At 33.1% G+C, this 72089-nt stretch overlaps 7 protein-coding genes and 1 long non-coding RNA gene across 8 annotated transcripts in view; 6 read left to right on the forward strand and 2 right to left on the reverse strand.

Moving 5' to 3' along the window:
* The first annotated feature begins 1629 nt into the window (after positions 1-1629).
* LOC132937266 (uncharacterized) lies at positions 1630-5586 on the forward strand. The gene is made up of 2 exons (XM_061004108.1): positions 1630-2632; positions 3127-5586. Exons 1-2 carry the CDS (start codon positions 2033-2035, stop codon positions 4939-4941), a joined length of 2415 nt encoding a protein of 804 aa, XP_060860091.1. The 5' UTR covers positions 1630-2032; the 3' UTR covers positions 4942-5586.
* Positions 5587-8029: 2443 nt separating this feature from the next.
* Positions 8030-9526, forward strand: LOC132932979 (uncharacterized). The gene is made up of 5 exons (XM_060999319.1): positions 8030-8103; positions 8167-8418; positions 8580-8736; positions 8828-9091; positions 9161-9526. Exons 1-5 carry the CDS (start codon positions 8030-8032, stop codon positions 9524-9526), a joined length of 1113 nt encoding a protein of 370 aa, XP_060855302.1.
* Positions 9527-17314: 7788 nt separating this feature from the next.
* Positions 17315-20081, forward strand: LOC132932980 (uncharacterized). Its single transcript, XM_060999320.1, has 8 exons — positions 17315-17543; positions 17608-17727; positions 17823-17950; positions 18052-18440; positions 18526-18771; positions 18855-19091; positions 19150-19306; positions 20070-20081. The coding sequence occupies exons 3-8, from the start codon at positions 17924-17926 to the stop codon at positions 20079-20081; spliced, it is 1068 nt and encodes a 355-aa protein (XP_060855303.1). The 5' UTR covers positions 17315-17543; positions 17608-17727; positions 17823-17923.
* Positions 20082-20803: 722 nt separating this feature from the next.
* Positions 20804-21588, reverse strand: LOC132933908 (uncharacterized). Its single transcript, XR_009662955.1, has 3 exons — positions 21243-21588; positions 21050-21172; positions 20804-20923 (listed from the first exon to the last, which is right to left on the reverse strand). It is a non-coding gene; the product is annotated as an uncharacterized LOC132933908 (long non-coding RNA).
* A 6431-nt stretch (positions 21589-28019) lies between these two features.
* Positions 28020-29049, forward strand: LOC132932981 (uncharacterized). Its single transcript, XM_060999321.1, has 3 exons — positions 28020-28064; positions 28281-28547; positions 28627-29049. The coding sequence occupies exons 1-3, from the start codon at positions 28020-28022 to the stop codon at positions 29047-29049; spliced, it is 735 nt and encodes a 244-aa protein (XP_060855304.1).
* Positions 29050-30597: 1548 nt separating this feature from the next.
* LOC132933398 (E3 ubiquitin-protein ligase Mdm2-like) lies at positions 30598-32781 on the reverse strand (the record flags this gene model as incomplete). The annotated part of the gene is made up of 5 exons (XM_060999691.1): positions 32649-32781; positions 32095-32220; positions 31706-31872; positions 31384-31572; positions 30598-30984 (listed from the first exon to the last, which is right to left on the reverse strand). Coding segments are annotated over exons 1-5 (909 nt in total), but the record flags the coding sequence as incomplete, so codon positions are not given.
* Positions 32782-41282: 8501 nt separating this feature from the next.
* LOC132932982 (uncharacterized) lies at positions 41283-43808 on the forward strand. The gene is made up of 9 exons (XM_060999322.1): positions 41283-41478; positions 42203-42484; positions 42590-42652; positions 42712-42774; positions 42843-42968; positions 43031-43153; positions 43221-43343; positions 43412-43534; positions 43602-43808. The coding sequence occupies exons 1-9, from the start codon at positions 41283-41285 to the stop codon at positions 43718-43720; spliced, it is 1218 nt and encodes a 405-aa protein (XP_060855305.1). The 3' UTR covers positions 43721-43808.
* Positions 43809-64252: 20444 nt separating this feature from the next.
* The window catches only part of LOC132935139 (uncharacterized), a 494638-nt gene continuing 486801 nt past the window's right edge, over positions 64253-72089 (forward strand). The window contains exon 1 of the mRNA XM_061001602.1: positions 64253-65651. Within this exon, the coding sequence (XP_060857585.1) occupies positions 64284-65498 (1215 nt within the window). The 5' untranslated portion in view covers positions 64253-64283 and the 3' untranslated portion in view covers positions 65499-65651. The remainder of the gene's footprint in view (positions 65652-72089) is intronic.

A 72089-nucleotide genomic window follows, 5' to 3' on the forward strand; every position in this document is an offset into this window, starting at 1 on the left:
TAACCATCCACCCTACAGCTATAAAAAATACGTCCTTGGAAAGAGGAGGTTGTCTTCTATTCTGTGAATGTACTTAGGAGGTTAACAACTCGACCTCACCACCACTTTATGCAAATTGTAAGTATCCAAAATGCATTTCCCAAAAAGGGGACATCTTAAGGGTCTTCGTCACTAGATTTTTCAAGCGCTAAAATGGTCTTTGAATTTCCAAAAATAAACACGGTTCAATCTATTCGATTTCAATTTTGAAAACTGTTCTGAACTCGTTACCTAGTCTTCTGTGTTTACACCAGATCATTTTTAATAATAAATATTTTTTAATTAAATACAAGCTATTAAGGAACTGATATTTTAAGAATTTAAAACAGCTATAAAAAGCTTAATATTAGATTATTTCAAAATGTATCTGGTGTGAACTTAGATTAAGATCTTGGCTTTAATTTTGTATAGGTATGTTATTTCTCTAAACCTGCCTCGGAAGCCGTAAATATGGAAATACTAGAACATGTTTATTGATATAATGATAGATATAAAATAATTTGTTGCACAACCTGTGCTGCTCAACAATTCCAACGGCGACCAAGATTATTAAATCCCCCACTCCTTATTCCTGGAAATGCGTCGACGGACGCGACTCGCGGCACGAGCGATAACACGACAGCTGCCGCCCGCCCGCCTGGCTATTTTTATCCATTGCTTTTGTATACACAATACAGCCTACTAATTGATTATTATTATGAAAATCATTTCCGTCTTGAGCTTCAAACGTGAACATTGAAATGAATTCGAGTAATTCCAATACGAGAATATGCAAAAAAAAGAGAGGGTTTCCATCAAAAAAGAAGAAATCTAAGATAATAGGTTCACAAAGCTTGTTTAAAAGTCGATGGACAAGGTACATATTTTATTATTATATTTTTTTATGGTGTATAGTAAATGCTAATATAAACAACCAGTGAAAATGTCATGGTCATGTGTTTTAAAGTTACACTAAAAACCAAAATCGGATTTTGTCAAAAACCGATTTTGCGTGAAAAATTCAGTTTTTGTTTAAATTTTTTTTTTTTGTTTTTGTTTAAAATTACGTATTTATTTGACCTCCCCAATGCACCAACTAGATTCACTTTCCCATCGAACAAGATACTGAAGTAGAAAATCGAAGCATTATTTCGACTACTTATCGTGTACACAGACACAAATAAAAAAAAATAAAACATACATAATTGTTAAAATCAATACATTCATCGCTCCACTCAGAATCTAAAATAGACGTCATATTGAATATTATTATACTATAGGTATAACAAATAATAACCATTTCAAAATTTGGATTTTTTTGCCCTTTTTTTTACACATGAATTATTAACGATTCACTATCAAACGGTTTTATATTTTTGTTATTATTAAAAATAGTAGTTTTATAAATAGGTCTATTTTTTAATTTATTTTTAATTAGTAGTCATATAAAAAGGAAACCTTCGCCAAATGTTTGATTTGGCCTTTTATTTACTCATTATATAGGCTATAGGTTTTTGAAAAAATTTGGTTAAACCTGCTGTATGCAACCGCCAACCCACCCTAATTGAAAAATAAATTACTTGTATCAAAATAAAATATATTACAATTTAAATAAAATGTATCATAGACTTAACCATATTATTATAGTGACTTAATCTATGACCGAAGTCCACTACAACCCTACTATACAGCAGAGCGAGTTCCCGGTTTTTTTTTTAAATTAACTTCTACATTTTTAGTATGGTGTAAATATTACGAACATTTTAATGATTAACAAGATATATAATTAATTGTGGTTTAGTTTTATATATACGTATATACTTTTAATTTATCCAGAGAGCACAGTGATCAAACTTCTTCAAATACACAAATTTCAGTCTCACCTGTACCTGTTGATGTAGTTCCAAATCCTGCTCTAACTGAAAATTGTACACCTGCTATTTCCCAAGCTGCAAAAGTCTCTTTTTCATTATCTCAAGATGATGTTAACCTAGCCCAACCATTAGCTACGTCTATGGAATATGACGTAAATTCTGATGTTGATACGCACAAGCTAGAAACAAGTATTTCACCTATCAAGAATCATGAACACACTATAGTTGGACGACGAATTTTAGATTTAGCTTATATATGTCAACAAATTAAAGAAAAAGATAATCACGACCCATACGGTTGCTCATTTAAGGACATGGTTTGTGTCAATGAAAAAAAAATTGGTTTAAAATCATCTTTTGCATTTAAATGCAATTTTTGTCTGAAAACATATACAATTGACTCGGAAAGTTCAGAAGCGAATATGACGGATATAAATATTGCTGCAGTAGCTGGTATAATGAATGTGGGTGGAGGATTTAGTCAGCTTCAAACTATGACCGCTTCTTTGGAAATACCTCCCTTAAGTCAGTTTGTGTACAATAAGTCACATGATATAGTTTGCAAATCATTTAATGAATGTGCTCTTAAAGAAATGGAGGCAGCTGCAAAAGAAGAAGCTCAACTAGCCGTAAGTGCCGGAGACATAGATACTGACGGAACTCCCCTTATTTCAGTAGTTGCAGATGGATCCTGGTGCAAACGGTCTTACAGGTCAACTTACAATTCATTATCAGGCGCTGTAAGTTGATATTATATTCTTATTTTAATTTAATAAATTTATGATATGCTATACAAAAGTAATATATTTTACTATTTTTAGTATACCTAAGTATATTACAGTAGGTTGAATTAATTTTTGCCAAAAACATTGCATTTGAAAATTGTGTGTAGGTATATACCCATTTTATATATAAAATGTAATAATATAATATGTTTTTAATGTTTCAAATATACCCATAAATAATATTTTTTAGTTACAGCAAAATAAATAAAATCGTTATTCTTCATTTAAATAACTAATTTTGTCGAAATTTGAACTTAAAATATCTATACCTATAAGAACTTGTGTTGATACATTTTTTTAGAGTTTTTGGTTATAATATGAACTACTCATGAGAAACCTTGTAATTTTTCTAGATACTGTTTACAATATTGTACATATTATAATTAAATAATAGATTATATTATGTTCTTATTAAATATTTAAAATTGTTTTTATTTTTGTATATTTAGGCTGCAATAATTGGGTATAGAACGAAAAAAGTTTTATTTTTGGGAGTAAAAAATAAATACTGTTCAATCTGTATTCGTTCTGGTCTTGGTTCAAAAGAAGTTAAAGAACATTGTTGCACTAAAAATTGGTCGGATAAAAATGGATCGTCGGGTATGGAAGCAGCTGTAATAGTTGAAGGTTTTAAACAAAGTGAACCTATGTATGGTATAAGGTATCAAAAATTGATAGCCGATGGAGACTCAAGCGTATACAAAAAAATTTTAGAAGCAAGGCCTTATAAAAATTTAACTGTACAAAAAGTTGAATGCCGTAACCACCTTCTTCGTAATTTTTGTAACAAACTTAGAGATATAACTACGAAAAAACAAGCAGGTCAATTAGCTCATAGAAAATTGTTATCACGTAATATTCTACGAATGCGAAAAGGTATAGTGAAAGCTATTGAATATAGAAAAAAAGAAAATTCAGTTATAGGACTCAGAAATGATATTTTAAATGTTGTCAATCATGTTTTCGGTGATCATAGTAGTTGCTCAAAATATTTTTGTGACATAACCGACGATAATAATTCAAACGATATTAATTACATGGAAAAAATTTTTAGTACAGATAGAGTGTTTATAGATAGCGTAATGCAACCTATTAGGTATCTTGCTAGACATACTTCAAGCTTGATACTGAATGTTGACAGCAATATAGTTGAATCTTTTAATGCCATTATTGCAAAACTTATAGGAGGGAAAAGAGTGAATTTTGCTCTAAAAGGGTCATACGCTGGACGTTGTGCGATTGCTACAGTTACTAAAAATTCTAAAAGACCTTTTTATTCTTTGCACAAGACAATTTTAAAAAATAGTCCCTTTAAAAAATTGCCATCAGTGAAAATGGAAATAACACGACGAGATAATCAATTTCGTCAAAATAATCGCTTGACGAAAAATAAAAGGTTTAAAAAAAAATTATTTGGTGTGAATGACTCAAATGCTTCATATGGAGAAAATTCAATGAAACCAGATATGAATGAAAATGAATATAATATAGAAAAATTGGAAGTCATTGAGTCCATGAAAAAAATTGCTGCACAAAGAGAGGTAATAGAAAGACAAACTGTTAACCAAAGTTCTTGTCAGAATTGGTTGGACATTAGGCGTAAATTACTTACTGCTTCAAACTTTGGAAGCATAATTAACCGTCGTCCAGACACGGGTTGTGAAAATCTAATAAAAAATTTAATTTATACTAGTGATGTTGATACAATAGCAATGGAGTATGGAAGAAATCATGAAAATGAAGCTAAAATTTGTTTAGAAAATTTACTAAGTATAAAAATAAGAGAGTGTGGATTGTTCATTGATGAGTTTAATTATTTCATTGGAGCAACTCCAGATGGATTAATTGATGAAGATGGCTTGGTCGAAATAAAATGTCCTCAATCAGCTGCAGATCTGACTCCCGAAGAAGGAATTGAAAAAAAAAAAATTAGCTGTTGGAAAAAAACTAATAATGGGACCACTTATGAAATTAAAAAAAATCATAAGTGGTATTACCAAGTACAGGGACAGTTAAATGTTTGTCAAAGGGATTATTGTATTCTCGCCGTGTGGACAAAAAAAGGAATGAAGTATGAAATAATTAAAAGGGACATTCATTTTTGGACTACTATCATGTTGCCGAAACTTCAAAATTTTTTTTTCAATTGCTTTTTGCCGGAATTGGTCGACCCGAGGCACTCACGTAGTATGCCAATACGGAATCCAGAGTACATAATTAGAGCACAAGAAGAAAAAAAAAATAAACGTTTAAAGCTTCTTTAATATTTTGTTTTAAGTAATATTGAGTTTTGTTAAAGTATATAGTTTAAGTATATACAAATATTAAGTTTTTTTTTACAATGTACCTTAACATATTATGAAATCGTCTATACGTTAAAATAAAATAAAAATATTATTTATATATTCGTTTATGATTTATTGTCTTACTTATATATACACATATACATTACAAACATAAATTAATATAATTAATGACTAAGGGACATTCGTATTGCCGGTTGTACTAGGTTTCTACTAAATGCTATTCACTGACGACTGACCGTGAGAGGTGGAACATTTAAATTATTATATCCCCAAAATACCTATTGATTTGCATAGTAATAATATTGGAATACAAGCGTATATAATAATAGGTCAATAAAAGTATAATAGGTTATGCGTCTGTAAAAATAAAATTACCAAAGCGTATGCGAAGCGTACCGTAAATTATTAAATAAATCGAACGTTGCGTCGCGCTTGAATTGTGTAGTCAATACGAGTAGTATTGAGAGAATGATGCGCCGCTCCCGGAGACGGTTTCAATCACTCGCTCACGCGTCGGTAAGCGACCGAAGTGGGCGTGGTATAAAGCATTGCGTGAGAGGTTTTACGACATCTAGTGAGCGTTGTTACGTTTTAGTTTTACTGTCGAAGACCCTTAACGAAGCCAGTGATGTGCTTTGGTAAGGCGTAGTACAATATTTAGATTTTTAATGACTTATAAACCTATAGATATCTACCGGCATAGTGCAAATTACGTTCGCCCGGCATTTTATTTATATTAATATAATAATGTGAGTGTATAATAGTGTATTATGCTTTAGCAGTACCTCGGTATATTAATTTGTATGCTCACACGTGTATTTTAATAGGTGAGCGAAACCAGTGCTCGACTTGGGGGGGACGCAGGGGGACGGAGTACACCAACTAATTTTTCAGAAACTTTAGCGTACCTCTCCTTTTATTTTTAAGGGGAACGCACGGGACTAATAATCCGACGTAATAATTCTCACTAATCTATGTGTTAAATCGTCTGACATCTAATATATTCGTGGTAATATATGGAGACACGCATCCGTGGAAATAGACAGAGAGACGGTGCAATAACAAGAACTCCACGCAATTCATTCGCTTCTCTACGAGATTACTGTCACGACGTCGGCATTTTTCTCATCTCTGCCACCTTACCGTCAGGACGACATGCAAGTCAACAACTGTAAGTATTTAATTAGTTTATTATTTTATTAGTATATTGGTTTTACAATGGTGTATGTTTTTTTTTTTATTTTTTTTTTTTTTTTTCTCTGCTCCGCGCGGTGAACCGTATTTTTGACCAAGCATAACTTAGAATAATTAAAATAAAAAAATTACAAATTATATTAACTTCTTATTTATTTAATATGCAATAGCTTTATAGCGGCAGTCCTTGAGTGCCACTTGTTTTTTTTTTTTTTTTGTATCAATATTATGCTATTATCGGTGGAGTTTTGTAATATACAAAGGGTTTCTTTACCTACGTCGGTTTTTTTTTTAATAATTTTTCAAAGTTATAGTTTAGCATAGGTAGGCTAGTGGTGGAAAGTAATATTTCATGGACATCGTAATTCTTAGTTGTTAATTATGTGACTGTTACACCGAGTAGCCGACGTGTATACCAATCGATAGATATGCTACTTATAAAAGTTGGTACAAGAATTGTATTTTTGGTGACTGTTCAAAGTGGAAATACTGTCAGTGGCGTAGCCAGCGGGTAGGCCTGGTAGGCCCGGGCCTACCCACTTTTTTCCAAAAAAAAAATTTTTATCCTATTAAATATGTAGTATATATGACTATAATATGTATTTAAAAATTAAAATAATAGAATTAATATATCGTAAATACGGTTTTAATTAACGAAATTAAATCCTGATAGTTTTTAATCGGTTCTTAAAATCAGTTAAATAATGACACGTCTTTTATTTTGAGTGTTATGGTTTAATAACCATGATACTTTTTTATTTTATAAAACTATTCATTAGTTATCCTTACATCAAAATATCGGGCCTACCCAGAAAAAAGTGTCTAGCTATGCCACTGAATACTGTACCGGCATAAATGTGCTCAATACCCCAAACTGCAACCATACCACTTGCAGACCTCTAAGTCTAAGAGTCGACTTAATACGAACGTCATTTTAAATTCAAATTTGGCAAAATTACATATTTAAACCAAGAATAACTATTTTTTTTTAATTTTTTTTTTATAGTTTTTAAAAACACTCCGATAGAAAGGAACTATGCGGTTACGGAAAAAAAATACAATTTCCTAATGATAGACTGCCCATTTTGCAAAAAGTCGTTTATTTACGAGTCATCGCTTATATTGCATATGAAAACGCATTGCCAAACATCAACAGTGTCATTAAATAAAAGAAAACATTTGACAAATGAGGTATAAATGTTTTATTTTTTTAACAGCATTGGTGTTTTGTTATTTTTTTGACGTAAATCTTACCAGTAAATAAATCTTATAGAACATGGTTAAGCTGCTCGCAGCGGCAATACCGAATGGCGGGGTAACACAGAGTAGCGAATCACTATTGTGGTTCGTGAAAAGTTTTGACTGCAGGGTCGATAGTGTTGAAAATCTTAATTCTTTTATCAAGAACAACCTTGGTGACATTCAATTCCACGTATACGCTAACACTGAAGTAGGTAAAAAAAAATTTATATATACAATATATTATATACAATAATACATTTTTTACAGGCGCCATCAAGGTATACAAATATTAGAAAGGCAATCGATTACATAGGGGAGGAGAATGAGGAAGAAACAATTTTAGGGGGGGGAATACATAAAATTAAAATCTTTAGCTTCAAAATTCGTCAATAAAACTTTCAGCAAAAAATTGGGGAAAAAATTTATTTCAAATCAAATTAAATCTACAGTTAAATTATTCCAAAATGGTTCGGTACAATGTCACTCAAAATTTATTTCTTTACAAAAATCGTTACCAATTAATCCGGAAACCTCATATTTAGACCCATTTTTTAAAGACTTTTTTCAACCTCAGCCTCCTCCCCTATGTAATCACTCGTCTAAATTGGATATGAGTACGGCTCTGGCATTAAACCACAGCCTCAATCAACATTTAATGTACAATTTGAATGTACATCCAAAAAAGTGAGTGAAATGGTTCATAGGTTATTTACAAACTTCTTATTTACTATTTTTTTTATTTTTCAGTGATGCAATTTGTACGCTTCTCGATCAAAAGATCTGGCTGGTGAAGACTGAACTGGTGGTGAGGTACATCGCCAGATTTCAGTCATCAATTGAAGGCATAGTGAAATGGTCTCATATGGTGGTGAATGCGACGGAGACCATTCACCACCGTATGTTGTGTATGTTGGATTTGGACTTCCAATGCTTTATTTCTAGCCTGGACACCTGGTGGAAATTTTACCATACTGTGGATGATGTGAATTTGCAAATGGGGTAAGTGTTGAGACCAGTATTCCGATTAAATCTAAGACATTTGTAATTCACTCTTAGAATCAAAAATAAAAATTATGAATTATTACAAGAAAATGTATTCCAAAAGCCAGTTATATCTGACACACCTCGTATACTTTTAACATAATATTTTAACATTATAGATGTCCAGGAGAAAATCATTCGGCACACAATATAATTATCGACAAGGAGTGTATGGCTATGTTTCGCCTACCTCCTGTCGATAATTATAATGAAACATTAATATTAGCATGCACCTACTTGTACTTTTCATATTCTAAAAGCCCTTCCAATCACACTGTAAGTATTTATATTCCTATTAAAACATTTTTTTTTGTTTTTATTTTACACATTTAAATACATTATTCACATATCTAACTATTAATTTCAGCTTAATACACTTTTCAACCATGTAAAAATTGTCATGACCATGTGCAATCATCCATTCACCACTAAGACAAATTTCAAATTCACCATCAATAGTTTAATAAATCAAAAATATATATCCACCCATCAAATTCATAAAAAAACCACATATCATATTGAAAATCTACCAAAAATTAAATCACTTTTTTCGAAACACTATGACACTACCATCAATAGAATCATCAACATAACACAAGAAGAGTATATAACAACTGCCATGCAGCATAGTGTAAGAAAAACTTTTTATAGTTCACAAATTCAAATAATTTATATAATTGTTTTTTGTCTTCTGTTTCAGTTACCAACAACACTGTGGAAAAACACACCTCATAAACCATCATATATCAACAAAGAATACACGTTCAACAAATTACTCAGAAAAACTAAATTTATCTCATCTTTTTTAAACTCATTGACATTGACACTGAACAACACGACAACAGACATACACACAGCATACAAACAAAATTTAAAAACTTACAAACAACATTTAGACATACTTCTAACAACACATCCACTACAAGACACAACATTAACCTTTGAGGAACTACTTAAAATAACAACAAACGATCAACACGAAATACCAACACATAACACACATAACACACACACACCAACTAAAATCAGCCCGCTACGTACATATATTAACGAATATTATATTTGATTTTTTACAATCATGACAAAATGAAAAAAATCCAAATGATGCTTCCATAAAAATAAAATATACAGTAAGCATTGTTATTACCATTATCATTTGTACAATCACTGCTATCATCATCATCATCGTCGACGTCACTATTCTGATCATCACTTTTGTTTATATTAATTGAGTCTATCCCAGTTAGCTGTGTGACTTTATGCTGCTCGATGTCACTTTTGTTTATATCCTGTAAGTATATACCTGCATCACACCTTTTTACAATGATGGAAATGTAGCGATGGACTCTACAAAATAGCAAAAAAAAAACATTTAGGTATAATTTGTTAGTAAGTACATTAATGTCGCCATCCATCATGATTGTTAACCTCCTAAGTACATTCACAGAATAGAAGACAACCTCCTCTTTCCAAGGACGTATTTTTTATAGCTGTAGGGTGGATGGTTATTTTTAAATAATTTTGCAAAGCTATAGTTTAGCATACGGTAACCGCATGATGTCATGAATTCGGACTTTCTGCGGTAATCATCTCCTCATCGCCATCCATCACGATTGTTAACCTCCTAAGTACATTCACAGAATAGAAGACTACCTCCTCTTTCCAAGGACGTAATTTTTATAGCTGTAGGGTGGATGGTTATTTTTAAATAATTTTGCAAAGCTATAGTTTAGCATACGGTTGCCGCATGATGTGACGAATTCGGACCTGCTGCGGTAATCATCTCCTCATCACCAACCAATTCAAATGTTATCCCAAAAAACGTTTTCACAGAATAGAAGACTACCTCCTCTTTCAAAGGACGTATTTTTTATAGCTGTAGGGTGGATGGTTATTTTAAAATAACTTTGCAAAGCTATAGTTTAGCATACGGTTGCCGCATGATTTGGAGTAAGTCAAAAGTTTTCAACGGGGGGGGGGGGGGGGGTACAAACGGTATATCGGTGCGGGATTACATGGGTAAAATACTGATTTTGACCCCACTACAAGTCTAATAGGCTTCCCAGGGGACTTAAAACTATTTGGGGGTATAGAGTAAGTTATGTAGAGTCGAGGGATATCTTTTTGAAAGCGGTAGTACCAAATTTGGATTTTTAGTAATTTTATTTCGTATTATAAGTGCCGGGCGAACGCAATTTGCATTACTCCGGTATAAACGATAGGCAATTGCGTTAACGTATGGCAAGCCATCAACACAATATTCCCTCTCTACGGTCACACTGCAACGAGTGGCCCCGTATTTCTTATTATCAAATTAATCTGATAACCGCTGGATTGTAATGCAATATCGTGGTGTTTTTCCACAGTGTTGTTGGTAACTGAAACAGAAGACAAAAAACAATTATATAAATTATTTGAATTTGTGAACTATAAAAAGTTTTTCTTACACTATGCTGCATGGCAGTTGTAATCACAAACTATACAAGCAAGTGATGGTGGTAAGCAAGTGCAATATAAACCCTACGATACCATTTAAATTCACATGCAAAGGTCATGGCATTTAAGTGTGAACATTGTCCTGCGGAATTCTGCAATCCATGGAGCTAATCAAGGCACAAAAAAGAGAAGGTAATAAATTAAAACTTAGATAATTTGATGTACTTGAAATATTATAATTTCTATTTTTTATTTTACAGCATAAAAATCAATGAACTGTGAAAACAGTTCGATGGATTATGGCTACAGGCGAAACCACCTTAATAAAAAAAACGCGCTTATTTGTAAGACCCCTTGGGTAGTGTGGAATTACACTTATATGTTGTACTCAATATATGAAGACTCAATCACATCCATCTGCAAGAATGATTCATACGTGTACGGAGGCTGCCATTTTGGAAAATATATGCTAACAGATAGGTAAATAAAAAAAAGTAGTATTTTATGGATAATGTTCCTGTATGTATTTTTTTATAGCTGAAATTTCATTTTAAAATTGTAATGTTGAACCAGAAAATGTTACTGTTGATGAAGGAGATTTTGAAGTTGATGTTTGAATATAATTTTGTAAATTTTGATTGTGATGATTTTTAATTAATTGAAAGTGGAAAAAAAATTTAAATTATTCAGTACATCGGTTCTTATTGATCTGAAATGAAAAAAAAAATAATTAAATTAGGTCTTAATAAAATAAATCTTTGCCATTAACTGAAGTATTTAACTATTTTATGCAAAATTATTTTATTATTTGAATTCATAAGGCTGAATTATTTAAGTTTACATTGTTTTAATACATAATATTATTATGTTATTCAACAATATACAATACGTTTTTGTTTTTATTATTTAAAACATGTTATAATTATTGATTTTTGAGTTCATAAATCTGAAGTTTAGGTATGTAATTATGTGTTACACTCATGCATCTAAAATACAATTAAACAATATAGGTACACTAGTATATCATCGTATTACCTATAGTCTATACTCTATAGGTTAAATGTGACTGTTTAAATATTTTTTTAACGATTAGGATAAATTTACATTTTATAAACTATTACTTTTATTTGTTTTTTACAGTATTTAATACATTTTTACAAAAAAGAATATTTTTTCATAAAAGAATATTTTTGCATATTAAAGAATATTTTGATGAAATTATAGAGCATAGAAACATCTTATTTCTAAGGTTTTAAGTGCATATAAATCCGGTCTCTACTTATGACTATAATGTTTTGCAAAATTGCACAACCATTTGCATAACCCTGATATCTGTTCATTGAATATAAAGTATTGATTAGTACTATGTGTTAATAATATTACAACACCGTAGGTGGTCTTCTACATGTACATTAGTCAGAATAGATGCAACAATATACTGATTTAGTATGATTTCACATATGAACCATGTTCAAGATTTCCTAACGAAAATGCGTATGGTGCGAAAGTGGTATGTGCCAAAAAAATTCTACCACAAGAACATTTGAAAACATTGGCCGGGCAACACTTCAAATTTCACTCTTGATTCTTTTGAAACAGCTGTTTAAAAAAATTAAATGTTATTGATATTAAGTAAATCACAATAATATGTATATTATATTAATTACAACTACTCTTACGGTCATACACAGTGCTGCACTAAGTTAATGTATTTGAGTTGCTGGCAAATTCGATAGCGTCCACCCTCCATGCTATCTACTATTTTATATCTGTGATATCAATTTCCTTTTGTACGGTATGTGAATGTGGCTACTGTTGTCTGTTCCCCAGCGATCGTAGCAGCTATTGTACTATATGTATTATAAAATTAATTATTTGTATTTGTATATGATTATAGTAATAATAATATAATAAGACAATAATAATAATAATATTTACAGATACTTACAAGATTCACAGATATACATAATTTAATCCAATTCATAGTGGTAGAGGGAGAGGAGAACAATACAATTAACTTTTTATTAAAATTATTATAATTATTTTTATTAATATAAATAATAAATATAAAATAATATTATATTATACTATTATTATACTATTATGATATTGTATACTATTATATATTTTGATTACTTATACTAAATAATAATTAATGTTTGCGGTTTTCCAAAGGGCGGAGTTCTATTAATCGAATAGGCATAGACACTTGGTGCTGTCCATTTCCAACTCCCTTACATATCATCTTATCGTACCTTATATTTAAATTTAAGTAGGACAATCCCTCCTATGTAATTAGTGCTTCCTTGCAGATTTGGGATTGTACCTTATTTATGCTAAACTATAATAACATCTTTATTTCTTAATACTAATTGTTTTACAAACATCATTGTTTAATCCTACACTATATTATATCCGGTACATATATGACGCACAAGTTCATTTCAATATCTAAACCTGTAGAATTATTTTGAATACATTACATTTTCATTACAGCAGTAAGTATGGATATCGAGCAGGATAAAGTCACACAGCCAACTAGTAAAGACTTACAGGATATAAACAAAAGTGACAATAGTGATGGTGAGAGTATTGATGATGATGATGATGATGATGAAAGTGATTCCAGAAATTTGAATACCAATACAGGTAATAACAATGCTCACTGTATATTTTATTTTTATGGAAGCATCATTTGGATTTTTTTCATTTCCAGTTAATGCATACCAATGTGACCGATGTCCCAGAAAGTTCAAATTTCAATCATTGCAATCACCTAGCAATCACCTGGTTGTTTGCAATCACCTAGCAATCACCTGGTTGTTTGCAATCACCTAGCAATCGCCTAGCAATCACCTGTGTCCCGCAATCACCTGGTTGTTTGCAATCACCGATCAATCACCTGTGTCCTGTGCAATCACCTAGCAATCACCTGGTTGTTTGCAATCACCTAGCAATCACCGAGCAATCACCTATATCTCGCAATCACCTAGCAATCACCTGTGTCTCGCAATAGCCTAGCAATCACCTAGCAATCACCTGGTTGTTTGCAATCACCTAGCAATCACCGATGCAAATATATTATGAATTAATTAATTAAATACCGAATAGTTGTGCGATCGACTTGAAACCTGTACCATTAGATTACAGACGTTTCAGACTACTATACCTGCTATTAGTAAAAATACTAAAAACCCTGGAGGCACCGAGTGGACGGCTGTAAGTTAGGCATCGGGCAGCGGTAATATTTGTGACCCCCCGTAAACCAAACTTCTCCGCCCAATGACTCTAACGGTATTCATTTCCGCAAAAATTTGAAAACTGAAAAGTATTCGGGGGATTGAGTTCTATACAATTGCAGTGTTCAAATACAGCGATTTGAGAGTCAAAGCACCCACCAATGCCGGGAGCAAACCACGAATCATCGACCTTAGACCTTATATAATAATTGAGCCATTTGTAGAATGCGCCCGGCATGAGTGGGTGCTTTGACTTTCGAATTGCTGTATTTGAACACTACAATTGTATAGAACTCAATCCCCCGAATACTTTTCAGTTTTCAAATTTTTGCGGAAATGAATACTGTTAGAGTCATTGGGCGGAGAAGTTTGGTGTACGGGGGGTCACAAATATTACCGCTGCCCGATGCCTAACTTACAGCCGTCCACTCGGTGCCTCCATGGTATTCAGTATTTTTACACGAAACTAGCAGGGATGGTAGCCAGGAACATTTGCAATAAAACAGTGAAGGTTTCAAGTCGGTAGTCCTATTATTCGGTATTTAATTAATTTTTATCATAGAAATTTGCACAGTTGCCGGGTGATTCCACGGTGCACGGCCAACTTACAGCCGTCAGCTCACTGTGTACAGAGTTTTTAGTATTTTTACACGAAACTAGCAGGGATGGTAGCCAGGAACATTTGCAATAAAACAGTGAAGGTTTCAAGTCGGTAGTCATATTATTAGATTTTTAATTAATTTCTGCTGTGTCCCGCAATCACCTGGTTGTTCGCAATCACCGATCAATCACCTGTGTCCTGTGCAATCACCTAGCAATCACCTGGTTGTTTGCAATCACCTGGTTGTTTGCAATCACCTAGCAATCACCGATCAATCACCTGTGTCCTGTGCAATCACCTAGCAATCACCGATCAATCACCTGTGTCTCGCAATCGCCTAGCAATCACCTGTGTCCTGTGCAATCACCTAGCAATCACCTGGTTGTTTGCAATCACCTAGCAATCACCTGGTTGTTTGCAATCACCTAGCAATCACCTAGCAATCACCTGTGTCCCGCAATCACCTGGTTGTTTGCAATCACCGATCAATCACCTGTGTCCTGTGCAATCACCTAGCAATCGCCTAGCAATCACCTGTGTCCTGTGCAATCACCTAGCAATCACCTGGTTGTTATGTAAATATGTGCCAGCTGCATTTTGTAACCATGCATGCCGTTCAAATGCCGTGTTAAAATGCATAAACAAAAAGAGGACAGGAGTTGTTACTACAAGACAGATCAATGTGGGAGAAGAAATAACAGTATTTTATGGTCGAAACTACTTTGAAAACCACAACACTCTATGTAGTCAGTGTAAGTAATGCATGTTTTATAAATGGAATAATTAAATTATTTAAACCTCATTTTATTTTTTAGTGTCACATATCTGTTTGTCGGCCGAGAGTACTGCTGAAATATTGCAAGACGCGTCAGACGACCACCAATCTCCCGTACAACCGATCGTCAATGTTTGCACATCAACAACCATTCATGATGACCCACCAATAGTTAAAGATAATTACGCCAAACGTATTTTAAAATGTAAATTTAATTTTATATATTGTAGTTGTTTTGAACATTATTAGATGTTTTTTGCTGATTTTAGCTTTGAAATGCATTTCAACACGGTCAAAAAAAATTTTCCTGAGATCCCATTTACCAAAACACATCTTTAATGAGTATCGAAACTATAAGAATGTGTTCGACAAATTGTTTTTTTCGGACTGTAAGTATTTAACCTAGTAACCTTTGATACATGTAAGTGTTAATTTTCTCCATGTACTTTTATAAGGATAACATTATGTTTTATATTTTAGTGATTGCACAGGACACAGGTGATTGCTAGGTGATTGCACAGGACACAGGTGATTGCTAGGTGATTGCGAGACACAGGTGATTGCACGGTGATTGCTAAAATCTCGTTGTCCAGTATCGGACGCCTGGAGTATGGTCGATCGCCGATTGCCTAACTTACAGCCGTCCACTCGGTGCCTCCAGGGTTTTTAGTATTTTTACCAATAGCAGGTATAGTAGTCTGAAACGTCTGTAATCTAATGGTACAGGTTTCAAGTCGATCGCACAACTATTCGGTATTTAATTAATTAATTCATAATATATTTGCATGACGTCCGGGTGATTGCCGCGATTGCCCACACCTCAAGTTTATGACTTATCTCTAAATATAATTATTCTATAATAACAGCGGGATTCCCGCATACCGATAACATCTATGTGAACGCCGCCGCCGCCGCCGGCAACCATCCGCTCCTTATTAAAGTACTGTTTCTGTGATATATGCCAGTATGTCGGCCGAGAGTACTGCTGAAATGTTGCAAGACGCGTCAGACGACCACCAACCACCTGTACAACCGTCAGTCGAAAGTACTCATGATGTGGGAGATGTCAATGGTCAGTGTAAGAAATTGCATGTTTTATTTGCATGTCTACCGGGTGGTTGCAGCTAGAACGGCCAGACTTCAGCCGTCAGCTCACTGTGTACAGGGTTTTTATTTTTTTTTACATGCAAATGACGGGGAGGGGGTAGCTGGAGACGTGTGTTTTCTAATGCATAAGGTATCGATTTTTAATTAAGTTATTAAAGTACTATTTGCATGGCCACCGGGTGATTGCAGGGATATCGGCCAGACTCCAGCCGTCAGCTCAGTGCATACGGGGTTTTTGAAATTTTTACATGTTAATAGCAGGGATGATACCTGGAGACGTGTGTTATCTAATGCATAAGGTATGGTATCGGTCATTATATTATTCGATTTTTAATTAAATTATTAAAGTACTATTTGCATGGCCACCGGGTGATTGCAGCTAGATCGGCCAGACTTCAGCCGTCAGCTCACTGTGTACAGGGTTTTTATTTTTTTGTACATGAAAATGAAGGGGAGGGTAGCTGGAGACGTGTGTATTCAAATGCATAAGGTGTGGAATCGTTCATTATATTATTCGATTTTTAATTAAGTTATTAAAGTACTATTTGCATGTCTACCGGGTGATTGCACCTAGAACGGCCAGACTTCAGCCGTCAGCTCACTGTGTACAGGGTTTTTATTTTTTTTTACATGCAAATGACGGGGAGGGGGTAGCTGGAGACGTGTGTTTTCTAATGCATAAGGTGTGGAATCAGTCATTATATTATTCGATTTTAATTAAGTTATTAAAGTACATTGTAAACCTCATTTTATTTTTTAGTGTCACATATCTGTTTGTCGGCCGAGAGTACTGCTGAAATATTGCAAGACGCGTCAGACGACCACCAATCTCCCGTACAACCGATCGTCAATGTTTGCACATCAACAACCATTCATGATGACCCACCAATAGTTAAAGATAATTACGCCAAACGTACTTTAAAATGTAAATTTAATTTTATATATTGTAGTTGTTTTGAACATTATTAGATGTTTTTTGCTGATTTTAGCTTTGAAATGCATTTCAACACGGTCAAAAAAAATTTTCCTGAGATCCCATTTACCAAAACACATCTTTAATGAGTACCGAAACTATAAGAATGTGTTCGACAAATTGTTTTTTTCGGACTGTAAGTATTTAACCTAGTAACCTTTGATACATGTAAGTGTTAATTTTCTCCATGTACTTTTATAAGGATAACATTAGGTATGTTTTATATTTTAGTCTTACCTAACATACCACTAGTTAGAGATTATATTTATACAGAGGAAATAATAAGAAATGTGCAGAGTACGATTATTGTAAAAAAAAGAAAAACTAAAGTTATGAAAAATAAGTACTATTTTAGTAATGTAAGTATAATGAAACAAATAATGCATTACTTGTATCTGTTTCATACACCCAAATACTCAAATAATTTAAATTGATAACACGTGTATTTTACTACTTCCAGAATACAGTGAGAATTGTTGCTGCTGGCCTATCAACTATCATCGGGATGTTTAAAGATAAAATAATGAACGTTGAGTCATTAAAATTATTTATTCAATCAACTGGTAATTTCAACATGAAGGTCGAAGATGTGTTAAATCAATCTTTGTGTCTAGTAAACACATGTTGTTTTAAAAACAAATTAAAAGTGGACACCAAAATATCAACAATCTTTAACATTGTCAAAGATGAAATTGACATTAACAAAACCAGTTTAGTTGATAAGGTTATAAATTTAAATGGGAACCTAAAGAAAAAAAATAAAAAAACAATTAACATAGAAAAAAATAAAATTATGAAAATTATTAATGGTGACACATTCAACTGTCTAGTAAAATTTGAACAGTCTCTGTAAGTAAAAGAAATTATAATAACAAATAACATGACATAAAATTAATAAATCAATTAATAAATCCATGTATACAATTTTTTACAGCTTATCTACAGTACCGATCAACGACAAAGATTATTTGGATATTAATTTTACATTATATTTCAATGAGAAAGATTTAAATCCAATTAGTAATTTATTGTCAATGAATATAATTACTAATTGTTTATGGGAATTATTTGCCAAAATATCAGAGGATTATCTTTTTATAAACCAAAAATCTAAAGCTATACATACCTATTTAACGTTTGGTATGAAAACTACATTGTACAAAACTGATTACGAATCACTGTAAGTATTTGTTTAATAGTGTGTATATTTTAAAAAATCATCCATAAATAAATCTGTTTTGTTTTGTCATTTCTTTCTTATAGGAACCAGAATCCAGAAGTAGGTGCAATTTTACACGAAATATTTAAGAACCTTGTATTGTGCAGTAAATATAACATCATCAACAAATTCTTAAATATTTATTCCCAATATGAATATGCAGTGCTCACACGTGCTGGAATTTATATTTACGAGTGCTATGTGCTAATTAAATTTCAGCAGATGATGAAAAAAATGGATGAATTTAGCGACAATTTAATGTTTGATCTATACAAGATTCCGTAAGTATTGTGAAACAAATTATACATGCATGCCAATAATAATACCTTTTATACACAGGAGACCATTTATCAATGAAAACGAATTATTGATTGATATGAATCATAAGTACTTAATGGTGTATACTGGGTTTGAGAATGAATACTTGGAATTCAATGAAGTCTTAACTGTGGCATGTGTACTTAGGCAAAACACATCAAACCCTAAACGTTCAACGGTATGCATAATAATATACATGTTTTACCTACTTATTTTAAGTTATTAAACTAATGTATTGATTCATATAATTTTAGGTCTATCACCATTTCAATGCCTTCATTTTAATAACATCCATACTCCATTTCCAATTAAATACAGATATTAATAAATTAAATTTTAAAAAAACTTTAATGAAATTGATTACAAAAGATATTATTTTTAGGGAACGTGATAACAAAAAAAAAGGTTATGAATATTATATAAATTACCAAAATCCTAATATAAATAAATTACTGTCCAGCAGCCAATTAATAACAATGGTACTTAATATAACTAACATAGAAATAACAAATTATTCGAGCATTTTTAATTTAGAAACTACTCTTTTAGGCAATAAATCACCGTATTTTAATACATCGTGTAAATACAATAACAGTTTGGATACCGAACAAATTACATTAAAAATGCAAAAAATTAAAAACTACACATACTCCTTGATTGTTAAAAATTTAAATATTGACCCAAATAAGTTCCATCTAAATTTTAATACCGAATTAGCTAAATATCGAAAAAGCCTGTATTCGTTGACAAATTATGTTAAGTTTCACAAATTTAGTAAAATCCCCAACCACAACTGCTGTTCTACAATAATGTTGACACCTGCAAAATCTGAATATAGAAAAAGAAAAAATTTCTTGTCAACACATCAATTTTACAAAAGGTAAATATAATACTTAAAAAAAAAATATTTTGTAATTTTTGTATAATTATTTGAATTTTAGAAGGAATGGTGATCAACAAATAAAAAAATTAAAATATACAGTTTAAATGTTTTTAGTTATTTTTTTTTTACCTTACTATCCTGCTATATGAAAAATATATTAGTTGTACATGAGTGGGTGCTTTGACTTTCGAATCGCTGTATTTGAACACTACAATTGTATAGAACTCAATCCCACGTATACTTTTCAGTTTTCAAATTTTACCGCTGCCCGTAGCCTAACTTACAGCCGTCCACTCGGTGCCTCCATGGTATTCAGTATTTTTACACGAAACTAGCAGGAAACATAACACTCTAAAATCTCGTTGTCCAGTAACATAGGCCGGATGTCATGCAAATATAATATACTATACTTTTTTAGATAATTAAAGACTTTAATTTTACCTTACAAATTTTTTTGTAACATTGTCATTGCAAAATGGTATTTATTTATTTTTAATAGAATGCATTAAAGATGATTTGTTCGTCAATACTGCAATTCCCCAACGACGTTATTACATCAACAAGATTATATTATTATATTAGAACTTTTGGTTGTAGAATGGAATGCGCTTATTCATTAAAAAATGTTTTATTGATAAAAAATTGTAATAAAATTCAGCATTTATTCAATAAACAACTTAATGTATGTAACAGTTATTAGAATTTATCTACAATCAAACAAGAAACAGGTTATTTCAAAATACAAGAATGTGGGAAACATTATAAAATGTGTACAAGAGGTGAAGCATAAATAGTTTTTATAATTAAGTATAAATAAAGAACCCAGTATAAATAAATAGCATCAAAGTATACAAATCTGAAAACAGCCCATTCAAACTGAAAATCCAAAAGAACATCGCTTCATCGACAAATCTGGAACAATATTCATTTAGTATTAATATTTAATATAAATTATTTATTTATTTAATTATTATAACATATTATATATTAATTTTATTATTATAACATAGTTTATAAAGAAAATATTATTTTAATTACATTGTCAAATGCCTTGCATAGTTTGATGAAACTTGAGATTTGGAATAGAACACGTACCGACCACTTTTGGTGTTTTTTTTCTCTCAAAACGTTTGTCTCCGAGGACCATACTAACAGGTATTGCTATAAAATATAAATAATAATTTAAATAATTTAAATAAAAATAATATAGTATAAATAATGCATTTCTTACTTCAAAGTTTGCCATAGTCACGTTATGTGCTTTTTTTTTCTGTGCTTCGACAAGAATGACGGGCTACTAAATTCCATTCCACAAATGTCACACTTATATGGATGGACACCATCGTGTGCATAATTATGATACCTAAGGTATCTCGCACAAGTAAATGTTTCTCCACATCTATCGCATTCATATTGTTTAGTCTCTGGGTTGTGTTTAAGGTTCCAGTGTTTTATTTGATTTGACAAGTCATTGTATGAAGCGTAGCAGTCGGGGCATTTAAATCGTTTCTGGCCTGTATGTGCCAGTATGTGAAACTGCAACTCGGACTTTTTTTTGTATGTTTTAGTGCAATATGTGCATGGGTAATATCGTTCATGCATGATTGCATGTCTACTTAGCCAACTTTTGAACTTGAAATTTTTGGGACACTCAGGGCACTGAAACAAATTGTCAGCATCATTCTCTTCACCGTCATCATCATCATCTCCTTCTTCTGCATTAATGGGATTATTCTCAAATTCATCACACATATTTACGGTATCATGGTATTTCGGTTTTTTTCTTTTAGGTGAAACATTTGTGGTGTCCGGTTCATTTTAATGATTGGTTGTTGATGTGCAAACATTGACGATCGGATGTAGAGGTGGTTGGTGGTCGTCTGACGCGTCTTGCAATATTTCAGCAGTACTCTCGGCCGACAAACAGACATGTGTCACTAAAAAATAAAATGAGGTTTAAATAATTTAATTATTCCATTTATAAAACATGCATTACTTACACTGACCATTGACATCTCCCACATCATTAGTACTTTCAACAATCGGTTGTACAGGTGGTTGGTGGTCGTCTGACGCTTCTTGCAATATTTCAGCAGTACTCTCGGCCGACAAACAGACATGTGACACTAAAAAATAAAATGAGGTTTAAATAATTTAATTATTCCATTTATAAAACATGCATTACTTACACTGACCATTGACATCTCCCACATCATTAGTACTTTCAACAATTGGTTGTACAGGTGGTTGGTGGTTGTCTGACGCATCCTGCACTACTTCAGCAGTACTTTCGGCCGACAAACAGACATGTGACACTAAAAAATAAAATGAGATTTAAATAATTTAATTATTCCATTTATAAAACATGCATTACTTACACTGACCATTGACATCTCCCACATCATTAGTACTTTCAACAATTGGTTGTACAGGTGGTTGGTGGTTGTCTGACGCATCCTGCACTACACTTCAGCAGTACTTTCGGCCGACAAACAGACATGTGACACTAAAAAATAAAATGAGATTTAAATAATTAAATTATTCCATTTATAAAACATGCATTACTTACACTGACCATTGACATCTCCCACATCATTAGTACTTTCAACAATTGGTTGTACAGGTGGTTGGTGGTTGTCTGACGCATCCTGCACTACTTCAGCAGTACTCTCGGGCAACATACCACAAGCGGGGTTGCCTAAGAAGCTGCAATCTAAAAAAAAAAAAATAAACATTTTTATATACTGCATTTATTAGTCATGGTAACTAATAAGTTACCAGGTTCACTTTCAGGTGATGCTGCAATAATTTGTGTGTTGTCTGAGTATGTGCAATTTGCCTCTGAAATTAAAATATAAAAAAAGAAAATTAAAAAAAATCAAGTGCCCATGACTCTATAATATACAAAATTCAAAAAACTCACTACTTTCGTCAACACAAGTTTTACAATTACATAGAGTGTTGTGGTTTTCAAAGTAGTTTCGACCATAAAATACTGTTATTTCTTCTCCCACATTGATCTGTCTTGTAGTAACAACTCCTGTCCTCTTTTTGTTTATGCATTTTAACACGGCATTTGAATGGCATGCATGGTTACAAAATGCAGCTGGCCCGAGGAAAAGCATATCCTTTTTTAACCTACCGCTGTATATTAGTGAAAAGTCATTTTCTCCTGGATAGATGAATTCTTTTTCTATAAGGTATGTTGCACCTTCCAGTCCCTGTATGATAGTGCCTATAATCAAAAATTACAAGATGGTGGAAATTAATGGATGTTTGCACTGTTGTCAATGTGATAATAATTTTAATAAGTTTATTTTTCCAAGATCACATTATACATGGTTACAGGTTTTAACAGAACTGACTTTTAAAATAGCTATTGGTCCAATTTATATTTTTTTGTTTATTACTAAGAGACCCTTGTGCTACATGTACAATATTAAAAAAAATATTCATCTAAAGAAATTAGTTTATTTTTTAGAATTTCTTAAAATATCAATATTTTTTTGCATATATAAATGTGGAGCGTTATAACTTCTTTCAAATATTATTTCTTAAATTAGTAGATTACTTATGTATGACTTTATTAATTTTAAAATATTAGCCCTTATCCTAGCATAGAAATAAAACAACATACCTTTTTTTATTTGAACCGCAGCTACCACTGACAGTTCATCATGAGTCTTATTTTTGAACCTGGTATTCTTTACAAATTTAAATGTTGATAGTTGACTTAATGCAAATTGATACAGCTCTCTTTGATCATTCCAGATGGCATAATCTGATTTTGTGATCGGAACTAATGCGGTCATACCAGTGTTATGTGGTCGGACGCCTAACGCAGAACCCAACATTCTTGATGTACAGTAGTCATCAGCTGCGGCCAGCACATGGGCATTCCAGCCCTTGGATGTATTGGCAAGTGCCATTGAAGGCTACAATATAACATATTACTTTAATAGTGTTAATTTGAAATTCCAAAACATAATATTGACATTTTAATAACACGTTAATAATAATAACTAGGGCACAGATTTATATGCAACAAAAATCTAAAAAATATATATAATTATAAATCTTTATGAAGTTAACTGAATTAGATAGATCATGATGTTTATATTTTATACAACATTTCTATATGGTATATTGTATTTTTAAGAACTGCAGCAGTTAAGTAATAAGCTCATTTTGTATGTATAAATTATGGTCATATAAGCTATAAAACATTAACCCAATTAATGTTGGTTAAGTTTTAATGAGGGTTATGCCACTCAAATGTTGAAAAATATTTAGGTATGCTATTGCAGGTGGGTTAGTCCAACTCATTGAAAATTTGTTAATCACTTAAATCTGAATCTTTTTTTATATAGTATATTAATATAAACTTGGTTACACCAGTACACCACAGTCCACAGAATATATTAATTATTATTAGGGCTAGGGACTTCATGCCCTATAAAACCTTATAATATGCATGCATAAATGCCCTAAAGAGTCACTAAATATGCTATTAAAATATACATTTAAAAAATATATATATTTGTAATAAACTAATAACTAATAATAATTAATAAATAGGTAATAATAATATAATATGTAGATATGACATATAAATAGATACATTTTATTATATAGATTAATTTGATTATTTTGATGATTGATTTTGTTTTCTTATTACCTTGAGCATTACATTGAACTATTATATATTTCCTTAAGTTGGGTATTTTGAACGACCTCTTGTTGTCAGCCAAAATATTTTTATATTTAGAAAAGGAACGTTCCACGTCTACGGAACTTATTGGTGCAAACTTAAAAAATGCTATCAGCCTTATCGGGAATCACGCGGTCGGTGTACCGATAAGTAGCAATAGTGATCGACAAGAAAAACACAAATACTAATATTTTAAAATATTTATTATATCTCAGGTCCAGGAAATCTATGTATTATAAAATCATATAAATAATTGTCAAATATGCACTTCTAAAATGAAAAATTGTCAAATATGGACTTATAAAACGAAAAATGGTCAAATATGCACTTATAAATGAAAAATGGTCAAATATGCAAAATATGCAACTATAAATTTTAAATTTAAGCTCGTATTGCTATGAAACAAATTTCTATATAACTTAGCTATGTTGTTAATGATTATTTAAAAACATGCAAGCTCCTAGAAGTCCCGAGCCTTAATTATTATATATTATTTTGTGTTTAAGGTGTTTGTATTCTAGGTGAATTATATAAGAATATGCATTTGCATATAAACCTGGGCGAATTAATTAAAATAAATTAACGAATTCAGTAAATATTATGTTTTAAGCACACGTGAAATAAATATCCATGATTTACTAAATAATTACACGTGAATTGAATAAGCGGATTTTTAAATTTAAGTACACATTACGAAACATACACATTTATAATCAAAATTATTCTAGGTGAATTATAGAAGCATATGCATTTGCATATAAACCTGGGCCCTTATAATAACTAATAAGTAATAACATAAATATAATACCTGTAATCTGCAATGGAACAATATTGGAGTAACAGCAGTAAGTTGTGTCCGACGAGGTAGAGAAAAATGAAATGATGGATATTCATGTTATGACTAATGGGTAATGTACTGCTAATAAACGACTCGCTTGGTGGGGTCGGTTGCCTGCGGTCGCGGTGGTTGCGGGGGTTGTGGCGCGGCGGCATCTGCGGCGGCGGCGGTGGTGGTGTCATAGATATTATGGGTATAAGGTAATCCGGTTGTTATTCAGCAAAACAACCATAGAATAATTACATTAATAGATAAGCCATACTCTTGAGGTCTGGACAATATTTAAAATGCACGATGTGTGTACGTCGGGTGGTGATGGTGGGCGGCGGTCACATAGTTGTTATCGGTATGCGAAAATCCCGCAGTTACTCCGGGTTATTTATAGTTCACACTGAGAATACCATACCTTCTATTTTCATGTACAACACTCTGAAATCTCGTTGTCCAGTACCAGACGGCTGGTGTGTGGCCGATCGCCGTGCAATCACACGTACGCCGTGCAAATATATTCTGAATTAACTAATTGAGAATCGAATAATATAATGACCGATTCCACACCTTCTGCATTAGATAACACACGTCTCCAGCTACCCTCCCCGTCATTTGCATGTAAAAAAAAATAAAAACCCTGTACACAGTGAGCTGACGGCTGAAGTTTGGCCGATCGCACGGAATCACCCGGCAGTTATGCAAATTTCGAATTCAGAAATTAATTTAATACCGAATAATAGGACTACCGATTTGAAACCTTCACTGTTTCATTGCAAATGTTCCTGGCTACCATCCCTGCTAGTTTTGTGTAAAAATACTAAAAACTCTGTACACAGTGAGCTGACGGCTGAAGTCTTGCCGATCTAGCTGCAGTCCCCCTGTGTACACTGAGCTGACGGCTGTAGTTTGACAGTTTAACGTGCAATCACCCGGCAGTAATGCAAATTTCGAATTCAGAAATTAATTAAATACCGAATAATAGGACTACCGACTTGAAACCTTCACTGTTTTATTGCAAATGTTCCTGGCTACCATCCCTGCTAGTTTCGTGTAAAAATACTAAAAACCCTGTACACAGTGAGCTGACGGCTGAAGTCTGGCCGATCTAGCTGCAATCACCCAGTACACATGCAAATAGTACGTTAAAACCTTAATTAAAAATCGAAAAATATAACGACCGATTCCACACCTTCTGCATTACATAACACACGTCTCCAGCTACCCTCCCCGTCATTTGCATGTAAAAAAAAATAAAAACTCTATACACAGTGAGCTGACGGCTGTAAGTTGGCCGTGCACCGTGGAATCACCCGGAAACTGTGCAAATTTATATGAAAAAAATTAATTAAAAATCGAATAATAGGACAACCGACTTGAAACCTTCACTGTTTCATTGCAAATATTCCTGGCTATCATCCCTGCTAATTTCGTGTATAACACTTCAAAATCTCGTTGTCCAGTAGCGGACGGCTGGAGTGTTGACGATCGCCCGGCAATCACCCTGACGTCATGCAAATTTTAACTATAATTGATTAATTAAAAATCGAATAATTGTGCGATCGACTTTAAACCTTCACTGATAGTTTGCAAATATTCCTGGCTATCATCCCTGCTAGTTTCGTGTATAACACTTCAAAATCTCGTTGTCCAGTAGCGGACGGCTGGAGTGTTGACGATCGCCCAGGAATCACCCGGACGGCATGCAAATTTTAACTATAATTGATTAATTAAAAATCGAATAATTGTGCGATCGACTTAAAACCTTCACTGATAGTTTGCAAATATTCCTGGCTATCATCCCTGCTAGTTTCGTGTATAACACTTCAAAATCTCGTTGTCCAGTAGCGGACGGCTGGAGTGTTGACGATCGCCCGGCAATCACCCGGACGGCATGCAAATTTTAACTATAATTGATTAATTTTTATTAAAACATAATATTTTTTTTTATGTTTATAAAAAACTTAAAAACTTATAAGGATAAAAAACTTAAAAAATTATAAGGATAAAAAATATTTAAAAATATAATTTTTACAACCCACCCCAACACCTAACTACTAATTAAAGAAAAATATTTAAATTATATCTGTGAAATTGTAACAGCTAACTCCGCTCTCCCCTAACTGCTGTTCCATAGGTGCCAAAATAATTGTTTGGCCACCGGTGCCGGGGTAACTCACAGGGAATTATCTCGAGAGTTACCGTCTTATTGTCTTTTTCCCCCTGTTCCATAGGATTATTAGAAAAAATCAATGGGTTAAATACTTACAACCATCAAATTTCGGACAAGAACTTCTGGAACCACTTCTGACTGGAGTCTTGCCATTTATAATTTTGACGCCTTTACGATATTCGAGTACATTTTGGCCGTGAGCCAAGCTACACATCAAATTTGTGCGTTTGCTCAACATGACGACGAACGACAAACAACAAGATTGAATGAGAGAAAATAATTAAAAAATAATTTTGTCATGTTAGAGAATGGAGTGGGTAATAGTGATGATGGTTATGTGGTCGTATAACAATGGGATCGATGGCGGGGGGGCGTTTAAAATAGTAATCCATCCGTCCGATACAGCGTTTTTTTTTTTTAATGTTAAACACTTAAATTATATACAGGGTGATTCACTAAGCGTACAACAGTCATTATCTTGAAATGGATTAATGTTTTTGAAAATTCATTACATATAATTATTTAAAATTTATTAATAGCATTTAATTTTTTTTTACAGTTGTCAAATATTTTTGATCACATCACTATATTAATGTGTGTACTGAAATTTAATTTTATTGACAAAAAGTCATTGAAAAAAAAACTAAAAGAACTGGTCATAAAAAATTATCTTACAATTTTATTTGATAATACACACAAAATTTACAATTTGAATAATGAACATATCTGGAATGCAATTAATAAAAATATACACACAAATAAATATGTCAATGAAATATTGGCAATACGACGAGATACATACTACACAACAGCCGTATTCTACAATGTAACTTTATTTCTTTTATTCTTATACCAGCAATAATTCATAACTTCAAATTATCTTCTTCATTGTGTATTTGTTGCAGCTGCCATCCACTTTCAATCCCAAACCAAAAATAAATATCCAAAATCAAATTAATAAAAATAATATATTTAACAGCTTTCAAAAAAAAATTATATTCATACAACAATTCATCGACAGCATATTAACCACACATTTCACACAAATCACAAAAAACAATGTAGAAGAGAATTATGTCAAGGAAGTAAAACATTATAAAAACAATTTAAAAAATCTGCTGCAGGTTTTGCCGAAAAAAAAAAATACAACATCTCATACGACAGAAGAAATCCTAGAATTAATCAAAAACAACCAAATAATAGAATCGATACATTACAGGCCTCCACAGACGCCAATAGTAATAACAAAATTCTCTGAGTCCAAACTAAAATATTATTCTGAATGTTCAAACCTAAAAAAATTTAAGGATTTATACTATCCAAAATAAAATAGTTATAATATTTAATACTAAACAAATAAACTTTATTAGTTATATAGATATTTGCATTACCAGTTTCAGCTCCAATCTTATTATAGCTTCCAAGCAAATCCTAAAACAACTTAACCCTTGTATGGTAACGTTGATTGTGCAGGTAATTATTTGCACAGTTAATTACCAGTTCGTAAGTTATGTCCGTCGGGTCGGGTCCGGTCGAGTCGAGTCGGGTCGGTTATCATATTGTAATATGATTATATTATGATTATAATATGATAACACGAGAACCTCCTTATCACGGCCAACGACCATCAATAATTTATTATGATTATATTGTCATTATTATTTTCATTATTTCATCCGTTTTTTACAGTTTTCCAGCCTTTTCGGGTCCCCTTTCAAGTTTTAAATCGTACTTCAGGTGTTTACAAAGATTCCTCTGCTGCGATCGCACGTGCAATATATTTCGCGTTGCTGTTCGAAATCCGAATGCCCGGCGTAACGGTCTTACGTTTTTCTTTCGAAATATCCTCTAAGTTTTGTTTTTTTACACTCACAACGATCTTAAACAGATTGAACGCGAAAAAATTCAAATAACGTTCGTTGGTTCACAGATATTTTTTGACGTGTTCGGTGTTGCGCATTTACGTATTATACGTATTATATCGTTAGCGCGAGTCGTACCGATTACGTAATATTCCGTCCCCCCGCACCGTCCCCGCCCTAAACCACCTTAAATAATGGTTTGCAATGAGCAGAAAAAATTCTTCGGGATAGTTCCCTGTGAGTTACCCCGGCACCGGTGGCCAAACAATTATTTTGGCACCTAATTTCTCCAAAGCTTTCATACATTTCAAACTTATCATCGTATAGAGCTAGTTGCTGTGATCATTTTAGCGTTTTGTCTGTTCATTGCAAACCATTATTTAAGGTGTTTTAGGGCGGGGAAGTGATCTGCGGTGCGGGGGGCGGTAATATTACGTACTCTCAAACAATGCGCATTTAGCCGACGCGAAATATATTATCTCACGTGCGATCGCAGCAGATGAACCTGTGTAAACACCCAAAAGACTATTTAAAACTGGAAACGGGGCCCAAAAGGGCAGGAAATTCTTAAAAAAACGGATATACTAACGACCATAATGATCATAATAAAATAATGACGACCAGTAGTTATCAGAATATTGAAGCGACTCACAAATTTTATAAATTTTTAACTACAAAATAATTATTAAATTTTAAATTTGATAAATTTTGTCAAAATTTGAACTTAAAATGCTTATAAAAAAAAATTGTGCCTATGTATTTTTAATATTTTTCAACTGCTATTAGAACGATATATCAGGAGCCTTATATTACATTTTCACGCTTTTTTACCCAACAAATAAAATTTTATTGATCGTCAATACGACGTTATATGAATACTTTACATACCCATAACTCACTTAAATATTGTGTTTAAAACTGTTAAATAATAACATAGAAAAAAATAAAGATCAACTTAGTTTTTTAATATTTTACAATTTATTTGATAACTTTTTTTAATTACTCGGCAACAATAATTTTCGTTACACTTTTAATTTTAACATTGCAGACAGGACATCTATTTGAATTTCTCCATATTTTTTTAGCGCATCCATAACAACTATACACATGGCTTATTTTTTGGTGATTAAAAACCCCATTTTTAGGCATATTTAAACATATGTTACACATGTTAGTGTTATATTCTTTTATTAGAGAGATACTGTTATAAATATGTTTTATATCTTCATTCATTTTAGTGATGGTGTCTTCTATAATTGTTATTTGTGTTGTAACACCCTGTTTAGAGGCTTTCTGAGAATCTTCAAGTATGTTGAATTCTTTTTTTGGCATGGACAAGTTTAAATGTTTGACATTTTTTCTATTGGAATTAGTCAAACTCCCAAAATATTCCATCCTATACTGAAATAAAATAGAAAAAAAATATATTAATAATTAAATAATATATCCTTATCATTAGTATTACACATAAACATATATGTTAACTATACAGTGTGTTCACGCTAAGAGGTACCACTGAATATCTCAGATGGGTGACATTGTATTGAAATGGGGTTTTCGGGAGGTGATAGGGCCTATGACGTAGACATATAAATGTCGCCTGGGTAATACGTTTTCTCGACCTGAATTTTTCTCCCAGACCGTCCCTGATGATAGTCTCCATTCATCAAACTAATTATATTTTTTTCGTGTACCAAAACCCATTACTTGTATTAAAATTTTAGAAAAAAAATCATGGTATGTAGTATTACCTATAAATAACAAGTAATGACAAAATCATATCGGTTTGCAAATACTTACTCGAAAACAAACATAACAGTATTGAAAGTGTGGATTTGGATTTTTCTTTCTGCACTGAAGACATATTATAAAATGAGCTGGTGGTGGCAAATCTGTTTTTGTAGTTGTTAATATTACGTCAGTCTCATCAGGAATGTATCCGTTATCTAGTGAAGACGTATCATCATATTTAATAATATTATTGGTAACCTAAAAAAAAAAAATAGAATATAATATGCTAGAGGTGTTCAGTCAGGGTACTAGGCAATAAATAAGTATAAAGGAGTGAAGTACCTTAACCTTTTTTTATGGAATATAACCGGTACCTGGCCGCCCATTTTACCTTAAAATCTATTAATGTTGAGGAATCTGAAGAACTAGATTGAATATCATGGCAAGACGATGATGTGCTGACCACATCGAATTCGGTATGATTTGTTTGGCCATTACTGTCACAGTTGCTTCCAAAACTTCTGTCTGATGAAAGATCTGCTTCACTAGCTGCTTCCACTAAGAAATGAGTAATATTGAATAATCGTTTTTGAGGAATCAACAAGGAAATGTTATTAAAATATGTACATATATATGAAACTAAATATTTTCTAAAAAAGAATTAAAGAATTAGTTTTATATAATAATTACAAAATTAAATTGCGCAATATTTATTTGTTTTGTATGTCATAATTAACCACCCAGCTCCCTAAAAAATGTAAAATGAAAAGTAATAACTACTTGTAGTTTTTGATTGATCACTATGTACACTCTCGGTGGCATCTGAATCAGAAGACTCAAAAGTATAGTTGTAAATGTACCTAGTTCGTTTGCCTCCCCAAGACACATCTTTTTCGTCTTCCAAATCTATTCTCAGAATCATAAAAAAAAAGTCACAGTTATACAACCCAATAATTAAAACAATATTTGGTACTGGTTTGTTATAGCCCCGCCACGGCGAGTGAAAACTTTATAGCCCCGCCACTCAGGTTTGTTAACCCCCGCCATTCATATATAATAATAATAATAATATAAATTCCACTATATCACTGCCCATACTATACAACATAACTGCAACAAAAATGCAATTTTCTTAACCTTGTGACCCACTTGGGGAGGTGTTGCACAGCAAGTCGGGGGATAATTCCCATTTTCCATAATTTCAATTCACCATTTTTAAAGATATTATTATTATATATGAATGGCGGGGGGATAACAAACCTGAGTGGCGGGCCTATAAAGTTTTCACTCGCCGTGGCGGGGCTATAACAAACCAGTACCCAATATTTACATACCATTACAAGTAATTTCACCAAATTTCCTTTTGATTGACATTTATAATAAATACTACCACGATCGTCTCACGAAATTCAACTTAAATGTGAAATAATATGTTCTCCTGTTGTAGTTCGGCGACGTATGTTCATGTTACGCACATGCACCACCTTATCATCAAAAACGAGATAAACACGGTATAAGACATATAACTGATAACGACTATCTCAGTAGACGGTACGCTCCATCGAGGATATGGCCGTGAGCATATAATATTACGTTAATAATAATAGTGACAATACGGGCTATTTTAGTGTGACATTTCCAAAAACTAATCGGTTGGTTAGAGACGCTCGTATTATTTGCTAACCTTAATTTTTTTCTATGACTGACGTGTTTTCGGCTTTGTGCTGAATTCTGATTGCGTTTTTTTGTTTAATATTTTATTTAATGTAATGATGAATTATAAGTACTGTGATGCATGACAAATTATACAGGTATGTATTTGTTTTATATATGGGACATTTATTTGATTTTCTCCACAATTTTTAGCACATTTTACAACTATGACTACTGTCTTATGGTTTATTTTGATCTGCATCAGTGCATTAATGTTGTGTGGTTTCTCCACTAGACGATCACGACTTAGTCTAGTTGGCCATTGTGATACTATTATCGCTTTTTCCTGGTTTCTAAAACGGTTTCTAATTATGTATATAATGTCTTGAAACACTGAGTTTAATGAAGTCACAGGGAAACAAAATACCAGACCTAAAAAAAAAAAAAAATAGAATATAATATGCTAGAGGTGGTGTTCAGTCAGGGTACCAGGCAATAAATAAGTATAAAGGAGTAAAGTACCTTAACCTTTTTTTCATGGAATATAACCGGTACCCGGCGGCAGTTGTTTTTAATAGTTCCATATTATCTATTGGCAATGTCATGAAACGCTGAGTTTAGTATGAATACTGTCTGCGGCAGAGTCGACCAGGGTTCGTTTTCAAAAACTAAATTTACAGTTGTTTTTAATAATTGTGTATTGGCAATAGGTTAGGTTAATATATAAGGTACTATACCATGTTTGTGGCACTTTTCGCACATTAAAATAATATAACCTCTGCACATAGGTTCCTTACAACTTACTAAATTGAGGCATGTGGTGTCTAACAACAACTCCACCATAAATTCGTACTTAATTTCTAGACAATCTCTGAAAAATTTGACTAATTTTTTCTTCATATAAATATAATTGATTATAAAAACAATCATGTGTATGTAACTTTAGTATTATTTAACTGTTATTAAAATCACTTATGAAGAACGTTGTATTACATTTTTAAGTAGTATAACCAAACGAAAAAAAATTTATTGGTTTAAACTAAAAAACTTTATCTAGGTAGGGTAAAACAGTGGATTAGGGCTCATGGCGATACCACTATAAAAAAAACGCACCGTGTGCAATGGCCCCACCTAGGGCGGTGTGGAACGATTGCAAAAAACTTGTACGTTTTTTATACGATTGAAATTTATAAGATGTAACAGGGACCAGGTTAGGTTACCAGTACCGTATAGTAATAATTATAAACATTAATATTTACAAGTATGGATCATTAGAAATTGTGTGAAACAAAGAAACATGTATTGCATTTGTTCACTGTTAGATTGCCTAAATGAATATATTTTGTGTGTCTTACCAAGTTGTCATTTCTTTTAAATACTTTTGAACAATAATTGCATAAATACTTTCCTGGCATATGAGTGGACATGTGCCGCTGATACAATGAGTCGAACGAGAACTTCTTTTTGCATGTACTGCACTGGTAGCGTTGGTGTGTGTTTGAACATTCATCGGTCAGAGTAGATTCTGAATTGCAGCCGTTTACAATGATTAACAATTATATAATAATTAAAATATTAAAGTCAATTTTTAATTTGTTTTAGTAACTGTTGTTGATAAGTCACCATCATCGTCTAATACCGGCCCCCCCCGTGGAGAAAGCAATGAGGTTTTTGATGACCAACGTAAGGAGTTTATAATTTCTCTGTGCAATATGATTAATTTTATTAAGTTAAATTTTGAAATAATTTCAGCGGTCGAACATTCATTGACGACACATGCAGTCATGAGTTCACACAATGAGTGGGATGGTTCTAATGATGCAACTGCTAGTGAGAAAACTACCAAACAGAGCAAGTAACTTTGATTTTCTATATAATAATTAAAATATTAAAGTCAATTTTTAATTTGTTTTAGTAACTGTTGTTGATAAGTCACCATCATCGTCTAATACCAGTCCCCCCCGTGGAGAAAGCAATGAGGTTTTTGATGACCAACGTAAGGAGTTTATAATTTCTCTGTGCAATATGATTAATTTTATTGAGTTAAATTTTGAAATAATTTCAGCGGTCGAACATTCATTGACGACACATGCAGTCATGAGTTCACACAATGAGTGGGATGGTTCTAATGATGCAACTGCTAGTGAGAAAACTACCGAACAGAGTAAGTAACTTTGATTTTCTATATAATAATTAAAATATTAAAGTCAATTTTTAATTTGTTTTAGTAACTGTTGTTGATAAGTCACCATCATCGTCTAATACCAGTCCCCCCCGTGGAGAAAGCAATGAGGTTTTTGATGACCAACGTAAGGAGTTTATAATTTCTCTGTGCAATATGATTAATTTTATTAAGTTAAATTTTGAAATAATTTCAGCGGTCGAACATTCATTGACGACACATGCAGTCATGAGTTCACACAATGAGTGGGATGGTTCTAATGATGCAACTGCTAGTGAGAAAACTACCGAACAGAGTAAGTAACTTTGATTTTCTATATAATAGTTAAAATATTAAAGTCAATTTTTAATTTGTTTAGTCACTACAAACCGTAAAGCAACCAACAGTGCATCTACTTCTGGGCAAAGGAAAAAAAAAATAAAATTGGGTATAACCAATGCTCGTACTACACAACCATCAAAACCAGAATCAATACTTCGTCAGCAAGAAAGTGAAGATGAGTGGCCCACAGATAGCAGCATCGGTGATGAATCAAGTGACGAGTTTGATGAAGATCCCAACAATGATGCAGTAGATGGTAACGACAATAATAATGATGATGATGATGATGATGATGATGATGATGATGAAGATGACAAAATTAACCCAAATGGAATTCAAATGTATGCTTGTAATCAATGTCCCAAAACTTTCAAATACAAAAGCTGGTTCAACAGACATATGGCGTTTCACAAAAAAACTATTTTTTTATGCAGCTATTGTCCAAAGACTTTTAAAAAAAAATTTTTACTACAACACCACACCCAAAATCATAGTGGACCAAAAAAATTTAAATGCATTGAATGTGTTGCAAGTTACAATGACAAATCAAATTTGTTGAAACACATTAATTTAAAACACAACCCAGAGCCTCCAGAATATAAGTGCGATAGATGTGGACAAGCATTTGGTTGTTCAAGAAACCTAAGGTATCACATGAATATGCATAACGGCATTACACCATATAAGTGTAGATTATGTGAATTGGCTTTTAGTAGCCCTCCATACTTATCAAAACACTTCAAAAAAATTCACCCATCTTTAAAAAACACAAAATGACAATCGCTGATTGTACTACTTCAATTATATGTATTATATTAATGTAATATTTTATCTTGTAATTCCGTATAAAAAAATATTTACATATTATATTAATTTGTATAATTTTAACTATGTTTGATCTCTATTAACAAGACAATAAAAATTTGCACATTAAAATTTATAATTTGTGCATCTTCAGATATAATATTTGGTATTTGCTTCCTGTAAATAATAGATTTTTAAAATATGAAAAAAATGTATCTATCAATGTGTAATAAACTTACTTATTTTCAAATGAAATTGAATATAACAATCGCTTGCTTTCTATAGCATCTAGACATTGTTTTTTAAAATTATTAATTTTTTTTTTGTTAGCTTTCTTTAAATGTTTGTTGTTATACAACATTTTCGAAATAATAATTTCTTTTTTAGTAATATAATCATTAAAAAAATTATTTTGCTTTATAATATTAAAAATTTCATCTTGAATTTTGCAATTTACAGGTAATAATATTTTAGTCTCAGTACATAATACATCTTGCATGTATGACAAACTTTTATTCATATATTTTGATCAATCAAATCAGACAAATCAATCAGTTCCACATCAACATATTGATGCCCGCCCTCAAACAAATCTGTTATGCTCGGCATATATATTGTATTATTTTCTAAAGATATTATAATAATTTATTAATTATTTAGTTTTTATTCCAATTTGTAAAAGAAATAAACTTACTTCATTATGATAAACCTTTTCTGCCTGGTTTTTTACATTAATAATTTTAATATTTTTAATTTTATATACTGGCGGATCGCCAAGGTCGCCATAATTAAATTCCACGGGAACTAAACCAACTAAAATATAATATAAATATATTAATTAAATATTATGTATATAAAAGGAAAATTAAAAACATTTACAGGAGACCTACATAAGATCTGCAAAAGACATTAAACTTGTAGTGTGCCGGGTGAGTCTATAGTGTGCCGGATGAGTCTAAATAATGTGCCGGGTGAGTCTATATATTTTAACCGGATGAGTCTATATATTTAACCGTATGAGTCTATAGTGTGCCGGGTGAGTCTATTTATTTTAGCCGGATGAGTCTATATAATGTGCCGGATGAGTCTATAGTGTGCCGGGTGAGTCTATATATTTAACCGTATGAGTCTATAGTGTGCCGGGTGAGTCTAAATAATGTGCCGGGTGAGTCTATATATTTTAACCGTATGAGTCTATATTTTTAACCGTATGAGTCTATAGTGTGCCGGGTGAGTCTAAATAATGTGCCGGGTGAGTCTATATATTCCTGTGGAAATCACGCCCTCGTCATTTACTTATTAAAAAGTTATCCCTGATAACGTATTCACAAGGTAGCACACTACCTACCCTTTCCAGGGACGTATTTTTTATAGCTTCTAAGGTTGATTTTTAATAATTTGCAGGGTAATTGCAAACAACCAAACAACTGCAGGGTGATTGGACTTTTTTGAAAAATTTAGCTCATTGTGCATTGTTCATTGGTCGATATCTCGGTTAGGTTGCTAATTGCTAGTACGCGTGTACAATCTCCGGCAATATCCAGCCATCCATTCCTGGACTCCAGGGTTTTTGATATTTTTACACGAAACTAGCAGGGATGATAGCCAGGAATATTTGCAAACTATCAGTGAAGGTTTTGAGTCGATCGCAAGAATATTCATTATTTAAAAATGAAAAGTAAACCGTTGACATTCAAAACTTTAAAACGAAATTTGGATTGTTAGTTGGTTACCAAGGCTGTAAATTCATTTTATTAAACATAAACAATCATATACGAACATTTTAAAAAAAAGTGTTACAAAAATTCACATCAACACAATTTTAAATGCATTTTAGGAAACTAACTGCAACCGTTTTAAAAGAGTTTGTTGCATACACACTTGACAGGAATATCAATGAAATCATGGCTGAAGATATATTGTGGTACACTCATAGGATACAAAAAGAACATGAACGTGGAGGTTTGAAAGACACAGTGATATGTATATTTCAAATATTATTTAGAAACAAACCTAAATCTGAAAAAGTACTAGACTTGGTTGGTGGTTGGATAAGACGTGGAGCCCCATTGATTAATGTATTGTATGATGGTAGTGCATGCCAAAATAAGAAACATCAGTTTACCGAAGAAGATTTTGATAAATATAATATAAAGTGTGCTGATTGGAAAACAAGAAGTCATGGTTCACTGTTTCAGCCCCAAGTCACAACGATTGAAGAAATGCATAATATATTAAAAGAATATAACGACCCCATTTATCCTGTGACAAGTGCAATTCCAAGAATAAGGAAACCGATTATCCCTTGCATGTTACCACCCGCTACACGTAAAAAAAGAGTTTGCCAAATTGACTATGCAGGATGTACGCCTTGCCGGATTGACCCTAGAGAAGGTACGCTACTATGCAGAATTATAGTACACAAAATGTTGGGCCCACAGATGATGAGCAATGTGAAACAGTATGTCAAAAACGAAGGGAACCAGAGCATGATAACTGTTCGACTGATTTGAATCCAAGACGTCAGTCCAAATTTTGCGAAAATGACGCTGGAGGACTCACAAATTATGAGCAATGTCAAGATAACAACAAACAATTATTTGTTGTCGGAGAAGGGGTTAATGCGAAAACTGGTGGTGAACCATATCTAGCTGGTGTAATTACAAAAATTGAAGGCGAAGATATATACGTGAAATTCCCTTATGGTAGATACCACAACTATGAATACAAATACGACAAAAGTCAAATACTACCTTTTACCTCACAATTCGTCAACGGAAAATTGAATATCATTAAAAAAGGCACAAAACCAATGGCAACTCAGCGAAAAACTATTCTGGAATATGAAACAAGACTCCTCCGATATTTAAATCAATAAACACGAATATTATAATAGACTAACAAATTGTACTATAATAAATGAACACAATAATAATTGTACACGCGTACTCGCAATTGCCAAAGTCAATTTGCATGATATTGAACCGATTGGTCCTAGACTTGTAAATCAGATTGTAATTGCTCAAAGAATCATAATTGAATCTCGCATAAAAGTCCGTATGACTAGTATTTATCGAGTTATCGTATTGTAAAAGAGTTGAATAACGATACGTAGATAATTCCATGATACAGACCGCGGTGTGTATACAACCTCGATGTTTTGAATTTCAACGGTTTACTTTTCATTTTTAATTAATGAATATTCATGCGATCGACTTGAAACCTTCACTGTTTCATTGCAAATGTACCTGGCTACCATCCCTGCTAGTTTCATGTAAAAATACTAAAAACCCCGTATGCACCGAGCTGACGGCTGGAGTCTGGCCGATGGCCCCCGAAATCACCCGGACGTCATGCAAATTTTAACTCTAATTGATTAATTAAAAATCGAATATAAGTACGACCGACTCGAATCGTACACCATTAGATTACCCAAGTACCCAGCTACCATCCCTGCTAGTTTCGTGCAAAAATATCAAAAACCCCGTATGCACTGAGCTGATGGCGGTAACCAAATTAACAAAGTTAACCAAGACTTTGCAAGTTTAAGTGCGATCACTTGAGTAATGGTCTTTATGCAAAGGACCGAAAATACTCCCCGGTCGCCGTTCCATAGGATTTGTCGACAAAACCGATAGGTCATTGGAGGCTAAATTGTAGACGTCTCGCGAATTTACGTAATATTTACGACCCCCCGCACACATAACTTTCCCGCCCGAAAACTTCCAAGACATTCATTTCCGCGAAAATTCAAAAGCCAAATCGTAATCAGCGGCGCGTGCTCTACAGAACTACGTTATAACATTGTTAAGTATCGCAATATAACGTACTGTAACATTCCCAATCAATTTGCAAAAGTGCCGGGCAAGCTGAATCGTAATTTGAATCGTTTAGTATCGAAACGTACTGTAACAATGTAATTCTGTAGAGCTCATGCCGCTGATTACGATTCAGCTTTCCCGGCACTTTTGCAAATTGTTTGGGAATGTTACAGTACGTTATATTGCGATATTTAACAATGTTATACCGTAGTTCTGTAGAGCACGCGCCGCTGATTACGATTCAGCTTTTGAATTTTCGCGGAAATGAATGTCTTGGAAGTTTTCGGGCGGGCAAGGTATGTGTGCGGGGGGTAGTTGTGCAAGTGGTTGACGATCGCCTGGCAATCACCCGGACGTCATGCAAATTTTAACAATAATTGATTAATTAAAAATCGAATATAAGTACGACCGACTCGAATCGTACACCATTAGATTACCCAAGTACCCAGCTACCATCCCTGCTAGTTTCGTGTGATTACGATTCAGCTTTTGAATTTTCGCGGAAATGAATGTCTTGGAAGTTTGCGGGCGGGCAAGGTATGTGTGCGGGGGGTAGTTGTGCAAGTGGTTAGTGATCATAAATAATATTTTTCTTGGTTTTCCCGCAATGACGTCTTATCTGTGTGGCTGCCGCTCCCCGTTCCCCTCTTGCGATCTACCACATTCATCGATTACGTACTAGCGCGTTCCTACTCCATACAATTTGAATCATTTTAGTTTTTGAACTGTCACAGAGAGCAACCGTAGCTGCGTATAATATTATACATTTACCACAATACTTCGTTAAAAGGTTTGTATTACATTCTACTAATCTAAACGGACTATACGATGTAGGTAAACGTATTTTAAAATGACGTTCGTATAGTTTCGAAATTAAAATACGGATAAACGTTAATGATTATTGTAATAATAATAATAAACAACATGCAAGTTTATCCTTATTTTAATTTCGAAACTATAGGAACATCATTTTAAAATACGTCTACTTACGTACTACCCAAGTTCAAATCTTATGTATCAAAATACTTAGAATAATTTTGGAACAAATGCAGTGTGATTCCCACGCTTTTTTTTCGATTTTTTTCCCCCCATAATGTGTGTTTTATACCAAATTTTCATGGTTTGGAATATAAAATAAAACTTTATTAAATTAATAATTTTTTATTGTAGACTTATTGACCTGAATAATGGCGATAAGCCGGTCATCAAAGAGTTGGAACGCGTTCATGTTAGCAGCCGCAGATGATGACCAAACAATTAACACTTTAGGTCCAGTATTAGGTGTAACTCCACATTTTACCGGCATGACTGTGATTGAACCATCTACAAAGGCAGATTTTCACATATGGGAAACCCAGGCAAAATATTATAAGTATGCTTTAAGTGAAAAATCAACCTTTAAATTTGTTGTAAGCCGCCGGTTATACAATCAGAAGTATCATCAGTTATCAGTTGTAGCAAAAAAAAATATAAAAAAAGGTTTGTTGTTTTATTTCCTAAATTTTTTATCTTGAAATAATCAGATTTTATGAATTTCTTTTTTCACTTTATTAAATTTATTTTTCTATTGATAATGATTAATACTTTTAATATGAAGAAAAAAAATTACTGAAATATATTACATTTTATGTTTATAATTCATAGACTACCATAGAATTAAGATGAGATTTATTTTTAAAAAAACTAGTTTATTTTAAACATTATTCGTAATGCCAGTCTTGTAATAAATATTAAATTTTCCTCTTTTAAGTAATTAAATGATAAAGTATTATTCTAATTTATAATATATTGTAAACAAATGATAACTAAATTGTTGTACCTTATAATCCATAAATTAACAACCTATACATTTTTTTAATTATTACTGTTTACTGTTTTGTATTGTTTATTTAAATCATTTGTATCATTGTAACATGACTTCCAGCAAATGACTTGGATTGTTGGATTTAAATTATAAATATTATACTAGATATTATATTTATGATAACATTTTAAATTTTTTGATAACAACAAAATGATAATATAGGTGGTGGTCTAATCGACTGCGTATAGACAGACCCCATGATAAATTGATTTTTACCTACAACCATGTAATTTTTGATAACAGGTACACTCATTAGTGGGTTGGTTGGAGCAACGTACCGAATAGAACCTGAATACATCATTGAAGGTGAAAATGATTATTCACTCATTTACAGTAGTAGAGTCAACAGTGATATGCTATTTCTTGGACCAGCGGCATTTTGCAATCACTCATGTAATCCAAACTGTACCTTGAAATGTATTGTTAAAAAAGAAACTGGTGTATTAGCAGTAAAAAACATTAAAGCTAATGAAGAAATCACGGTATTCTACGGACAAAATTATTTCGAAAACAATAATGAGCTGTGTAATTGTGTGGCCTGTACTGGCATTAAATGTCAGTATTCTATATTTGTATAATGCATTAGGCACATAAATTATTCTAATACCTACTTTTTTTTTTTAATTTCAGTTGCATCAAGCACTCACGCGTCTGATACCGATATAACGTATGCAACACCAGAAAGTGAAATTGGTAATTTATTTGTTAAAATGACCAATGTGCAGTAAATATTAACTTTTTTTTGGTTTTAGACAATACGTTTTTCGGGCAACCGTCAGAGAACTGTAATCACAATATGGTTGTCAATGCTCAGAGTGAGTAATGCATGTTTAATACATGGAATAATTATATTAAATTAAGTTGATTTTTTTATTTGTCATAGAAGCACCAGATAGTATGTTGTGCGATACAGGCTTAGACGAGCAATCGCCCCGCCAACAGATCATAACCTACAGGACCAACCGTCAGAGAACTGTAATCACAATATGGTTGTCAATGCTCAGAGTGAGTAATGCATGTTTAATACATGGAATAATTATATTAAATTAAGTTGTTTTTTATTTGTCATAGAAGCACCAGATAGTATGTTGTGCGATACAGGCTTAGACGAGCAATCACCGCTGCCACCAGATCATAAACTACAGGACCAACCGTCAGAGAACTGTTATCACAATGATGTTGTCAATGCTCAGAGTGAGTAATGCGTGTTTTATACATGGAATAATTATATTAAATTAAGTTGTTTTTTTATTTGTCATAGAAGCACCAGATAGTATGTTGTGCGATACAAGCTTAGACGAGCAATCACCGCTGCCAACAGATCATAACCTACAGGACCAAACGTCAGAGAACTGTAATCACAATATGGTTGTCAATGCTCAGAGTGAGTAATGCATGTTTAATACATGGAATAATTATATTAAATTAAGTTGATTTTTTTATTTGTCATAGTAGCACCAGATAGTATGTTGTGCGATACAGGCTTAGACGAGCAATCGCCGCCGCCAACAGATCATAACCTACAGGACCAACCGTCAGAGAACTGTAATCATAATAAGGTTGTCAATGCTCAGGGTGAGTAATGCATGTTTTATGCATGGAATAATTATATTAAATTAAGTTGTATTTTTATTATTTTCAGAACCTGACAGTACTATGGATGTTTTGTCCAGGAAAAAAAAAAAAAATTGTCTGCACTGTAGTTCGTTCCACAGAAGAACCATTGAAATTAGTATTCAACAGAAAAGAGGCCGAAAGTGATTCAGATTCGTCTGAAATCATTGGAGATGAATCAAGCGATGAATTCGATAATGACTGTAAGAAAGATGATGACGATGAAGATGATGACGATGAAGATGGTGATGATGATGAAAAAAAAACAAAAAAAAAGTATCCATGCACCAAGTGTGGACTAACCTACTTTGCGACTTACTCATCGACTTATTCACAGAATATAAGACTACCTCCTCTTTCCAAGGACGTATTTTTTATAGCTGTAGGGTGGATGGTTATTTTTTAATAATTTTGCAAAGCTATAGTTTAGCAAACGGTTGCCGCATGATGCCATAAATCCAGACTCGCTGCGGTAATCGTCTCCTCATCGCTCACCAGTTCAAATGTTATCCCTAAAAACTTATTCACAGGATAGCACACTACTTACCCTTTCCAGGGATGTATTTTTTATAACTGTAGGGTCGATGGTTTTTATTTTTTTACGTATTTTCCAAATTCATGGTATATCATAACGTTGCCGCATGATGCCCGACAAAAGTCAAAAGTTCTCAACGGGGGGGTACCTCTCGCTTTTTTGACGAAAAACAAGTTGAGTTTGTTGAGTAAACAAGTGGTTTTTTCATGTCTCTTTCACTGTCTTTCCAAATAATATGTGCAGAATTTGCCTTCTTTGAGTCAAACTGCTTAAAAACAATTTTATGTCCACTGTAGAAATTTGACTGTAAGGTTTATTTAAGTGCTGGCTATTACGGCGCTAGCTGGTGTGGTCGGCATGAATACTCTCTTTTATTACTATGGTTAACGATCAGTATATACACAAAATAACATACCAGATTTTACACTTAAGAAATTTTAACTAATGCATTTTCGAAAACTGGTAGCTTATGATTTTAGGGATTTCGCTGCACACAAGCTATCAAAATTAGTTCATGATGTCACACCATTGGAGCTTGAACTTTATTTAAACACATTGTCATGTCGAGCTCAAATTGTTAATAACGTGTTTTTGATCTTATTCAAAAACCTTCCGAGGCATAAACAAATTAGAGAATTCGTTGAATGCTGGACTAGAAATCCAGCTACTTTGATTGGAGTAAGTGTTAAAATATATTTTAAGGGCGGGCTGGCAAAGAACCTACAATTTTACATGCTTTTCTTTAACTTGCTATGTTTGTTATTTGTTATTCTTGATTCACTTTTAGCCTATATTCCCTGGCACACACAAAGTTATTAACAGACGCTTTAAATTCGAAGACTGTGATTTTGATAAATATAACATCAAACAGAAAGACTGGAATTGTCTACTGCACGACAATTTCTATAATCCAGATAAAGCCACAATCAATGACATAGAGCAAGTACTTGATGAGTATGGAAATCCGGTTTTTCCGAGTTCACGGTTGTATGAAATTACCAGTCGCATACGACCAGAAATTAATAATTATCAGGAATTACAACCGCCTAGAAGAGTTAGGCGGAAATACAATGAACCGGCTCAAGCGGAGGTACAATATGATGCGGAACATTTGACGAAAAATATGTTAATTGATGATGAACAAGAAAATGTGGCACCCCTCACAGACAATATTTTAGACAATGAATACGGTGGGGTTGCTTTGCCAAGCTTTTATCAGGCCCGCCAGATTATCGACTGCCGCCGACGATATATAAGACCTAAGCGAGTTATACCTAATAAACTAAATTTGTAAATTTGTATATTTTGTTATAACTTTATATTACTTTTATATAACCAGTCGTTTGCTTACGGTATACGTCTGCAACGGTATGCTAAACTATGACGTTAAAAAATTATTAAAAATCAACCTTAGACCCTAGAGCTGTAAAAAATTTGTTTTTTATAATTTTTTAACCTGACAGTTTAGCATACTACCGTTGCCGCATGATGCCATGTATTCGGACTTGCTGCGGTAATCAGCTCCTCATCGCTAACCAGTTCAAATGTTATCCCTAAAAACTTATTCACAGGATAGCAGACTACCTACCCTTTCCAGGGATGTATCTTTCATGGCTGTAGGAACGACGGTTTTTTGTTTACAAAGTTTCCAAACTTACGATATATCATCCGGTTGCCGCATGATGCCAAATATTCGAACTTGCTGCGGTAATCGTCTCCCCATCGCTCACCAGTTTAAATGTTATCCCTAAAAACGTATTCACAGGATAGCAGACTACCTCCTCTTTCTAGGGACGTATTTTTTATAGCTGTAGGGTGGATGGTTATTTTTTAATAATTTTGCAAAGCTATAGTTTAGCAAATGGTTGCCGCATGATGCCATAAATCCAGACTCGCTGCGGTAATCATCTCCTCAACGCTAACCAGTTCAAATGTTATCCCTAAAAACGTATTCACAGGATAGCAGACTACCTCCTCTTTCTAGGGACGTATTTTTTATAGCTGTAGGGTGGATGGTTATTTTTTAATAATTTTTCAAAGTAATGGTTTAGCGTACGGTTGCCGCATGACGCCCGACAAAAGTCAAAAGTTCTCAACTTTTTTGACGAAAAAACAACAACTACCCCGATCGAGACCAGCACTTACGACGTTGTTCGGGCACCTTAAGAAAGTGTATTGCCAAAGTTATAAAACGTTGTTAACATTATATCGTAGTGTAGAGGTATCCGCGTATAGTTATACACCGATTTGACGTGTATTCGTACTCACTGCGGTAATCATCTCCTCATCGCCAACCAGCTCAAATGTTATCCCTAAAAACGTATTCACAGGATAGCAGACTACCTCCCCTTTCTAGGGATGCATTTTTTATAACTGTAGGGTGGATGGTTATTTTTTAATAATTTTTCAAAGTAATGGTTTAGCGTACGGTTGCCGCATGATGCCATAAATCCAGACTCTCTGCGGTAATCATCTCCTCAACGCTAACCAGCTCAAATGTTATCCCTAAAAACGTATTCACAGGATAGCAGACTACCTCCTCTTTCTAGGGACGTATTTTTTATAACTGTAGGGTGGATGGTTATTTTTTAATAATTTTGCAGAGCTATAGTTTAGCATACGGTTGCCGCATGATGTGACGAATTCGGACCTGCTGCGGTAATCATCTCCTCATCGCCAACCAATTCAAATGTTATCCCAAAAAACGTTTTCACAGAATAGAAGACTACCTCCTCTTTCAAAGGACGTATTTTTTATAGCTGTAGGGTGGATGGTTATTTTAAAATAACTTTGCAAAGCTATAGTTTAGCATACGGTTGCCGCATGATTTGGAGTAAGTCAAAAGTTTTCAACGGGGGTGGGGGGGGGGGGGTACAAACGGTATATCGGTGCGGGATTACATGGGTAAAATACTGATTTTGACCCCACTACAAGTCTAATAGGCTTCCCAGGGGACTTAAAACTATTTGGGGGTATAGAGTAAGTTATGTAGAGTCGAGGGATATCTTTTTGAAAGCGGTAGTACCAAATTTGGATTTTTAGTAATTTTATTTCGTATTATAAGTGCCGGGCGAACGCAATTTGCATTACTCCGGTATAAACGATAGGCAATTGCGTTAACGTATGGCAAGCCATCAACACAATATTCCCTCTCTACGGTCACACTGCAACGAGTGGCCCCGTATTTCTTATTATCAAATTAATCTGATAACCGCTGGATTGTAATGCAATATCGTGGTGTTTTTCCACAGTGTTGTTGGTAACTGAAACAGAAGACAAAAAACAATTATATAAATTATTTGAATTTGTGAACTATAAAAAGTTTTTCTTACACTATGCTGCATGGCAGTTGTAATCACAAACTATACAAGCAAGTGATGGTGGTAAGCAAGTGCAATATAAACCCTACGATACCATTTAAATTCACATGCAAAGGTCATGGCATTTAAGTGTGAACATTGTCCTGCGGAATTCTGCAATCCATGGAGCTAATCAAGGCACAAAAAAGAGAAGGTAATAAATTAAAACTTAGATAATTTGATGTACTTGAAATATTATAATTTCTATTTTTTATTTTACAGCATAAAAATCAATGAACTGTGAAAACAGTTCGATGGATTATGGCTACAGGCGAAACCACCTTAATAAAAAAAACGCGCTTATTTGTAAGACCCCTTGGGTAGTGTGGAATTACACTTATATGTTGTACTCAATATATGAAGACTCAATCACATCCATCTGCAAGAATGATTCATACGTGTACGGAGGCTGCCATTTTGGAAAATATATGCTAACAGATAGGTAAATAAAAAAAAGTAGTATTTTATGGATAATGTTCCTGTATGTATTTTTTTATAGCTGAAATTTCATTTTAAAATTGTAATGTTGAACCAGAAAATGTTACTGTTGATGAAGGAGATTTTGAAGTTGATGTTTGAATATAATTTTGTAAATTTTGATTGTGATGATTTTTAATTAATTGAAAGTGGAAAAAAAATTTAAATTATTCAGTACATCGGTTCTTATTGATCTGAAATGAAAAAAAAAATAATTAAATTAGGTCTTAATAAAATAAATCTTTGCCATTAACTGAAGTATTTAACTATTTTATGCAAAATTATTTTATTATTTGAATTCATAAGGCTGAATTATTTAAGTTTACATTGTTTTAATACATAATATTATTATGTTATTCAACAATATACAATACGTTTTTGTTTTTATTATTTAAAACATGTTATAATTATTGATTTTTGAGTTCATAAATCTGAAGTTTAGGTATGTAATTATGTGTTACACTCATGCATCTAAAATACAATTAAACAATATAGGTACACTAGTATATCATCGTATTACCTATAGTCTATACTCTATAGGTTAAATGTGACTGTTTAAATATTTTTTTAACGATTAGGATAAATTTACATTTTATAAACTATTACTTTTATTTGTTTTTTACAGTATTTAATACATTTTTACAAAAAAGAATATTTTTTCATAAAAGAATATTTTTGCATATTAAAGAATATTTTGATGAAATTATAGAGCATAGAAACATCTTATTTCTAAGGTTTTAAGTGCATATAAATCCGGTCTCTACTTATGACTATAATGTTTTGCAAAATTGCACAACCATTTGCATAACCCTGATATCTGTTCATTGAATATAAAGTATTGATTAGTACTATGTGTTAATAATATTACAACACCGTAGGTGGTCTTCTACATGTACATTAGTCAGAATAGATGCAACAATATACTGATTTAGTATGATTTCACATATGAACCATGTTCAAGATTTCCTAACGAAAATGCGTATGGTGCGAAAGTGGTATGTGCCAAAAAAATTCTACCACAAGAACATTTGAAAACATTGGCCGGGCAACACTTCAAATTTCACTCTTGATTCTTTTGAAACAGCTGTTTAAAAAAATTAAATGTTATTGATATTAAGTAAATCACAATAATATGTATATTATATTAATTACAACTACTCTTACGGTCATACACAGTGCTGCACTAAGTTAATGTATTTGAGTTGCTGGCAAATTCGATAGCGTCCACCCTCCATGCTATCTACTATTTTATATCTGTGATATCAATTTCCTTTTGTACGGTATGTGAATGTGGCTACTGTTGTCTGTTCCCCAGCGATCGTAGCAGCTATTGTACTATATGTATTATAAAATTAATTATTTGTATTTGTATATGATTATAGTAATAATAATATAATAAGACAATAATAATAATAATATTTACAGATACTTACAAGATTCACAGATATACATAATTTAATCCAATTCATAGTGGTAGAGGGAGAGGAGAACAATACAATTAACTTTTTATTAAAATTATTATAATTATTTTTATTAATATAAATAATAAATATAAAATAATATTATATTATACTATTATTATACTATTATGATATTGTATACTATTATATATTTTGATTACTTATACTAAATAATAATTAATGTTTGCGGTTTTCCAAAGGGCGGAGTTCTATTAATCGAATAGGCATAGACACTTGGTGCTGTCCATTTCCAACTCCCTTACATATCATCTTATCGTACCTTATATTTAAATTTAAGTAGGACAATCCCTCCTATGTAATTAGTGCTTCCTTGCAGATTTGGGATTGTACCTTATTTATGCTAAACTATAATAACATCTTTATTTCTTAATACTAATTGTTTTACAAACATCATTGTTTAATCCTACACTATATTATATCCGGTACATATATGACGCACAAGTTCATTTCAATATCTAAACCTGTAGAATTATTTTGAATACATTACATTTTCATTACAGCAGTAAGTATGGATATCGAGCAGGATAAAGTCACACAGCCAACTAGTAAAGACTTACAGGATATAAACAAAAGTGACAATAGTGATGGTGAGAGTATTGATGATGATGATGATGATGATGAAAGTGATTCCAGAAATTTGAATACCAATACAGGTAATAACAATGCTCACTGTATATTTTATTTTTATGGAAGCATCATTTGGATTTTTTTCATTTCCAGTTAATGCATACCAATGTGACCGATGTCCCAGAAAGTTCAAATTTCAATCATTGCAATCACCTAGCAATCACCTGGTTGTTTGCAATCACCTAGCAATCGCCTAGCAATCACCTGTGTCCCGCAATCACCTGGTTGTTTGCAATCACCGATCAATCACCTGTGTCCTGTGCAATCACCTAGCAATCACCTGGTTGTTTGCAATCACCTAGCAATCACCGAGCAATCACCTATATCTCGCAATCACCTAGCAATCACCTGTGTCTCGCAATAGCCTAGCAATCACCTAGCAATCACCTGGTTGTTTGCAATCACCTAGCAATCACCGATGCAAATATATTATGAATTAATTAATTAAATACCGAATAGTTGTGCGATCGACTTGAAACCTGTACCATTAGATTACAGACGTTTCAGACTACTATACCTACTATTAGTAAAAATACTAAAAACCCTGGAGGCACCGAGTGGACGGCTGTAAGTTAGGCATCGGGCAGCGGTAATATTTGTGACCCCCCGTAAACCAAACTTCTCCGCCCAATGACTCTAACGGTATTCATTTCCGCAAAAATTTGAAAACTGAAAAGTATTCGGGGGATTGAGTTCTATACAATTGCAGTGTTCAAATACAGCGATTTGAGAGTCAAAGCACCCACCAATGCCGGGAGCAAACCACGAATCATCGACCTTAGACCTTATATAATAATTGAGCCATTTGTATAATGCGCCCGGCCTGTTATCGTGTTATGCAGTGACGACAAAAACGTGCCGACGCTGTGCGCAATAAAACAATGCCGTCGACCGTTACATCGCCTTCTTCGATATAATTTCCTCATTTTCGGCGGACCGTCAACGCGTACTTAACGAATGACAGACATAAAGATTTTTAATGCTGACTCCGTGTGCAACAACGTGATGTGTCAACAATAATTGAAAATGCGTATGTTATTGACATTTTATAGGACATCTATGCTCTGGTATCAATGAACGACAAAACGCAGCCATCGCCGCCGATGACCACCAACATAATAATTCACCTGGTGGCGCATCTAACAGTCGCCGGTACCGCAGCGCTACCTGTTGACTCAAGCGCGTAATATACGATAATTTAAAATAACCAACTACTGAATATTGTATATACATTTTTTACAAGTATAGAATGGGGCTCTCCAATAAAATACAGTATTCATATTAAAATTAAAAATATACAATATAATTGTAATCACGTTTCATTAGCATTCAGGTGTTATCAATGACTTACATGAATTTTACGATTATAATATTGTAAATATAGATACAATGAGATAGTTTTCTTTTAATTTCTATTTGAAAATTCAACATGAAAAACAGAAACCTTCATACCTATGTTTATATTTTGATATGATAGGCTTACCACTTGTAAGACGGAGGCAACAATTAATGACCGACTAAAGTCATCTTAAAATAATATTATTTGGTTCGGAGAGAGAGGCCGCCATCCACAACCTGGGCATAGCACGGCCGATACCCACGGATGCCGTGTACGTATGTGATATGGGTTTAGCAGAGGTGTATAGATGTATACGGGTTGAGCAAACGGGTTTCGCGGGTTGAGCCATCAGGTATAGGGTTGAGCCAGCAGGTTGAGGTTCCAGAAATCTCTTTTTTATCCTACTAATAAACTACATTAAAACTAATCCTGATACACTAGATACGCACGCAGTAGGTACATTTTATTTAATACAGCTATACCTACTATACCTAAACTAAATTGTAATAATAATTTCTTAAATAAAAACTGAATTTAAAGTTTTCGGAGAGCTTTTCCAAACAAAGAACAAAAAAAACAATAACTCTAGAGATAATAAATATTTATATTATTAATTATAGTATACCTACTCCTACAATACTCGAGTATCCTCAAAATATTACTCCTTCGTCGTATCAATAACGATTTACTTTGTACTATGGCTAAATTTAGATATAATTTTCCAAATAACTAATGATAGAAATAATATTAATATTATACATGTGTAGTATATAACAATAAGTCAATAAATGTATAGATTTATAATTTGTTGATATAAAATATCAATGTGTTTCGCGGTATCAAGATGATAATTAAAAATCGCGGGGCCCTGGTCATATGTCCCATTTGTCCTCCCCTAGCGCCGGCACTGAGTATAAATGTTTTATTTTTTTAATAGCATTGGTGTTTTAATATTAATTTTATTTATATATATCAGGACATAGTTTTGAAAATTGCGTCCGTGATAACACAATTCAAAGTAATCAATACGGAAGCATTATATAACCTACTTCTAAGCTATGACTGTCGCTTTAAAAACATAGACCATCTAAATAATATTATAACATCGAACATTGGCGCAATTCAACACAAAATTAACAATAATACACAAGTACATAACGATTATAACAAAAAATAATAATAATCATACACTAATTATAATAATACAATAATAATAATATTTACAGATTCTTAAAAGATTCAAAGACGTTAATAATATAATACAATTTATGGAAGAGGAGGAAGAGGAGGGGTTATTAGTTAAAGGGGATCAAAAGGTCATTAAATAAATTATTACAAAATTCGTGTCAAAAACCTTTGGATCAAAATTAGGGAAAAAAAAAATTTCGGACAAAATCAAAACAACCACAAAATTATGCTATGGCAAGACAGTACAAAATTATGCACATTTCCTCCTCAGTAAAAAAACATTTGCAAGAAAAAACCAAATAATGGGAGACACACCATTTTTGGATGATGAATTTTTCGATTTCTTCGAACCCAAACCCCCCTCAATCCATCAATGGCCACATCCCTTAAAAATATCATCACCGGAGGAATTGGATCTCGAATTACTTAATATTATTAATTATAATTTAAAGTATTCAGATGAAAAGTGAGTAAAAAGATTAATTGGTTATTTACAAATTGTAATTTATATATTTTTTTTTATTTTCTAGTGTATTATTTAATGAAATGATGAAAAACAAAATTTGGTTGTTGAAGTGTTCCTTAGTCATTGAATACATTCAAAAACTAAACAAAAGTACTGAAATAATATTATCATTACAAATCTTATTGTTATTTCATAAATAATTTTCAGGCTGTTGCTAATTCCAAGTTTTTTGCAATCGTTCCACACCGCCCTGAAATGGGGCCACAGCTTCTAGGCTGTCACTCAGATACTCTAAAATGTAGAAACAAACCGGTATTAATTATTTAGTTATTAAAATTATAGGAGTAATTAATATATAGAATATACCTAAGAAGCAGGAAAGTAGGCACAGACCTCCTCCATGGAGGAACGAGACGCTGGGCCGAGACTTGAGCACCCTCGGCCGTCGGAAGGCTAAACTCGGGAACGCCAACAACACGTCCGCACGACAGGCTATACGCGCCAAGTTTATAAGACTGAAAGCGGCCCATAAGAGACACTGTTTAAGGCTAGACTTCGTAACGGAAACAGGGAATAGCGAACTCAGTCTTCAAATGGCTAAAAACTGGTGGTAGTAGACCCTTTGAGAGCCTTCCGACGGCCGTTCTTAGGGAAACAGGGAAAAGACTGATGGATACCGTGGTTTCCAGCGACAGTTATGAAAACGAGAGTCCCGAGCAAGTTCCGGCCAGGACAGAGACGGGAGTGATGGTCGGCTCCTTCAGTAAATGGTCAGATGACCCCCGACACATCGAACCCTGTGACATCATGGAGGTCAAAAGGGCCATATGGCGGATGGCACCTAAAAAGTCCCCAAGTGTGAACGGTATAACGACCAAAGTCCTAAGGCAGTGTTGGCCGGTGCTCGCGGAAAACATAACACATGCGTTTAACACATGACTGCCTTCGGGTGAAATAGTTCCAAATGGCACATGGAAGACGGCCAGACTTGTCGTGACTAAGAAATCACCGGATAAAGACGCATCCGGGGCCAAATCATACCGTCCAATAAGCCTTCTACTCATGCTATCCAAAGCGCTAGAACACGTGATAGTAGAGAGAATCAGACGCGACACTGATGCGCACATGTCAAAAAGACGGTTCGGATTCACAAAGAACCTCTCGACGATTGACGCAATCCAACACCTGCTCAACTGGTCTAAGGCCAGATCGGAAAAATACGTCCATGCAGTCTTCCTGGATATCTCGGGCGCGTTCGACTGCCTTTGGTGGCCACAACTGGTAAAAGACATGTAAGACGCCGGCTGCGGCAGCGGTCTCATTGAGCTCACAAAAAGTTACCTCGACGGTCGCCAGTAGGAAATGAAAATTGGCGACCGAGTCATACGAAAAACCCTTACCAAGGGGTGCCCGCGAGGCCCTGACCTTTGGAAATACGCTGAAAATCCAGTCCTGTCAGATGTGCTGCCTATAGGTACTGAACTCGTCGCGTACGCAGATGATCTGGCGCTGCTAATCTCGGGCAAAAATAGAGCCGAACTGACTATGAGGGCAATCACACTTCTCGAGAGAGCGTCGCTATGGGCGAGCCAGCGTAATGTATAAAATTGAACAACTATTGGTCAGCAAGACCATTGATATCTGTTTGATACAAGAACCCGCAACCGATGGTAAATGAGTCTACCTGCTGGACAGGCGCACCTTCAAGGTGATAGCGAGCGGCAGCGAACCCAGGTCCGCTGTCGTTAAAGTAAACAGAGCCATAAGCGTCCTGGGTCATAGACAGTTGAGTACCTCGCATAATGCCGTGGCCACGATTTCCAGGATACCAAAATATCGTAATTCGCAAAGAACTACTTTTCAGTATAACGCTGTAAGAAAATTATATCTCAGGCCAGCTTCTTGAAATTATTTTTTTCTGATAGACCAGAACACATACAACAATTTTTTATATCACATGTTATACGTTATTACATTTAAATCGATGAAAATAATATGATATATATAAAAATATGTATTATTTTATTATATATTATATATTAATATGTATGTGTTCTGATCTATCAGAAAAAAATAATTTGAAAGAACTGGCCTGAGATTATAATTTTCTTACAGCGTTATACTGAAAAGTAATTCATGGCAAAAAAAACGTTATTTTGGTCCAAATCCTATTTTTTTCTTGGTTATTAATTTTTTTCATCGATTTAAATGTAATAACGTATAACATGTGATATAAAAAATTGTTGTATGTGTTCTGGTCTATCAGAAAAAAATAATTTCAAGAAGCTGGCCTGAGATATAATTTTCTTACAGCGTTATACTGAAAAGTAGTTCTTTGCGAATTACGATATTTTGGTACATATCCTAATTTTTTCTTGGTTATTAATTTTTTTCATCGATTTAAATGTAATAACGTATAACATGTTATATAAAAAATTGTTGTATGTGTTCTGATCTATCAGAAAAAAATAATTTCAAGGAGCTGGCCTGAGATATAATTTTCTTACAGCGTTATACTGAAAAGTAATTCATGGCAAAAAAACGTTATTTTGGTCCAAATCCTATTTTTTTCTAGGTTATTAATTTTTTTCATCAATTTAAATGTAATAACGTATAACATGTTATATAAAAAATTGTTGTATGTGTTCTGATCTATCAGAAAAAAATAGTTTCAAGGAGCTGGCCTGAGATATAATTTTCTTACAGCGTTATACTGAAAAGTAATTCATGGCAAAAAAACGTTATTTTGGTCCAAATCCTATTTTTTTCTTGGTTATTAATTTTTTTCATCGATTTAAATGTAATAACGTATAACATGTGATATAAAAAATTGTTGTATGTGTTCTGGTCTATCAGAAAAAAATAATTTCAAGAAGCTGGCCTGAGATATAATTTTCTTACAGCGTTATACTGAAAAGTAGTTCTTTGCGAATTACGATATTTTGGTACATATCCTAATTTTTTCTTGGTTATTAATTTTTTTCATCGATTTAAATGTAATAACGTATAACATGTTATATAAAAAATTGTTGTATGTGTTCTGATCTATCAGAAAAAAATAATTTCAAGGAGCTGGCCTGAGATATAATTTTCTTACAGCGTTATACTGAAAAGTAATTCATGGCAAAAAAACGTTATTTTGGTCCAAATCCTATTTTTTTCTTGGTTATTAATTTTTTTCATCAATTTAAATGTAATAACGTATAACATGTTATATAAAAAATTGTTGTATGTGTTCTGGTCTATCAGAAAAAAATAATTTCAAAGAGCTGGACTTAGATATAATTTTCTTTCAGCCTTATACTGAAAAGTAGTTCTTTGCGAATTACGATATTTTGGTACAAATCCTATTTTTTTCTTTGTTATTATTTTTTTTTATCGATTTAAATGTAATAACTTACAACATGTTATATAAAAAATTGTTGTATGTGTTCTGATCTTTCAGAAAAAAATAATTTCAAGAAGCTGGCCTGAGATATAATTTTCTTACAGCGTTATACTGAAAAGTAGTTCTTTGCGAATTACGATATTTTGGTACATATCCTAATTTTTTCTTGGTTATTAATTTTTTTCATCGATTTAAATGTAATAACGTATAACATGTTATATAAAAAATTGTTGTATGTGTTCTGATCTATCAGAAAAAAATAATTTCAAGGAGCTGGCCTGAGATATAATTTTCTTTCAGCCTTATACTGAAAAGTAGTTCTTTGCGAATTACGATATTTTGGTACAAATCCTATTTTTTTCTTTGTTATTATTTTTTTTTATCGATTTAAATGTAATAACTTACAACATGTTATATAAAAAATTGTTGTATGTGTTCTGATCTTTCAGAAAAAAATAATTTCAAGAAGCTGGCCTGAGATATAATTTTCTTACAGCGTTATACTGAAAAGTAGTTCTTTGCGAATTACGATATTTTGGTACATATCCTAATTTTTTCTTGGTTATTAATTTTTTTCATCGATTTAAATGTAATAACGTATAACATGTTATATAAAAAATTGTTGTATGTGTTCTGATCTATCAGAAAAAAATAATTTCAAGGAGCTGGCCTGAGATATAATTTTCTTACAGCGTTATACTGAAAAGTAATTCATGGCAAAAAAACGATATTTTGGTACATATCCTATTTTTTTCTTAGTTATTAATTTTTTTTATCGATTTAAATGTAATAACGTACAACATGTTATATAAAAAAATTGTTGTATGTGTTCTGATCTATCAGAAAAAAATAATTTGAAAGAACTGGCCTGAGATATAATTTTCTTACAGCGTTATACTGAAAAGTAATTCATGGCAAAAAAACGTTATTTTGGTCCAAATCCTATTTTTTTCTTGGTTATTAATTTTTTTCATCGATTTAAATGTAATAACGTATAACATGTGATATAAAAAATTGTTGTATGTGTTCTGATCTATCAGAAAAAAATAGTTTCAAGGAGCTGGCCTGAGATATAATTTTCTTACAGCGTTATACTGAAAAGTAATTCATGGCAAAAAAAACGTTATTTTGGTCCAAATCCTATTTTTTTCTTGGTTATTAATTTTTTTCATCGATTTAAATGTAATAACGTATAACATGTGATATAAAAAATTGTTGTATGTGTTCTGGTCTATCAGAAAAAAATAATTTCAAGAAGCTGGCCTGAGATATAATTTTCTTACAGCGTTATACTGAAAAGTAGTTCTTTGCGAATTACGATATTTTGGTACATATCCTAATTTTTTCTTGGTTATTAATTTTTTTCATCGATTTAAATGTAATAACGTATAACATGTTATATAAAAAATTGTTGTATGTGTTCTGATCTATCAGAAAAAAATAATTTCAAGGAGCTGGCCTGAGATATAATTTTCTTACAGCGTTATACTGAAAAGTAATTCATGGCAAAAAAACGTTATTTTGGTCCAAATCCTATTTTTTTCTAGGTTATTAATTTTTTTCATCAATTTAAATGTAATAACGTATAACATGTTATATAAAAAATTGTTGTATGTGTTCTGATCTATCAGAAAAAAATAGTTTCAAGGAGCTGGCCTGAGATATAATTTTCTTACAGCGTTATACTGAAAAGTAATTCATGGCAAAAAAACGTTATTTTGGTCCAAATCCTATTTTTTTCTTGGTTATTAATTTTTTTCATCGATTTAAATGTAATAACGTATAACATGTGATATAAAAAATTGTTGTATGTGTTCTGGTCTATCAGAAAAAAATAATTTCAAGAAGCTGGCCTGAGATATAATTTTCTTACAGCGTTATACTGAAAAGTAGTTCTTTGCGAATTACGATATTTTGGTACATATCCTAATTTTTTCTTGGTTATTAATTTTTTTCATCGATTTAAATGTAATAACGTATAACATGTTATATAAAAAATTGTTGTATGTGTTCTGATCTATCAGAAAAAAATAATTTCAAGGAGCTGGCCTGAGATATAATTTTCTTACAGCGTTATACTGAAAAGTAATTCATGGCAAAAAAACGTTATTTTGGTCCAAATCCTATTTTTTTCTTGGTTATTAATTTTTTTCATCAATTTAAATGTAATAACGTATAACATGTTATATAAAAAATTGTTGTATGTGTTCTGGTCTATCAGAAAAAAATAATTTCAAAGAGCTGGACTTAGATATAATTTTCTTTCAGCCTTATACTGAAAAGTAGTTCTTTGCGAATTACGATATTTTGGTACAAATCCTATTTTTTTCTTTGTTATTATTTTTTTTTATCGATTTAAATGTAATAACTTACAACATGTTATATAAAAAATTGTTGTATGTGTTCTGATCTTTCAGAAAAAAATAATTTCAAGAAGCTGGCCTGAGATATAATTTTCTTACAGCGTTATACTGAAAAGTAGTTCTTTGCGAATTACGATATTTTGGTACATATCCTAATTTTTTCTTGGTTATTAATTTTTTTCATCGATTTAAATGTAATAACGTATAACATGTTATATAAAAAATTGTTGTATGTGTTCTGATCTATCAGAAAAAAATAATTTCAAGGAGCTGGCCTGAGATATAATTTTCTTTCAGCCTTATACTGAAAAGTAGTTCTTTGCGAATTACGATATTTTGGTACAAATCCTATTTTTTTCTTTGTTATTATTTTTTTTTATCGATTTAAATGTAATAACTTACAACATGTTATATAAAAAATTGTTGTATGTGTTCTGATCTTTCAGAAAAAAATAATTTCAAGAAGCTGGCCTGAGATATAATTTTCTTACAGCGTTATACTGAAAAGTAGTTCTTTGCGAATTACGATATTTTGGTACATATCCTAATTTTTTCTTGGTTATTAATTTTTTTCATCGATTTAAATGTAATAACGTATAACATGTTATATAAAAAATTGTTGTATGTGTTCTGATCTATCAGAAAAAAATAATTTCAAGGAGCTGGCCTGAGATATAATTTTCTTACAGCGTTATACTGAAAAGTAATTCATGGCAAAAAAAACGATATTTTGGTACATATCCTATTTTTTTCTTAGTTATTAATTTTTTTTATCGATTTAAATGTAATAACGTACAACATGTTATATAAAAAATTGTTGTATGTGTTCTGATCTATCAGAAAAAAATAATTTGAAAGAACTGGCCTGAGATATAATTTTCTTACAGCGTTATACTGAAAAGTAATTCATGGCAAAAAAACGTTATTTTGGTCCAAATCCTATTTTTTTCTTGGTTATTAATTTTTTTCATCGATTTAAATGTAATAACGTATAACATGTGATATAAAAAATTGTTGTATGTGTTCTGATCTATCAGAAAAAAATAGTTTCAAGGAGCTGGCCTGAGATATAATTTTCTTACAGCGTTATACTGAAAAGTAATTCATGGCAAAAAAACGTTATTTTGGTCCAAATCCTATTTTTTTCTTGGTTATTAATTTTTTTCATCGATTTAAATGTAATAACGTATAACATGTGATATAAAAAATTGTTGTATGTGTTCTGGTCTATCAGAAAAAAATAATTTCAAGAAGCTGGCCTGAGATATAATTTTCTTACAGCGTTATACTGAAAAGTAATTCATGGCAAAAAAACGTTATTTTGGTCCAAATCCTATTTTTTTCTTGGTTATTAATTTTTTTCATCGATTTAAATGTAATAACGTATAACATGTGATATAAAAAATTGTTGTATGTGTTCTGATCTATCAGAAAAAAATAGTTTCAAGGAGCTGGCCTGAGATATAATTTTCTTACAGCGTTATACTGAAAAGTAATTCATGGCAAAAAAACGTTATTTTGGTCCAAATCCTATTTTTTTCTTGGTTATTAATTTTTTTCATCGATTTAAATGTAATAACGTATAACATGTGATATAAAAAATTGTTGTATGTGTTCTGGTCTATCAGAAAAAAATAATTTCAAGAAGCTGGCCTGAGATATAATTTTCTTACAGCGTTATACTGAAAAGTAGTTCTTTGCGAATTACGATATTTTGGTACATATCCTAATTTTTTCTTGGTTATTAATTTTTTTCATCGATTTAAATGTAATAACGTATAACATGTTATATAAAAAATTGTTGTATGTGTTCTGATCTATCAGAAAAAAATAATTTCAAGGAGCTGGCCTGAGATATAATTTTCTTACAGCGTTATACTGAAAAGTAATTCATGGCAAAAAAACGTTATTTTGGTCCAAATCCTATTTTTTTCTTGGTTATTAATTTTTTTCATCAATTTAAATGTAATAACGTATAACATGTTATATAAAAAATTGTTGTATGTGTTCTGATCTATCAGAAAAAAATAGTTTCAAGGAGCTGGCCTGAGATATAATTTTCTTACAGCGTTATACTGAAAAGTAGTTCTTTGCAGGTTTTTTTTTTTTTTTGATATAATTATATATACATTACAGGTACATGTTTATATGTATTGTATTGGTTAATATAATATTATGTATCTATATGTTATTTTTTTTATGAATTATAATAAATAGGTACAATATATTATAATTGTTTGTATTTATATTGTATAGTCATAGTTTGTATTTTTCGTAAATTATTTCTTAAGTTGTGTAATAGGGTTTTCACTTATAGCCGCCCAACGTCAGGTCTGCAATCCACCGCAGGTGGATTGCCTACTTGATATGCTGTAGCACATTGTCCGCGATCCGACGAATTCGGATTGCCTACCTAGGTGGCTAATTGGATGTTAATCGATTTTGACTTGAGATGACTGACTTGCTAGACAATCCAACTCGGGTTTTGACTTTACACTTTTTACATAAGAAAGAGCCACCGGACATGCGACGGCACATACCACTCTATCCGCCGCAGGTGGATTGCTTATTTTTGTTTTGTCTTAGATGGGTAATGACTGATTTGCTGGACACTCTAACATGCAGATTTTCGAATTAACATTTTCTTACACGTACAAAAAAAGCACCGGACATACGCTGGGGGGTAGTATCATCATTGAATTGCCGGTTTTCGTGGGTCATGGGAGATTTCTAGACACTGAATCTTGACTTTCAAACGTTCCCACCTTCGAAACGAGACCGCCAAAGAGCCAGGCCATATCAGAAATTCTTATCACCTTCTAATGTGTAAGTGCGACATTTATAATTCGAGTGTGTCTCCAAAATCGGTACTCACTTACAACTAACACGGTCAAGGGGTCCCACTATTTTTTCGATTATTCACCTATCTACGCAACTAACGGAGTCCGCAATCCACCGCAGGTGGATTGCATACCTGGTGATATACGCTTCGCATATAGTCCGCGATCCGACGCAGTCGGATCGCCTACCTATGTGATTTTATAACTGATAGCTAGACATTGATAAACCTATCGACTCTACACTTTTTAACAATGTTAACAACCAAAAGCAGCGGAGAAATGGGAGATGATCCTGGATATCGTATCCAGCCTATCCATTTACAACGTTCGTGACGGATTGCTAGACGCTCAAACTTTTAAACATTCCCGCCAAAGCGCCAAGCCTTATCTCCAATCCATATCACTAATCCTTATCAGAAATCCTAAACTTTCGTCTTACAGCTTTTGCGACTTTTATAACTCCAACGACATTGTCTCCAAAATTGGTACCCACTCTCAGCGAGTCCAACTTTCCCAGAGTTTCACTTAGAGCTAGTAGAAATATAAAAGAGTAGAATGATTATTCAATTGAATCATAGATTAGCATTTTTAGCAATACGTAGAAATATAAGGAAGTCATAAAATGCGTGGGCCGGAACGCTGGTCACACACATCACATCCGTGAGCCGGGATACAGTATCTATAGGCAGGGGGTACGGGGAACTTCATATATAAGGGAGCCCGAATCGGCCTGTTTTCAGACGTGTACTACCACCCATTAGTGCAAGCACCTTCACGCCACTCTGTACGAGCATATTTTGGACTTAGAAAAATTATCAACAATATAATAAAATTCACAATAAAACAACAACTGTCTTTTATTTATTATCAACCACGACTACAACATCAAACAAACTGTCTGCGACCCGCAACGATAATATCTCGGCAGCCACTTATCTGCTATTAGAACTACGATAGTAGGTACCAAGCTGTCGAGAACATTACACTGGCGCAGTCGAAAAAGGAGGTTCAAGGAGTTTCAAGACGAGGCGAGCAGTCAAAGCGGTGGATTTAAAATTCCAAAGGCGAGTCTAGCAGTCAAGGTGGCTACATTCAACTTCGGAGATCCAGTACCGACGCAGCGGCTACACCACGTCAAGCAGCTCCACGGAGGTAACAGTCAAGGTCTGATCAACCAAGGCGACTCCGGAATCAACGAACAAATTCAAGACGGGCCAGCAGTCAATCAAGGAAAATGAACACAGCAGTGGCAACAACGTTGTTGTGAGTATATTAATTAAGTGAAGATAGATAATTAAAATTAGAATTGTATAGCTTGAAGTGCACGTCTCACGTTGATACATATATATCAGCGTTTATTTTATACTTGGTGGTGGTGTAAAATATTAGGGAAAAATATTCGAATAAAATTAAATAAAGAGAAAAAAAAATAGGAAACAAGCTTGAGAAGAACTATATACGTATTTTATGATAGACAGCTGTAGACTGATCTAGGATTTTTATGGTAAATAGACGGCAAGGACCGATCTAAGATTTTTTGTGATAGACAGCTGTAGACTGATCTAGGATTTTTATGGTAAATAGACGGCAAGGACCGATCTGAGATTTTTGTGGTAAGCAGCAGGGACTGACCTAAGTATTTTATGGTATTTTGTGATAGGCAGCAGGGACTGACCTAAGTGTTTTATGATATTTTGTGATAGACAGCGGAGACTGATCTAATAAATTAAAGTAGACAGCGATAGGCTGATCTAGGAAATTGATGCACGCGCGTAGCATTTTTTAATTATATATGAGAATAATTGATTAAAGTGAAATATTGAATTTTGAATTGAAATATAATTGTTGAAAGAATTTAAGTGATATATATTGAAAAAAAAAGAGATTTTGAATTAAAAGGCAGTAGATGACCTTATTAAAGTAATTGACGTCAAATTTTGAAAAGTTTTAAAAAAAAAAAAAGAGGGAGATTAATTATAGGGGCGCCCTAGGATAAGAAATAGTATAACATTACTAAGAATAAGTTGATAGAATAATTGTTAGAAATCAAAAGAATTTTTTAGAGTTTAGAAGATAGGTAAAGCGCGTAAATTAGGAAATTAAATCATTTAGGAAAAATTAGTAATAAGACTTTTATAATCTATAGTCTATAAAAATAGGGGATAGGAAGTCGAATATTATTGGAGGGATTTACGGAGTAGCTAACCGGGGAATTTTTTGTTATAATATTCGAGCGTAGTACGAGCGCGTACGCATAAAAACATCGCGGAACAGGGCGAGGGAACCGGGTGAGGGGATACCGTATCGAAATTTAACACGCGTAACATAGGCGGTCGAACGTTTTACGTGTTATTAGATAGGTACTCATCCATGTCCAACGTACGACGCGCGTTTACGTAATTTCATTTTAATATTTGTGCATGATAATTTATTTTATAAGTAATAATTTTTACGTATTATTAATTTTGGTGACGGTAGTTACGTATTATTAGTTTATAAATCAATAATAGTATATACATGTAGAGTAAATACTGTTGGTAATCACTCACGCGGATATAATATTAATAAATTTAGTAGATATAATTTATAAGTACCTAGTAGATATAATTTATTATAAATTATATATATGTAATGTTTAGATAAATATATGTCAGAATCCGATAGTTCAGATATTGATACTAGTTCTGCGGACAGTTCAATAAAAGTTGAAAATTATAAATCTAGGAAAGAATTAAAAGAGGCAGTTTTAAAAGACGCTGTAAAGAAAGAATTTTTAGAGCAAACTAGGAAACACATAGTTAAAACTGAAAAAACTGTTAGGAAAAATTTAGTAAGAACACATAGTTTAACAGAACAGATAGGTACCACGCCACGAAAACAAACCGTAGGTCGTTTAGGTACTAGGTCAGACTCAAGCGTAATTCACATGCAGTTAGAGTCAGTGGTTAAGAAAAAAACGAGTAAAATGGATTTAGATAAAGCAATTGCTATGATACCTATTTGCACGGGCAAAAAGGACGTAGCTGAATTTATAAATATTTGTGAAATCGCAATTAAAGAAACAACGGAAGCAGATACACCGATATTATTAAAAATAATTACTTCTAAGTTAACGGGAAATGCGTTAGAAGTAACAAAATATCGAAATTTAGAAACATGGGGAGCAATAAAAACAATATTAGAAGGGGCATTCGAACAAAAAGTATCGGAGAGGGCCCTATCAATAGCTTTAAACACGGCACGTATGGCCGAGGGAGAAAGTGTAGCAAAATTCGCTAGTAGAATCGAAGAGTTATATTATAAACTCTGCGCGGCAAGTACGGTAGGTCTAGCTCAGGCCGAGGCAGATATAGTGAAAAAACAAACAAAGAAACAGGCAATGATCATATTTATGACAGGGTTACCTCATCACCTATATACAGTACTGAAAAGTCGAAATCCCAGTACATTGGAACAATGTTTCAAAACGGCGATCGATGAGATGCTCGAATATGAGTCAAAAGTAGAAATGGACAAATTGCAGAGACAAATCGGTAATGGAAACAGGCAGACGTCAATAACGAGGAAAAACGACAAAATGGTGGTAATACAAATAACGCAGTTAATCGCGGAGGAAACGGTAATTCAAATCAAAGCAATAGAAATAATAATTTCAACGGGTATAACAACCGATATGTTAATCACAACAACCGCAATAACTATGGGAATAATAATCAGAGCGGATATGGCTCACACATGGTTAATCGCGGCGGTCATCGAGGCGGAAACGGCTATGGACGGAATTTCAATGGCAATAATGTACAACAAAATAATATTAACCGAGGCACCGGATGCTACACTTGTGGTAGATCTAATCACATAGCACGAGATTGCTGGAGCAATCGACCTAATGCGCAACAAAATACGTATAACAATAATCGTGTAAGCGGCACGCGCCATGCGAACAACAGCAATAATGTTCGTAGGGACAATAACAATACTCAGGGCGTACTTTGCAGTTACTGCAATAAGATAGGTCATGAAATTTCAAACTGTTATACAAAACAGAAAAACGAAAGAAGCACGTCGGGAAACGCCAACGGACCATCACCAGTGGGAGTCAGATTGGTCCAAGAAATAGTTCAAGACCCACACACAGGATTTTCCACATCACAGCAAAATTAATAGACAACCACATTACTTTAGAATCACCCAGTTTTAATAAGAGTCAAATTAAATTATTAGTCGATACTGGGGCGGATCTAAATATAATCAAAATTAATGCATTAAAAGGAAACACTGAAATTAACGAAAACGAAAAAATTTATTTGAAAGGCATCAATGAAAAAATAGTTTCTACAATAGGAAAAACAGAAATAGAATTAATAATTAATAATGAAGCATTCGAAACACAATTTTATGTTGTAAACAATATTTTTCCGATTTTGGCAGACGGAATAATTGGTAATAAATTTCTAATAGATAATCATGCAGTAATAGACGTCGCTAATAACACGCTAACAATAAATAATAATAAAACCGGAAGCGATAGTGACATCTGTTTTACATTAAAACCGCGCTCAGAAACAATAGTACAAATCGATATACCCGATACAGAAATGAATAATAAAAATATTTTAATTAATAAACAAGAATTAATACCGGGCGTATATTGCGCAAATATTTACAATACAGTCAAAAACAACAAAACTACAATAAGCATATTAAATATATCTGATATGACGCAGGAAATAAATGTAGGTCAAGTGCGTAATATTTCATACGACACGGATGTTTTGACAGATAGCGTACGGTGTATAAACACAATTGACACTGAACGCTCGCGTCGGGTCAGGGCGTTGATACGTACTGATCATCTTAAAGTTCACGAATATAATTCGATAATAAAAATATGTGAACATTACGCGGACATTTTCTATTTAGAAGGGGACAATCTTACGTGTACTACGGCAGCAGAACACGTAATAAAGGTTCCTAAGGATTTGAAACCGATTTATAAAAAACCATATCGTTTACCGTTTTCACAACAACCGGAGATAGAAAAACAAATAGGTCAAATGATGAAAGATGAAATCATAGAAAGATCAATGAGTCCGTTTAACGCACCATTAATATTAGTCAAAAAGAAGGAGGACGCCTCGGGGAAACAAAAATTCAGAATAGTTATCGATTTTAGGGCACTTAATGAAGTAACTTTAAATAAATTTCACCCATTACCAAATATAACGGAAATATTAGACCAATTAGGACAATGTCAACTGTTCAGTTTGATAGACTTGAAATCGGGGTATTTTCAGGTACCTTTGGCTAAAGAATCAAAAAAACTTACGGCATTTTCGACGGGACAAGGGCATTATCAATTTAAACGACTAGTTATGGGTCTAAGTTCAGCTCCGGCGACATTTCAAAAAATGATGACAAACGTGTTATCAGGGTTAATAGGAATGAAGTGTTTAGTATACCTGGATGACATAATAGTGTATGCTAAAAATTTACAAGACCACAATGAAAAATTAATAAACGTATTCGAGAGATTACGTATACACAATCTAAAAATAGAACCGGACAAATGTAGTTTTTTACAACGGGAATGTTTATTTTTAGGTCATGTAATTAGTGACGAAGGAATCAAACCGGACCAAGTGAAAGTTAAATCTGTAAAAGATTTTCCGGTTCCTAAAAACGTTAAGCAAATAAAAAGTTTTTTAGGACTTAGTGGGTATTATAGAAAATTCATAGAAAACTATAGTGCTATTGCTAATCCAATAGTGAAATTATTAAGAAAAGACGTAAAGTTCAATTGGGACGAAGACTGTCAAAAAGCTTTCGATAAATTAAAAGAAATATTATGTTCAGAACCAATTCTACAATATCCGGATTTTACAAAACAATTTATACTAACGACAGACGCTAGCGGTAGGGCGCTAGGTGCAATATTATCTCAAGGTAAAATAGGATCGGATTTACCAATAGCTTACAGTTCTAGAACTTTAAACCGGGCGGAATGTAATTATTCGGCAACGGAACTGGAATGTTTGGCGATTATATTCGGCGTAAAAACATTTCGACCGTATTTATATGGTAGAAAATTTACAATTCTTACGGACCATAGGCCTTTGTCATGGCTATTTAATTTAAAAGACCCATTATCCCGATTGGCAAGGTGGAGACTACAATTGGAGGAGTACGAATATGAGATAGTATACAAAATGGGCAAGTTAAACACCAATGTCGACGCGTTATCGCGTATGTATAATGTTATGGAAATTACGGATGAAAGTTATGATAATTTTATGCAAAAATTCGAAACAACAGTAATATCTAATAAAGACGTTAAGGAAGTACACGGCGAACTAATAAATAGTCCGTCGGAGTACCACATAGTATCTGAAATCGAAAAATATTATAATTTTCGATCAGGTATTAATTACGAATTAAAAATGAGATTTGGTAGAGACAAGCAATTAAAATCTCATAAAGATTTAGGCGACGTCGTAAAATTCAAAAGCGGAGATAGGTACATAATATTTTTAATAACAAAAACGAAAAAGAAACAATTAGCCACGTACCAAAATTTACACGTTGCTTTACTGAATCTTAAGTATTTTTTGTGAATTTATAAATTTTATTATAGCAAATAACAAAGTAGCTTAATTAACACACTAAAGTAAATATATATAAAAAAAAAAAAAAAAAAGTAACGCTAGATATTAATAATTAACTAATAGAATACCACAAATAGTAATTTTAATTGCATTAATTTCAGGAAAAAAAAAGAGAAAGAAATAACATTAGGAATCGGGCGGTAAATAAATAATAGGGGCATATTTTGTCTATTTTATTGGAGACTGACAAATGGTGCACTATTATGCACCGAACGGTTTGACCACTTAAGAGAAATGTTGGAATTTGATCGTTTGGTGATTGGTTGGGAAAATCGTGTGAATAGCAGATTTTTTTTGACGGGATCACCAAGGGACCAAATGGCCATAATAACTCACAATAAGAAATTACAAAATCTTATTAGTTTAGCCAGTGTCGCGGGAGGATGCTTTGATTTGCAGCACACTCTGGCGACACGGGTTCAATTAGCAAGATGAGATCATTACGAAAATAGAATAAAATAGAATCGATTTAATACTAGTCTTGATCATGTAATAAAACTTGAATACAATAGTTTATTGTTGGTCTGGACCTGTAGTAAAAAGATACAATCTAATTACAGTATAGGGATAGTAATATTAACTAGGCATAAAATATAATGATAAAGCGATTAATGGAAAATATATATATAGAAGCAAACGGAATGAAAAAAAAAAAAAAAGAAAGTTAGGAACATATTAGCATATATTGGCGTAATTAACATGGTGATGGAATAAGAAATATATTAATCTAATTTATTTAAAATATAATTAACATGGTAATGGAAAATAAAATATAGTAAACACCACTATTTTATCATATATATATATATTAGTAGGATAAAAAAGAGAGTTCTGGAACCCCAGCCTGCTGGCTCAGCCCTATACCTGATGGCTCAACCCGCGAAACCCGTTGCTCAACCCATATACATCTATTATACACCTCTGCTCAACCCATATCACATACGTACACGACATTCCCCCCCCCGCTACCCCGCTCTTCATATACCCCCCACCATCAATCACGCACTTGTACGATATTCCCCCCACCACTCTTCCCTATCATTTAACCGCGGAAAATAATTTAAAAATTTTTTCGCCGAACCGGGATTCGAACTCAAACAGGTCGTTTCCCATACGACAACCACACCACTGCGCAACTTACTCGCTTATGATTACAAGGTATATTCTATCTCATTTAACTGGTGTTTACGACAATCGTTCACATACGTACGAGATGTATAATTTCCCCCACCACCACCACAACCACTATACCTTACAAAGGGCCGCCGCGAACGCGCGCGAGCCCGCCACCGCGTTATCATACCTATGTTATCAGTTATCACATCTATAAATACCTACATACGCACTTACGTACAAACACACATACATACATACATACATACATACATATATATATATATACATACATACATATATACACGTTATACATCTCAAACAAACACACATTCAAATATATTATAATATAGTCTACATATAATATACATAGGTACTTACATATATATATAAACAATTATACACACATCATTATCACAGTGACTTGAACATATAATATTCCACTGATATTTCTAACAATAAACATTCTATAATTTCCCCCCCCCCCCCCACCACCACCACCACCACCAACACCACCAACGCTACACCTTACAAAGGGCCGCCGCGAACGCGCACGAGTCCGCCACCGCGTTATCATATCTATGTTATCAGTTATCACATCTATAAATACCTACTTACATACGCACTTAGTATTGTGCCGACAGTCGTCGCGAACACACGCGTGTGCTTCGTGTCGTCGTTATTGTGCGCTATCGCGGGTCGTTCCGCTTATCTTAATTAATACATGTTATTATACATCGCTGCGTTATTCGATATCTTATCGTGGCGGCTCAGACCGTCGTCCAGCAATGGATTCGACGAACAACACTACTACGGCGACAACATTAATTTCCGTCGACCAAGCAATACTGGTACGTATGCAAAATGAAAATGAAACATTGCATAAACTTGTAATGGAATTACAAGCGAGTAATGCACAATTACAGAGCCAACTACTAGACATCCAAGTGAGTAATACTATTACCAATAATACTAATACTACCACTGCTATAAGTAAAAACGTACATAATGGAGCTGGCCACAGCTCAGTGATTAGTTCAAACGCGCAGACAAAACACACCCAACTAACAGATAATGATGTCATTCAATCAGTACCAAAAATATACAAACCACCACCAATCACAGCATGTGGTGTTAACGATATACAAAACTTAGTTACTATTTTAACTCGCGAAGAAGTCGCCGGCCACGAACAGCAACTAAAAACTTTCGCTAACGGTGACATAAAAATCTCTACAGAGGACGAACAGCAGTTTAGACGAACACTAAAAGCTCTTGAAATCAACAAAATCGAGTTTCATAGATTTCAATTGAAAGCTGAAAAAAAATTCCGGGTCGTAATACGTGGATTGCACCCAGAAACTGACATATGTGAAATCAAAAGAGACCTACTCGACAAAGGGTTTCCCGCTTGTGATGTCTCAAACATTCAAATTAAAAAAAAACTCAATCCCAATGATAAAAACAGTGAAACCAAGCGTATAAGATTGCCTTTATTTTTCGTAGACCTAGTTCCACAAGGAAACAATAAAGATATTTACAAGTTAGATAGTCTATGTTATCATAAAATCAAAATAGAACCACCAAGGAAGAAAAAAGATGTGCCACAGTGTAAAAACTGTCAGTCTTTTGGCCATACACAAAATTACTGCCACAAAAAACCAGTGTGTGTAAAATGTAGTGAAGATCATAGAACAGAAGACTGCCAAAAGTCAAAAAAATCAAAAGCTAAATGTGCTAATTGTGGTGAAGCTCACACAGCAAACTGGAAGGGCTGCTCTGCCTACAAAAAGGCAGAAGAAAGAGTACACCCAAAAAAGATCACTGCAGTACAACGCATTCAACAAAAACCAACGAAAACTGTCACAGCGGCCATCTCTTATGCACAGATGACAAGCTCTCCTAATATTAATACAACGCCTCAAACGTCCAATCAGCAACAACAGTCCAACGTAAACGACCCCTCGTTATTAGATATTTTATCTGCACTTACTAATATAACAAAATCGCTAGAAAAAGTCACATCTAGACTGGATAGATTAGAAAGTAATCAATCTAAGTCTAACAACAAAAGTCAAAAGAAAAAGTAATGAATCGCATATTGCGAATCATAGCATGGAACGCCAATGGGCTTGTTCAGCGCAAACAAGAACTCGATGACTTCTTGCACAATGAAAACATTGATATTGCTCTAGTATCAGAAATACATTTTACACCTTGGACTGTTCTAAAAATCAGAAATTATAATATCTATACCACTCTCCATCCTAGCGGTAAAGCTCGTGGAGGTACAGCGATATTTATAAAAGAATCCATTAAACATTTCGAGTTAGAAGAACACTCGCAATTATATTTGCAAGCCACAACCGTTAGGGTCAATGATGGAAACAATGACCTTACGGTTACGGCTATCTACTGCCCACCACAGGGAGGTGCAGATGAAACTAAATTCACTGACTTCTTCCGCAAGCTAGGAAATAGATTCATTGTTGGTGGAGACTACAATGCAAAACACACTCACTGGGGATCAAGACTAATCACCCAGAAAGGACGTGCCCTGTTCAAGACAATTAATACTATCAACGCTGGAACTATCTCCACCAGAAAACCAACTTACTGGCCAACCGACCCGAATAAGATACCTGACCTATTAGATTTTTTCGTGGTTAAAAATA

Source organism: Metopolophium dirhodum, chromosome 1 (genome assembly GCF_019925205.1).
Source record: "Metopolophium dirhodum isolate CAU chromosome 1, ASM1992520v1, whole genome shotgun sequence".
NCBI classification, from domain to species: domain Eukaryota; kingdom Metazoa; phylum Arthropoda; class Insecta; order Hemiptera; family Aphididae; genus Metopolophium; species Metopolophium dirhodum.

Bases quoted from the DNA above. Each gene is read 5' to 3' on its own strand.
- LOC132937266 (XM_061004108.1), top strand. From the start codon at position 2,033: ATGGAATATGACGTAAATTCTGATGTTGATACGCACAAGCTAGAAACA. The intron at 2,633-3,126 runs GTAAGTTGATAT...TTGTATATTTAG, and splicing joins ACAATTCATTATCAGGCGCT to GCTGCAATAATTGGGTATAG.
- LOC132932979 (XM_060999319.1), top strand. From the start codon at position 8,030: ATGAGTACGGCTCTGGCATTAAACCACAGCCTCAATCAACATTTAATG. The intron at 8,419-8,579 runs GTAAGTGTTGAG...TTAACATTATAG, and splicing joins GATGTGAATTTGCAAATGGG to ATGTCCAGGAGAAAATCATT. The intron at 9,092-9,160 runs GTAAGAAAAACT...CTTCTGTTTCAG, and splicing joins CAACTGCCATGCAGCATAGT to TTACCAACAACACTGTGGAA.
- LOC132932980 (XM_060999320.1), top strand. From the start codon at position 17,924: ATGAAAAATAAGTACTATTTTAGTAAT. The intron at 18,441-18,525 runs GTAAGTAAAAGA...AATTTTTTACAG, and splicing joins GTAAAATTTGAACAGTCTCT to CTTATCTACAGTACCGATCA. The intron at 18,772-18,854 runs GTAAGTATTTGT...TCTTTCTTATAG, and splicing joins AAAACTGATTACGAATCACT to GAACCAGAATCCAGAAGTAG.
- LOC132932981 (XM_060999321.1), top strand. From the start codon at position 28,020: ATGTTAGAGAATGGAGTGGGTAATAGTGATGATGGTTATGTGGTC. The intron at 28,065-28,280 runs GTATAACAATGG...TTTTTTTTACAG, and splicing joins GTGATGATGGTTATGTGGTC to TTGTCAAATATTTTTGATCA. The intron at 28,548-28,626 runs GTAACTTTATTT...TATTTGTTGCAG, and splicing joins CAACAGCCGTATTCTACAAT to CTGCCATCCACTTTCAATCC.
- LOC132932982 (XM_060999322.1), top strand. From the start codon at position 41,283: ATGGCGATAAGCCGGTCATCAAAGAGTTGGAACGCGTTCATGTTAGCA. The intron at 41,479-42,202 runs GTGAAAAATCAA...TTTTGATAACAG, and splicing joins ATATTATAAGTATGCTTTAA to GTACACTCATTAGTGGGTTG. The intron at 43,535-43,601 runs GTGAGTAATGCA...TATTATTTTCAG, and splicing joins TAAGGTTGTCAATGCTCAGG to AACCTGACAGTACTATGGAT.